Raw genomic sequence first — 60,948 nt, 5'->3', positions numbered from 1 at the left:
CCTCCCACCTAGCCTGATTTATCCTCCAGAATGTTTGTTCCATTCATCCAGTGTACATCCCAGAGCTATTAGTTGTTCCAATAGGTGCCGATCATTTTCCATCCATATAAGCCCCTTCTCTCTCTCTCTCTCTTTGTTAACGGTCTTGTTTGAGTTTGAGATTGAGTGGCAGGATTAAGTTGGATCTCTGCCCTCCTCGAGACCTCTGATCTCCTCGTCTGGGATCCATTTTCAGTCTGATTGCAATTCTTGATCCAGAGGGGCTCATCTTTTATCTTTGATTTGTAGCAATTCCCCTGCACTAATGCTTCTACAAGCTGACCCCTGGAGCCATATTGCAAACTACGGTATACCTGCAGCGCCTTCATCGTCCACACTGTACAGCTCTTTGCATTTACAGTTGCATTTCAATCCCTCTTATCGTTTTGGTAAAACCTTCGCTGTAGTGTGTGAAATTAAAAATCTAACCTTTGATCTTGTTCTGGAGGGCTCGACCTGTGGGCGGATGATGCCTCCATGCAATAGGAAGCGAGAACTGTGAAGGGGAAAAAAACAAGAAATTCCAAATGGTTGACATCAAGAAGACTTTAAGTGATTAAGTTTATATTCACCTCTACTTTGAACAAGTGTTGATAGAAACCTCAGTTCTCCTAAAATACCTCAATGCTTATTGAATATAAAAAATAGTTTGACATTTAGAGAAATGCGTCAGCTCAGATTTTTTAGAAATAATAAACACACAGTTAAGGTCATGGAACAGTAATAAGTGTTGATCAGTTTCTCACAAGACATTAACAGGAGTCTCTTGTTAAGTCTTGAGTTTCCATCCACCACAACCTCCTCCTAATGCAAACATACTTCCTTATTTGCAGAGGCTGTCACATAACAATAAAACATGGCCATGTTGCTTATCTCAGTAACTCCTTTTGGTCTCTGCAGGTCAACCTCACATTGTTTTCCTAGTATTTGTGGTATGCTAAGCTTAAAAATTTAATTTCCCATAACGTGTGTTACGGCTGTTGTGTTTTAGTGGATTTATTTTCAGGTACATGGATGTTTGAGCTGAAAGAGTTCCCCAAACCTGGCATAGGTCACTGAGTATATACGCCATCTGTCCCCTGCTCTTGTCTTTCGGGAAGAGAGACAAACAAATGTCATTGGTCGGTTGACATATGAGATATACACTCTGTGGAAAGTCAAGAGGAAATGAAGTGGCCAGGGAAAGGAAAGGTTGCCAGATGAAAGGACTTTGATCCCCCTGAAAATACCCTCCATTCAATGGCAGATGTCCGTAAGCATGTGAAGTCGTCCATGAGAGGCTGAAAGTATAAAGTGACACTTAATCGCTTCAGGAAATAAAGTGGGAAGATGTCAGTGTCTGAGAGGGAGCTGCTCATTTGACAGAACAAAGCTCGTGTTCATTAACAGTCGCCTTTGTTTACTGGAACCAGGAGGAGAAAATGTTATTCAGGTGATTATGTAATGGAGCGGATATGTTCAGTAAACCTGACAACACAGCTGAGTAGTCTCTGAACTTTCTGGAAACGCTGTCATGTTTAGTGACAGTCTGAAGTGCAGGTACATTCTGTCTTCAATGAGTCATAAACTATGTAGCATGACACGTTTATTAATGCACCTTAAATATGCAGTTTTATAATGGAGCTCTCATTAGTGTCAGTCTCAGGTTCCCACATGGTATTGAGGACTTAAACCCTAAAAATGCAGATTTACACATTGAACAGAGCGCCTGTCCTCATGATTGCTCATTATCTCAAAAAAAGAAACAAAAGGATTTCAATGATTACAACCTTTGTTAACCTGAGAATCTGCCAATTTTAAAATTCACCAGTGCACTTGATAAAACCGGCATGACACTGGTGTCTCTAACCCAACAGTATCTGAGCATCGACCCCTCGGGATGCTGTGACAATATAGTGAATTAATTACCTGTATGTAAATCAGCGGAAGCATTGAAAGCACTCGTCGCACCGGTGTTCCTCCTTTGTTAGCCAGGCTGGTTGCATGGCATTGTTCAACACTGATAATCATGCACTGATGATGTTGTTCTGTGATACGGCAGATTTGCTTTTCCTGGAAAAATCAAAGCAGGTGGTTGTGTGTTGTGGTTTTGCTGTAGCCAAAGATAGAGCAGAAACAACATTTTTTTGCTAAAGTGTTTGAAGAGAATTATGTATTTATGACGCTGAAATAATTAAAATTCTTCTATTAGTGGTGGAAACAAAAGCTCCACTCTCTGTGTAATAAAATAACCGCTGCGATAATTGCATACTCTTGGACACCTGTAGCTCTAGATTTTGGTTGAAAGTGTATCTCGACAAGAGGTGCAGATCAAATTTAAAGGCTATTTTTAAGTCTGTTATTTTGTTGTGGAGACATTTCAACTGAAGATCTTAAAAAAGCAACACTTTAGCACTGTGCTTACATTACATTTGAGGATTCACAAACAACAGATGTTTTATAGTCAAGGAAAGGCCGCATCATGCACTACACATAATGACACTTTCGAGGATGTGTCGTTCCACCAACCATGCCTCTGTCTGTAAATGCTAACCTCTGTTAAATCATACATGTCCACTTTGAAACTGTCCAAAAAAAGAAAACAGTGATGTCTTAAATCAGGCCAACATGACATCATCAGGTGGTGAGTTAACTGAACTTGTGCCCTTTAACATTTCATCCTCCAAACTCTCCAACTCCAAATGCCATTTATCATAATACATTCACTTACAGTCATGCATCTTTCATGAGGTGAGGACCAGCACTTTATAAAATGTGAGTCTTAGAGAACTGAAAAAAAGTTTGTGTGGATGAGATATAGACGTCCAGACAGGGAGGTGGACTGGGCAGTGGGTTGGTTCAGCTGTAAATTGGTCAGAGACGGACGGGGGGAATACTCTGAGTCTTTTGAGTCCCGGTGGTCCCTCCGCAGATTAATGCAAAGACCACCATGACTCTAACCTTGATATGCAGACAGAGGGAGAGAAAGAGGGAGATGGAGGGGGAGCAGCGGGAATAAGAAATGGATGACGTTTGCGAAAAGGAGAGCATAATGAGCCCCGGTCCTGCCATGAAACATATGGAGCATGTAATTGAATGATGGGAGGAGTTCTCTGAAGAGTGGTCCCTGCACCCCACTTCAGTTGCTTTTGTAACTCAATTTAAAGCAGCTATGATGAATATGGAGAACAAAAGAACTCCCCTCAGCTCCACTGGGTGTTTTAGCATCTTTCAGCTCATTGTTTTGGTTTTCAGCATCAAACAGCTGCTAAACTGGCAACTAATGGTTAACAAGTTCACAACATTGCCCTACATGTAATAGGGTGGGTATATCATATGTCAAGATAGTGTTTATAGTTTGACTCATTCCCCCTCAAGTGGCCAAAAAGTTTGTTTTTGCAGGTTTAAACAGACTTTTCTGTATAAATGGTTTGTGTAGCCAAATATTTGCTCCGCTGAAGGGCCCATGAGCAAACGATAAATCCCTCCTTCAAGCTCTAGGGCGGCAGTGTAAATATTCTTTTGTCCCAGAGTTTGAGATGTATATGGTTTGTTGTGCTTCAAAAGACATATATTACAGAACCAGAGGGCCAAACACCATGCTTTACTTAAGACAGGCCCAACACAGTACACAACACGGTTTTCCCCCAGACGTGTCCCAGACGGATTGTAAAAACTACTGTAAATGCCCAATTTAGGCTCATTTAGGGATCTACCAAAAATGGAAAAAGCTTGTTCACTTAAGGATGTTACCTCACAGTAGATGAAAAACAGCAGCTATCCTCAAGATGCATGGGTACACCTACGACTGTTAACCACAGCTGGATTAATAGCTGTTGGAGTTTAAAGTGCCTCACGAGGCTCGAACCTGTTCCATGTTGTCATAAGTGCTGAGAGGGAAACAGTAAGAAGTCTCCCATCAGTCTGCCTGGCAAACACTGAATAACTCCAATTTACATATGATGTATGTTTCTATTACTTGAGGGGGAATCAGTGCCAGTCAGAAGAGAAATGAAAGGGGAGGCGGCATACTTCAAAACAGCATCATGGGTACTGGATTAAGCTAATGTACCTGGATAATGTCTAGACTATGATGAGATGATATCCACCAGAGTCTCGTTGCTCTACTGTCCATGTTTCCTTTCTTAATCCTCCCTTACAATCCCTGTCTCTCCCCTATCTGCCCCCTCACTTTCTTTCAGGTCTAGTTGAAGTGTGTGGGATGTCATGGAGTTACAGATCAGATATAAATCAGGTGTTTACACAGAGCCAGCGAGAGTCCTCTTATTACAGAAACCTTGCTTTTAACAGCTGGAACACACAGTGCTCTCTTGCTTCGTTGCCCCTCAGCATACTCCTGCAGCTTCGTAACTCGTAATACATGGAGCCGATTTGAGGGCGGGCTATGTAACTGAATGTCTCCTCAATGGCAGACAACACAGTTTTAATAAAAAAAGGTGGGTTAGGGAGCAGGTGACCTCCAGCACAGCTCATTCAATAAAAATCGGAATTTGTGCACTCACCAGAGGGTGAGCATTCAGCAACGTTTTGAGAATGAAAAGGCTTAAATATGCATAATGTGTAACTGCGAAGACTGCATTTGCAATTAAATACACTGGACTCCCGAAGATGAATCACATCATGCTGCAGGAGATAACTGTACAATCAATCCAGGCCACGCAGGCTCTGTGTATTCAGCTGCATCTTAATTTGTTTACTCATCATGGAGATGAGTTTCCCTGTCATAATCTGTTTGGTCTTCCACTGGTCAAGCAGCCACACATTCTTGGGCTGTTTGGGAGGTTAGACAGTAAACCAGACCCCCCTCCCTCTCTCTCTGCTGCAGGGTCGTCATTTCTATCTTTAGGACTCATTCTCAAACGAAACAACCAGCCAGAGGATTTTTGACCATTAAACCACTAGGTCAAATGTACAGTAGTTCCAAAAAAAATCTATATGCCGTTTCTTGCAGGAATTTCCAGTTATTTTCATCATATGACAAACATTACCTCAGTAACAACAGTGAATGGTGGACTTTGACTGTTTTATTCCTGCGCCAGGACATTGCTAATTAATTCACAAAGTGACTGTACTGGGTATCGAGGAGGAGCAGGGGCAATTCAGCATCCAGTAAAGTAACAAAACAATAACAAAAGGAATCAAGCATAAATCAAGACATGAATAGTCTTGACACACCAAAACAATTTCATTATCTGCACGCTTTATACGAAACTGCTGCTAACAGCAAGCACACAAAAAAAGCTGCCTATAGTTGTGCTGAATCAGTGGCTGGATTCACTGAAGCTCACATTTTTCTTAGCCTGAATACATCATCACAGCCAGATCCTGTCCTGTTTCATAGCCAACTTCTGAATAAATTTAAGAAATGCAGCAGGAGGACTCTCTGTGATACGTGTCGGCCTGTGGAGGAGTTGCAGGTTGAGCTTTTATACCGCCACGTCCCTATAACATGACCTCAAGTTCCCCTTCATATCAACTCTATTAAGTCTTTTGGTTCAGCTATATAGTGGTATTTATCATCTTTAATCATATTAACTTTAATTCTGTGACAATATATTTTTAATTTACCTACCATAAAATGCCTAAAGAGCACTTACTATGCACTTCTGGAGTACTGTACCTCCTTCCGTCAGCTCCTTGGAGTAGATGCATTACTTAGCACTTATTCCTGTGTTTCTTATCCTGCGTTGGAGCTTTAGTGATGTCCCCCACTTGTCCCCCACTTAGGTTAAACGTGCCTATGAAATGAGTAAATGTACATTTCACAAATCATCTGTCAATTTTCATACTTCATACAAAATGTGAGACTCTATAATGGAACAAAACTGTAAAAAGTACAGTTTATTTTCACACTTTTTTTCCATTGTGGTCATTTTTCAGGGCACACAGAGCACAGTGTTCACCCTCAGAATAAGGACACTGTTAGAGTAAACGTCATCCCCATTTCCACTCAAAGACCTCCCTCCCTGTAGGCCAGAAACACTATAAATCTGAACAGTAGTGCATCACTTATTTGATTTTTTTTTACGGCATCGCTTTCTTGTCAGTAATTTAAGTATTTTAGCAGACAGTTCTGTGTCTTGTCTGGTTGTTTTGTCATACACAGAACTGGAGGTCGGACTTTGCCCTGAGAGTGTATTCTGTGGAGCACAGACATTAGTTGAAAATATGATGTGTCACCATAACGGGAACCTGTTTAATGTTTAAAGGATGTGCGAGCTGATGTATCTGTTGGATCCGCCCGCAGAGCTGGAGAGAGAGAGAGCCTTGAAAATAGAGCCGGAAAGGGGGAGAAAGTGAAGACTGGAGATGGAAGGACAGAATGGCTTTTAAAGAGGGGGATTTTAGAAAAAGGGCAGACAGCAAGGAGAGAGGGGGAGTCAAAGTGAGGAGGGTGAGGGAGTTGGGGGGTGAAAGAGAGAGATAGAGCGAATTGAGGGGGGAAATAGATTAAAAGCAGCAGAAGATATATGGAAGTGAAAAGAGAAAAGAGACCAGGGAGGAAATGAGAATTCAGACAAAAGTGGGATATGGGTGAGGAAAGGGGGGAGGTAAATGCATGGGGAGGAAACGATGCAAGCTTGTTCTTTTTACCTTAATTGGAGAGACTGGCATTCGGTATATTTTTAGGTAGATGATGAATCCAGAAAACACGAACAAGCCAAGCTGCAGAGTCTTCACCGTTTTCAGCACTTACCTGCTTCACCTCAACACCAGCTCGACCCTGACACAGAAATATGTTCACTCCGGGTGCGAACACCGACCGATCAGTCGACACAAGCTCAGCACGCTTTATCAGCTCTTTGACTGCTACTTCATCATTATGACTCATTAGGACTATTTCAGGGGTTACAGTATGTCTATCATTGTTAACACGTTGCCTCCGGACAGCATCGACTGGCTTGAGTGTGAGAGAAGAACAGTGATTGATACTTTCCAAGTGGCCACTACGGTACTCTGTGTAATTATCTATCACACTGTCACATCATCACATGTGGAGCTGCATATTTCAAGTCTCTGTAGGAATATAATAATAGTTGTTTTTGTAGGGGTTTAGACTATATGAGATATAAGTTAATATATGATTTTTTAAATTCAGATGCAAAATTATCAATTATTATCTATGGGGGAGACTGCAGAGGATTTCACAATAACTGTGCATTATATACGTATATTGTTCATTTAGAGTTATTGTTCTTGCAGCATTACTGTAATTAATAGTCCCTCGCTGTGTGTGTTCTCAGAAACTTTAGGCCATACACAGATGCACCTGACGTTTTCACCAAATGCTTGTTATTCTCTGCATAAGCAGAAGGTCATGACATCTGGGTTAAAAATTGTTCAAATAATTCTTAATCTGAAGTGTGATTTTGGATGTGTTCTCGCAGCGCTGTTAGAATAAATCCTTTAATAGAGCTTATAGCTCAGCACAAATATTTTGCTCTTTAGACGAGACTTATACGACAAGCCTTGTGGGTAAAACGTCCATAAACTGTCCATTTGTCAAATTAATCCACCTGAACTTGCATTGTAATCCAGCTCATTTGTCGCGGCCTTGAGAACAAGGGGGGCGCCAAATCACGTCCGTACAGCTGCTCCCTTCAGACTGAGTGATGGGGTCTGATGTGGTGAGAAGTCGGCAGGGAAGGCGGATCGAGCCGACGCGTCCTCCATCACTGATGTGATGTCGGCGCAAATCTGTGTTGTCACCGTGCCTGTGACCGCTCACTGCCAGAGGGAAGAGACGAGCGGCTCCGTCTTCTCCTGTCAGGGTGATGTAATGATGTCAAAAAGAGAGGGAGGAGGAAGAAAGATGAGGGGCAAATTGAGGAGGAAGAGGGGGAAAGGGAGACAAAGGAGGGGGACCGGAGAGAAAGCACATGGGCAATAATACAAATACGAATCAGGACTCTTTAATTCAATTTTTTTAGACAATCTAAGCTCGACTAAGCCCAAGGCTTCATGGCTGCATCCACCAGACGTACAATAAAAAAAAACACGTCCTCCAAACTTTTGTGTGATGAAAATGACAGAAGTGAAAAGTGAAAGAGAATAATAAGGGAAAACATTGAATGTATACAAAGAGAAAAGCTGTGATAAATACCAAAGAAGAGGATGACTTTCAGATCAACCCACTTGTCTCTTCAGGGTCTCTTCAAGAGCAAAACTGTTTTCGAACCTTCCTTTTAAAGTCATTTGCAGCCTCTACATTGACAGTCTCCACAGATAAATGAATGTCTTATTTTCAAAGTTGTTTATAAACGATGCTGTAATTAATGTTGGCATAAATCTTACTTACTTGATCTATAGTGGCCAAACAGCATTCCTGGAGAGCGGCCGGTACTCTGTAGCTATGCACTCGGCGCTCATCCCATTTGAGTGCTTTCCTTTGTCTTCTCCAAAGGGGGTCCTGTCTCTGTAATGAACTACACGCACTTCGCGCCTTCCTGTTCATATCACACTGGAGCTAATGGTCCGCAAAACGCTCCAGGGTCTATGTTTAGAGACATATAAAGAGCTAATAGACAAGGCAGGAGCGAGAACCCCCCCAGTCTCCACCCGCTGACTGTCTCACACTCACAGCAGAGATATGAAGATAGGAAATGTACCGTTACTAAATGTATTATTGATGGGCTGAGAGTGTATTATACTGTTAAACTATTCCAGGGATTATTAGTGTTTTAGATAATCTCACCTGCTGCCTCCCCAACCAGAACATATAGATAATTCCCATGGAGTTTATAAAACTGCCTGTTCAACTAATCCTGCTTCCTTAAATGACTAAATATTCTGTCTGTGTTTTCTGATCAGCAGTCAGCACATGTATTTGTTCCTCCTGTCCTTAGCAGAGCACAGTCAAGGATGTCTAGGAAATCACTCACTTTTACCACCCCAATCTGTAGCTCAGATGAAGTCAGCTATGTCAGTTGTCCTGATGCATCTCTGCTGTTATTTGCCTTGCACAGACACGTTTCTAACAGAGAACATCCCACTTTGAGACAGATTCACACGCTCATGTGCACCCAGAGGTGATTAGCTGATAATTGACTGGTGTGCTGCAGCATGATGATGGTTTTTATAGATCTGCTCCACCTGGAGACCATTTTGGGATCCATACTCCTCCCTCCTCCATCTCTTTCTGTCTTTGGAGTTGTTCTTCCCTTTGCTTCTTGTCAAAACAAAGGTATAGAGCGATTTGTTGCCCCGTTCTTCACCTGTCAACAAACTGAATTTAAATACACTGTGGACTTTTATTGATCTGGACATATTGAGCTCCACTTGATTGGTTGGGATGAGATTCTGACACAAAAATGAATTAGAATTGCCAGGTGTTTGTCAGGGGCTAGTAAATTATTTTACTTTCTTTGTGTGCAGGAGATGAATCTGCCATATCATCTCATACAAAGCAGAAATGTTACACTGAGAGCCACCAAATTAATGTAACTTCATAACACTCAAAGACACTATACATGAATAGTTAGCATTACTATATTATATTTAATAAATATTTTTTATTCTCACATCAAAATGTACTTGTTCTATTTTTACTAAGACTCCAAAACCCAAATGTCTACCATTTACTCTCCAGGATATAAAAGAAAGCAGCAGATCTTGATCTTGAATTGATTTGTCAGATCATCACAACAGTCACATGCTATTTTCTGTCGACCTTATTAACAGAGAAATAATAAATCAAGACACAAGGTAGGTGGGGGCTCTTTCTGAGCCTGGATCCATGACTAGAAGACATCTGGGACCAATATTAATGATATTAATAAATGTCCCTATCTACTTTAACTCACTATATTTACAGCTACAGTAGTGTCGTATTTCAGGAAAGCATCGGAGAAAAATGAGAAACTAGAGGGAAAACCGAGGGATCCCTGGTCACAGATCAGCTCTTCTAGCCCTAAGTTCTTGGCAAAATGTAGTTCCAGGTTTATTTGTCATTCTAATGCTAAGGAGCCTACCATCATTGTGCTTCTGAGATCCAAAACAAATACTATCAATCCTGCTAAGCTTTCACAATGACTTATAGGCCTTGCTCATGTATGTCTGTCTGCAGAGCTGCCTGCCCCCTGGGCTGCTATGGGGTGTGGAAACAACCAGTAGAACGTCTTAGCTGTTCAAACTGCAGAGTGATGGGCCTCCAACAGGGACCCTGTGAGTCGGAGCAAAGAGATCTGAAGTGAATTTTAATCTCTCATGCTCGTTTGCTAAACAGGCAGATGTGCCGCTGCCGTCCTGCAGGAGAGGAGCCACAGCTCAACATGATTAATAACCATCAACTGTTTTCATCTGACTGTGGCTCTGTCTTCTGTGTCTCCGATTGTTTTGCACAATGAAACATTTCTCCCCAACATGTGCACATCATGCACATACACAAGAGAAGTGTGAGATGTCACAGACTGCAGTGCATCTGCTGCAGTGTTTTGAATTTCAGATTAATGATTGCTGTTGCTGTCTTCTCCTCAGAGGCCATAATCCTGATTTGATACAGCCATGTTTGTTCAGGCGGTCACTTTCACGGTAGGCAACTTGTTTCCTGACATGTTGTTCTCTCCTTCTCTAGAGATTTTCCTGCAAGAGGAAGATATGATGTTAGTGGGCTCTCTGTGGATCCTTTGGATTCTCGTGATGGTAAGATCTCTCTTTTTTTTTCTTCAATTCAAGGAATGCTGGGAGGTCAACATTTGCTTTTCTAGTCCATTTTGTATGCTGCACATGTGTGGGGTTATATTTTCATTAAATACTGTACATATCAGTTGTTGTTGTCTAGTAGTTTTCCTTAATCAGAAAAAAAAATATTATTTTTCATCCACACTTTTCTGATTAATAATTATAGTTCATAATTAGCTCAGCTTGTTCATTACAAACTTGGATAACCCAAAACAGATGTGTGATCCCTGACTGCACTTTGTTGTGTTTTCCTGGGACTGTTTTATAAACTAGTGTAACTACTGTAAAACCTGATAAAATAAAATAAAATAAAACTCCACTTGGAAAAGTCCAGAGCAAAAGAAGTAAGCAAGCTAGCCAAGGCCTATGTGATTTAGACGATAAAGTAAAACTTTTAAAACATACATATTCATTTGAACAAATGTATTCAGTCTCATAAATATACATTACATTTTTCCACTGTAAGTTTCCGCATGTGTAATAACAGTAAATTAATCTCTACACCTCAAAATAGAAACCTCTGACTAATACAAGTAACAATTTACTGGTTATAATATCCTCTCCATGACTCAGCGCAACAAAATAAATGCTCCATGTTACTCTTTTCTATGTCAACATACCTGGACCTTACACTTATAGTGAAAAATGAAGCTTTATTTCCTGTATTTATTATTATAGTGTTTGGATTTGGAGTGGGCATTAGTGATTTGCTTGTGCCCATCTGCCCACCATATGTGAAATCTTAATTTGTGGCACCCATGATTTGATTTTAGCTCAGCATGGAGGGTTGAGTCACATTCACAATCTGCTCCAGTGTTTGAGTAATTACATCAGTTAAATGAACTGGGCCAGTGCAATGGATGTTTTAATATTTATATGATAAAGCAGGTAGGAGCGACGCATTTTGGCACTATGAAACTTTAACACATACTGTACAGATTTGCCTGATGGAGGACTAACAATTAAGAGAAACTGTGAAATGTAATTTAGATGGATTTGCTGCTCTCCCTACAAATTACTGAAATAAATGGCATTTTCAACACCAAGGCAGAGATAGTATTTAGTAACCACCTCTTAACAGCAGGCTAAAGTGATGTCGACATCATCCCCATCGTTCACTTTATTATTTTTTAAATAGCTGTGTCTGTAGAAAAAATAATGTCTTTGATGAGTTACTGTCCCTTTTGAAATAAAAACATTGGTCCACTATTTTTCAATGTTACTGTGTAGTGGAAGTTTACTGCTGCAGTTTCCTTTGCTGTTCAGCATCAAGCTTGACGAAGAGAGCCTGGATTGCTTCCCTGCCAGATGTTGTGAACCTGATGTATCTATGTTTTGTACTTTCATTTTGCAGTCGTCTTGCCATGTTGTTTCTGGAGGATTAATGAATTGTAATAGGTGAGGAGAGGCCTTCACCAGAGAGCAAGCTCAACTCCTCTGTTGATATTGGTGGTGGCCTGGTGGTCGTATGTATGACGTCATTTACTTCAATGTTTGGAGTGACATCATATGTACGGCTGCTAAACTGCTACATGGGACATCAGGATCCTTTTTCTCACCTGTTTTGCTTTTTTTTTTACAAGCTTTTATCAGACAGGTAAGAAGGATATTTCGGTCTATGAGCATTCCTGTCCTCTCTGCAAAGAGCCAGAGGTAGGGGGTTTTCATCTCAATTGTGATAAGGCGTGTGGAGACAATCTCCCAGGCAAAGTATCACAATCCCTCAAATGAGTCAAAAGATGTAAGTGTGTGACCCTGCCAGAAGCTTCATTTTCAGCTAACTTTTTCAGAGCAAAATGGCTCTTCATCCAAAGTCAGCATTTCCAACAGCAGGCTTCTTCACTCTTCCTGAGTACTTCCCCCAAATACAAACAGTTGAGCGGAGAAAAGATAAGATTCATTGGGAGAAAAATCAGCTGCTTAACTTCTTTTGTGAGCTCCCAAACTCGCTTTAATGAGTTACACGAGTGGGAAGTGACTAGAATATCAGATCAGCTTTGAAGATGCTCCACAATCTTTGCCTACTCACTCTTCCATCTAAATGTTTATCTTATATAAGGCTTTGTATCTAAATCTGAACTGTGAAGTATCACAAATTTAGCTAACATCATCTTCCAAGATCATGTTTAATGCTTTATCCAATTTTCTGCAGTAAAGGGAACGCATATCAGAGGATCAACATCCCAACACACGCAGGAACACTCTGCCATCTATATGCTCTATACTCTGGTCCATGTTAGTCTTGTGCTGTGTTGTCTCCACAGCGCAGGGCTGCGGTAGGCACCGAGCAGATTTCAGAGCCATCGCTCACACCAGGACAGGGCGCGACAGAGGGGCAGAGCCAGGCGGTCAGCCACGGTCAATACAAATGTCTCGAGCTGTCCAACAAAGATCACCATGAGAACAGAACCGGTGAGATGTCCAAATTGAGCATCACAGCACTGATGTTGTAAGGTGCTATCTTGGGATTAGACGAGCACTGTTGTTCCTGTTATAATAATAATGTTGCTATTGTCAGCAGTGGTCCAAGCACAGCTGACCTGGAAGGGCTTTTAAAGTTGTGTGTGTGGGTGTCTGTGAGTCTGGGGTTATGAACATTATCTGCATTCACTTTGCACAAACACAACTGAAGACAGAAATTCTGTTTTTGTGTCATTACTTTTTCTCTCAAGGTTCGTACTGTGGACAAATGTGGGATGGTTTGTTGTGCTGGAGTGAAACACCAGCTGGGACGTCTGTAACCCAAAACTGTCCAGATCATCCTGACCTGGACTCAACTGGTAAGAAAGTGTCACACTTCTCACACCAGTCCACAACAACAAGCTTGTTGAGTTGAGCCTGATGGGAATTTGGAAGCGTTTTCTGTCTAACTTTTTAGTTCCAGGTCAGCAGGCATCACAGAGAAATGATCCAGTCCTCTCTGCTTGTGATGGTGATGACTGGTGATGGAGCTGAGGGAGGAAGGAAGCATTTAGTTTATATTCTATGAATTTCTCTATGGTTTTAGAATGCACTGTGTTTCCACGAGTCTCATGATTAGCTTGTGCTCCGGGCCTTGTAACAACTCATAATGCAAAAACTGCAGATACTGTAGTAATTAGATCAAATATATAATTATTTTAAATGTCACATATATTCTCACTCAAAATGAGAAAAATAGAGCTTAGAGCAGTTCGGGATTTACACTGAAGTCGTCAACTCTTTATTCATGCCCCACAAAAATTGGCTCCTATACGGAAGCCCTCAAATGTCATACATACATTTTATTTCCTCTGTTTTCTCATGATAACAAGATAATTGTCTTCCATTTTCTGATATTTATCCTTCCATTCATTATCTCTCAAATTAATTATCTCGGGAAAACGGAGGAAAATTATCTCATTATCACGAGAAAACATGGGGAAAATTATTTTGTTATCACGAGAAAACGGAGAAATTATCTTGTTATCACAGGAAAACAGAGGAAATAAAATGTATGTATGTATATGACCCTTTAGGTTTTCCTTACTTTAACCCTCTGTCCAATAATAGTCATTGTAAATCGACAGCTCTGACACTGTAATCTGACAGTTGTCACATTGCTGATTCATCCATGGTAACACTGTCCTCTGCCTCTTCTACAAACTCAAACCTAGATTTTTGGTATCATTGCTGCAACAAAGATTTAATGTCCATGTTTTGTTTTTTAAGGAGGATTGGTTCTCCAACAGATTCCAGTGTTACTGCTGAGATTTTTTGGATTCTTTCTATTCCCTCAAAGAACAGATCTTTTGCTGCCAAATCCAATTGCTATAAACAGTGAGTTCCCTTACGTAAGTGTCTCACTGAAGTAAATGCATTTTATGCATCATATCCCAAGCAAGTATGATTTATGTTGAGCAGCAAATAGATGTAAATGTTCTGGCTAAATTCCCTGCAGTAGGCCTAGTGCTTTTGCCCTTCCCAGACAGTACAGTCAGCTTGTATTGCAACATCTTTTTTTCTCTTCGGTAAGTCATAGTTCTGGGGAAGTTCATGCTAACTATCAAGTCCCCCCCCCCCCCCCCCTTAATGGCTGTGCTAGCAGTAATAATAAGTCATGGCAGTAATGGTCCAATAGTCTTCTCTCCACCATTTTGATCTTGACTAAAATATCTCAACAACTATGACTGACTATTATTATGGCCTAAGGATCTTCAAACAGCACCAGCAAATGATGCAAAAAATATTTACCTGATGGATTGGTACAAATAATAGTGTACAAATAATAATTGTAATAACTTTATCAATTCCATGATTTTTCATGTACTGTAACACCATAAATAAAGTAATTAAAGGAAATTTTCACCTGCCTCAGCTGTAGCTACTCTGCATTTTATGCTGAAGCCAAGCAACCCAATATATTTTCAATGAGGGCGACACGACACTCCGCGATTTGGTCGAGTGTGGCTGCACCTTAAGATCGGATCGGGTCAGATCGTAGCGTCCAACGGGGAGGGGGTTGCGATCGGACCGTACGAGTCTCGCGCACTTAACACAGGGTGAAATGAAGATTGCACCGCGCCTCGCCCGCGTCACATTTAAAGTCGAGGAGAGGAGCTCATTTGATTGGTGAAGAACGGACTCGGCTGTGTTAAACCCGCTCCACGCCTTCTCTCCTCCCTCTTTGCCACTTTCGCCGGTAGGAGGGACAGAGGAGGGTCGACAACTCCCCCTGCTGCGCCAAATTACCAAATTCGCTGCGCAGGTGCTGCACCGGACGAAATTACCACTGCGCCGGCCATGCCGTGCTGCGCTACCCTGCGTTGTGCGACAAAATTAGAGTCCCATATGTTACACCAGCTAAGCATCAGCCTGTTAACTTCTTAGTATGTCAGAAAACATTTAACTCTCAAGTACTTCCATAGTCAGGCAGTCTTACAGACTTGCTAGCGTGGTCAAAGATTTTTTAAATCTCATCACTGCAACAGTGGAGGAAAGATGACTCATATAAGATTCATAATCTGAAAGTAACTTATTAGCTCAATGTGTTTTATCAGTCAGACAGAATAAAAACGGACATTTATTCATATTAAAATTGATTCTATAGGAGCACTTAATGTTACGTTTTACGTAGTTAGGAGAGTATGAGCAGGTTTTACATTATGAGGAATGCAAGGCTCAATAATGTCTAGCTGAGGAGATCCAGATTCAAGTCATGTCTGATTTAGGCAATGCAACATGATCGAGAGAGGGGAGGTGAGGGAGAGGACAGAGAGAGGAATGAAGGGTATATACAGAGAAAAGAAGAAGCAAAGAAAAGAGGGATTAAACTAAAGGCAGGGACGTCAGAATCAGAGAGATGGATGGGGAGAGAGAATATGAATGAGAGAACAGAGAAGGTGTTTCTGTAAGAGAAGGCTCATAAAGGATCTTCCCAAAATGCCTGAGATGTTAAAGTCCCCTTATGGCTCCTTATTTGAAAACCGATGCTGCTGATATGAGGCTTTGAGGGAGATGTACAGTTGGAAGTGATCGTTGAACCGTTGATGAGCTGTTGGAGAAGACTAGGCAGTCACGCTATGGTTGTTGTTGTCAGGAACAATGCGATCTCAATCTTCGCCCAGTCATGGGTCTAACAGTAAATGTGGTTTTAAGTACAACATTTGAGAATTTGCCAGAAAATTACTCCAGAAAGGGAATTTTCTGTTTGACATAACGTTTGATGATGTACGCCAAGTTAAATAAATCACAGTAGTTCTTAAATGCTGAGATTCAGGGTCCGATTTATGGGTTTGGGTGATGCCAACATACTACGACTGAAAAACAAAGACAGAGCCAAAGAATATAGCAAAATTCTCCACTCGACGATGTTACCCCAAACAGAAGCCATAATGTACCTTTAAGTAATCCGATACAGTACATGAAGCTTTGGGATAATCATCAATGGATTACATTGTTCTTAAAATGTCATTAAGGCAATACATGATTTTTTCCTTTACAGAAAAAGTGACCAAATATTGTGATGAATTGGGTAACTGGGTCGAGACTGGCTCCATCTGTCAGTCAGCTTCAAAGGACAAATTAGAGGTATTTGGACATTTACATCTGGATGCTGGTTTCCCTGTGAGTAATGGAATATTGAGACAAAGCTTTCCTCAGTTTGTACACTGACTCTACGTTGAACATGTGATTCTTTTTTTTTTTTCTCGGAAGGAAGTCCTGCATTTTTTAAGAGACGCTGCAGGACAGCTGAGCACAGAGACCACAGGGGTTAACGCAGGAAAAAGCAACGCTGCAGACAAACTGATCCTCGAGAATGAAAGGAAATGCCTCGAGAAAATGAAGCAAGATCCTCCTCTTGATAAATCAGGTGCTGGTGCTGTTTTCTGGAATCAAGTATGCTTCTCTGGTCCACCAATGAATGTTTCTTATTTTCAGTCAGCATGTCTTAACATGAGTTTTCATGTTGGACAAATGTTCGAACAGGAGACCTGTAAACGTTTCATTGTGTTTTTGTTGGTGCTGCAGGTCTGCACTGCAGTCGTACCTGGGATGGCTGGCTGTGCTGGGATGATACCCCGGCGGGAACCTACAGCTCCCAAAACTGCCCCAATTATTTTCTGGAGTTTGACCCCACAGGTAAGCAGTGAGATCTAGAGTGAATATCCTTTTACCCGATGAATTTACCTTTAATCATCGGATGAGAACGTAATGAGGTGGAACTTATTCTTTTCAGAAAAGGTAACTAAGTACTGTGGAGAGGACGGGCAATGGTTTCATTATCCAAAGACCAATAGGATATGGACGAATTATACACTCTGTGCAGCCACCTATGAGAAGAGACAGAGGGTAAAGTACTTTTAATGTAATTAATTATCTGCCAAGAATTTTTTGTACAGTATTTTTATACAGATTCTGAGTAACTAGGCACATGGATACCTCTTCTAGGAAGTGTTGGACATGTGGTTGCACTCACATTTACATACAAATATGATTTAAATCAGTCTTAAAAAAACAGCATTACTGAAATTACACCAAAAAAAATGCAATTTGGTGTTAAAAGATACACTTTAGACAGCTGTACCATAACACACAGCACATAATGGGCCCTCATGAGATCAGATATATAGTTTGTTTGTTTTGTTTGATCAGCTGTAAAGGAACTAAGTAGTTTTAGGATACTAATGTGCAACAAATCAGCCTGAATTCGTAGCGGTAGCAGTGGCCCCACTTTTGTCATATTAGACATAGCAGTTTTGCTTGGTGGGAAGCTGTTGAGGGATCACAATGTCCTCTCGTAGCTCTGGGACCATGCTTTGTCAGCCCACACTGCCTTTACTGTCTGTGCAACATGTTATCAACCTAAACCCTGAAATGGGTTGTGAATCAGTGCCTCTGTTGGTATCTTCCAAAACATTAAAAATGATTCAAACAACAGTTTTGTCACTTGCCTCCACTGTGGATGTGGTATGGTTACCAATATTATTCCTCTTGTTTGAGTTTTGTGTGTGTCTTTTTGTGGACCATTGTCTACCAGGAGTTGTACCTGCGATTAACAGTGAAACATCTGGGTTGTTCCCCACAGGAAGTGAAAATGCTTCAGAATGAATATGAATGCCTTCAGAAAATAAATCGAGGTCCACCCTTGAACAATTCAGGTACTTATACCGTCGAGTATCTCTCTTACTGTGAAACTACTAGAGAAAAAAGAACAAATATCAGACTTTTGTGTTTTTGTTGCTGCCACAGGTCTGCACTGCAGTCACAACTGGGATGGCTTATTGTGCTGGAACGATACTCCAGCTGGAACCTATGCCTCACAAAACTGCCCCGATTATGTTTCTGACATGGATCCCACAGGTGAGCAGTGACTTCAGAGTGAAAGCTTTTGCTATGAAGCTTATAAATGACCTGATTTTTTTTTTTGTCTTTAGTGATAAATGTACTTTTGATCTTCTATTGAATGCAGGACACAGATGCACAGATTTATAGAAATTCTAATATACTGTGTTTTGTTTTGTTTTTATTTTAGAACAGGCAACTAAGTACTGTGGAGAGGATGGACAGTGGTTTCGCCTCCCGGAGAGCAACAAGACCTGGACTAATTATACACTCTGTGCTATCAACTTTAAGGAGAAGGTTTTGTATTGTTTATGAGATGACTATTAATCAGAGATCGTGAATTGTAATTAGGCTTAACAGTACCACTTGATTCTCCTGCAAGTTTAAGACATGTGGCCTCCAACCCCAAAGTAAATTGTATGTATGTGGCTTCCAATTCTCAACCTCAGACCATATACAGTATCATGCTGTATTTCACATGGTCAGCTAAGCAGAGAGGCAGTAATTTTGATATAATCTGATCTGCAGAAGAAAATGCAGCATTTACGTCATTCTTTCTCTCTCTTTATTTTGTGGCCATTTAATTTATTGTGTCCCCCCAGTTCTGAGGTTTATACCATATACCATGTTAAAGTTTATAAAAAAAAAAGGAAATGTCTCTGTACATATTTCATTTCATTTCATTCCACGTATGCCATAACGGTTTGTCACGCTCATCCTTTTCTTCCTTGTTCTTGTTTGTTTGTTTAGTTCTTAACATAGCCTGCACGGTCCATTGTGTTATCCTGATTGATAACGACTGTGCATGTATGTGTTTGCATGTATGCGTGTGTCACTAAAATGAAGGCAGCGGCCCAGCTCTCCCGGGACACTGAGGTACAGAACGTGGACGGGGCCACAGTCAGCCCCACGGTGAACCCCGAAGAGCAGGAAATGGTGCGGAAGAAAATTCTCGACAGCCAGTACAAATGCTTTGAGAAAATGAATCGAGACGTGCCCTATAACAAATCAGGTATTGTGGTGGTAATATCGACTTTTCCTGAAGCTCACTCTATCTTTCTGTGCCTCTCCTCTTAGCCCTCTCTGTGACTTTATTGACGCCACAGGTCCGTACTGCAGTCGCAACTGGGACGGCTGGCTGTGCTGGGACGATACTCCGGCGGGAACTTTTACCTCTCAAAACTGCCCCAATTATTTTGTGGACTTTGACCCCACAGGTGAGCAGTGAGCCTCAAGAGTTAACCTCTCATGATCTTGTGTTTTTAAAAGAAGTTGGGCAATGAAATATTAATTACTTGGAGGATGAATTATTCACCAATTCTAATGGAAACAGAATACAATGAAGAGAATAGACTGGAGTGGAGGATAAAATTCACTGCAAATATGTATTAGGCCTACTTCATTGTTTCTTGCAGAAAAGGCCACAAAGTACTGTGGGGAGGATGGTCAGTGGTTTCGCCACCCAGACACCAACAGGACTTGGTCCAACTACACACTCTGCAATGAAAACACCACAGCCAAACTGAAGGTAATTTATTTCTGATAGCTCACTATCATAGATCTACTGTGGTGTGATGGGTCAGCATAATCTTTTGTTGCCTGGAGCCCTCTCGTATTTGCAGTGTGGGCAGATGGGAGAAAATATTCAAACTTGAAATACAGTTCTGCAACAGTTCCAGCCGTAGTTCCACAGAAATATTATTTACACATGGAAAATAACAGGAAAATGCACAGGGTGAGGTCACACCTACGTCTGAACCGATGCATGTGTTTACTTGCAGGAATAGAAAGTTTATGGCTATGATTTGTATTTTCAATGAGTGGACTGGGCTCTAATCTCACAGCTAACAAACAGCAGTTGTTTTGTTTTGTTTTTTTCAGTTCAACACACTTTGCATATTCAATAAAACCGTCATGCTATTCCAAGCCCATGTGTCCTCCAAGATTTACAGTCATTATGAAATGATGGGTTCAGACAGAGGAGTGTCTCAACATCATCATATATTAACAATAGTCTTATCACCAACAGCACCAGGCTGCTGTGCCAAGCTCCTAACGACGTTTCCCCATGGAAACCAGACCAGGACACCAAAGAGCTCATTGCAGTATTGTGCCAAGACGGACATCAGACAGTCAAGGACTATAAGAGATATTTGGCATTTGCATGACTTTTAACTTGTTTAAAAGTCTTTAGTTAATTATATTATGAATAGTTTAATCAGCATTATCCATCCACTCAGTGATCATACGACTATTTTTTTCTCTTTTTCCACAGTGCCCATAGTCATCATGCCTTAATAAAAGAATATTGGGCCATTGAATGCTAAGGTTTTTGCTATTTATTGTCATTGATGACTGTAATTGGTTGATTTTTGTTAGAGAAGTCCAAATTTTGCATCAGGCAAAATACTGCACAAATACAAAATTTGAACTCCAAACCAAAAATGCCTACAAACACACATGATTTTTGTTTGCTTTTTTTCTGCCTTTCCATTTGAAACCTTTTATTCTGTCATACCTATTGTTAGGCACTCCATGTCTATCCTGTCTCTGTTTATATACTATTAAACCTATTATTACGCTAACCACATTTTTATCACCCAGAAATAACAAAACAACGCTCCTTTGCTCTTCCATCTGGAACAAGGAAACTGGCCAATTGCAAATACCTGCAACTTGTAAACAAAACCTCTGCAAAGAATTGCAAGAAATTCCCTCTCGCTGCATTCAGTCACAAGGCAGTTGGAGCAGCTGTTCTGGCAAACCTAGGTGAAAGACTAAAAATCTGTCAGTCGATCTGAACCAAACCAGAGATCAGCTGCTGCATCTGTTGCCACAGAAACCTGATCTTTGCTGACTCAGCCCTCCAACTTCACGCAGGGTCTGAGAACAAACCGCCTCAGCAGTATGATCCAAAAGAGAAATAAGGCAAAATAAATGTCCCACGATTTTCTGATAAGGCTCAGTTGATGCCAGCTTGTGCTCATATTTCTGTCTTTCATACCATGAACTGAGGGGGTTGTTTATAATGTTACAAAATTCTTCCATATTTCTCTGTGTTTGTTGACCCAGAGTTTTCATAACCCTATGTTACTGTCACCAAAAGTAGTTTCTATCTTTGAACAACATTAAGTTCAATCCCAATGTATCTTATAGTGTCTGTTTCATCTTAAGAATGGTACATTAGGGTGTACAATTATCTATCTTGTATCAGATTGTATATGTATTATAAATATAATAGAAGAAATGACAATAGTCATAGTTTTGTTCTATTCCTACATTTTTAAATTTTAGTCTTTAAGATACAAATCATTCATGATGAATATCATCCTGGGTCTTATTGTTCTTCAAATGTAAAAAACAAAACAAAAAAAACAACCACTGTTGAAAAGGGAAACAATGATGGAACATTTTTTAACAAGTTTACTAAAAAACTGTAGTTTTAGAATAATTCAGTGGATTTTCACATCTAACAATTACTTCATGTTTATTCCCATTTTCAAAATAGAACCAATGCATTGGAAATGTGGAGTTATTTAAAAACATGTCTGATTATGTGTCTGGGTGCTACATTGTTTTCTGTAGTAACAGTTGGTTTGATGGTGGCATATATTGTGGATACAGAAATTGGAAGAAATACAAACACAAAACCCAGGCTACTACAGTAAAACACAACCGAGGTTTCCCGTTCCCTGCTGAACGCTGTTTCTTCCTTAAAGTGAAAAATGCAGCATTGATTTTTTTTCACACAACACGTGACATTTCTATTGTTTATTGTCACACTAAAGTCTTTTTTCCCACTGGATATGCTACACATGTTATCTCTTATTGTTTGTGGTTTTTCTTCGCAGTCAGCGTACATCCTGTTTTACATGGCAATTGTGGGTCATGCTCTATCCATAGCCTCCCTGCTTATCTCTCTGGCCATCTTCTTCTACTTCAGGTAATGGATTAAATGTGATGTTTCTGTTCCTCTGTGTGAGACCGTATAGCTGTCGTTGCGAGTGGATATTCGGGATGGCTATGCTGCAGTGACAGTGGCTGATGCAGTTTGTCACTGTGCAAGGATGATTGAATGATTAATCGGTGGTAGTTTTGCCCTTAAAGGCTCAATGATCTTCCCTGTCATCAGTGGATCTGACAGGCACGTAGATAGAGCTGGGCTTTCACTACAGTCTCCTGAAGCCATTTCATTACTCATCATGCAGTAGTTAGGTCAGTCAGCACTGTCTTCAGTCTGTGTCTGCCTGCGCTAAGACTTAGTTCTACAGTTGGAAACACTTGCCCGAAAGATGCAGAAGATTTTTCAGTGTTAACATGTGTTGATTTTATAATACAGTTAAATGAGTCGATTGTTTGTTTGCTCATTGTCTTACTCTGGGGCAAATGTTTAACACAGACTAAAAGATATCTGCTGGTGTAAACACTTCCTCAGTATTAAATAATTAGTGAGAACTGCAGTTGAATATTTTACCATCTTCTTTATCACAGATTAATTCAAGCTATCCACCTGAAAATAGTTCTGCTGCTCCACTGAGTGTCATTTAAACACAACTTAAACTTTGGCTAATTTCATGCAGACTTGGTCTCCTTATACAGCACATTTATTTCATGGATATTTAGGATTCAGAACTGGAGAGCTGTGAACGAAGTCCATTAAATGTGTAGGTGCTGTGCTCTTATTGGAAACGTTTGCAGCTGAGTGCATTGCTCATTAAGGATCGCTCATCCCAAAGTGCTGCTTAATCCCACGGGTGGAGAGGGCACAATTAATTGAGATACAGCTATTGAAATTCAAAAAGATAAGAGTTGACAATAAAGTGAATAATGGAGAGCCAGGTATAATGTTTAGTTAATGCCTGCGAAATCTGGGAATAATGAAGCCTTAGACAAAGTGAACCGAGTGTGCAAAAGTATGCACATTGTTGAAACTTTATATCATTGTAAGTTTATCTGTGGGAAAGAACTTAATCAGTTTTGTTTTAATGGTACAAAAATGTTGAAAAACCTAAATGCAAAGCCTGAGAAGAATAAAATAATAATTTTATGTTCTGTAACAATATTTGGATGGGTTACTTTGTTGGCCATGTAGTTCTCGAATGCTGCGGTTGTAAAATTTGACATGTTGAGGGGTACTGACCTCCTACATGCAGCTGTTATCCAGAAAAGTTCTTGTTCGAGACCCTCAGTGTGCTGCAAAGTTTTATATACACTCATAAATCTAGTGGCAGTGTTTAGGGCAGGTGCATTATCACAAAACCCCCTGTGACCCACTGAGAGTCAGACTCTCAACGCGGTGACACAACAATTCAGTGGGAGACATTCACAATTCATCAAGATCAAGTCCTAACAAATTAACATCTCTATAAAGTCACAAAGATATTGGCTGAGAAAGCCTTTTATTTATTTATTTATTCTTTTTAGTCGCTACTTAGCATATTTATAGCCAGAACATTTAAAATATCGGCGGCTTAATGTTTCTTATAAGATCCAGATGTGAAGCTTACAATGGTATGTGGTGGTGTACAGCTGCACTCTGTTATTTATGACTCGACATCAACACTGTCAAGATTCCCAGATGAAAATACTCCAGCTTGCTGTGGAAAAACAGGAGTTGGTCGAACGGCAGATCCGAAGACATTGGGACCTGTGACAGTCTGAACAACACAGCCATAAGGATTCAGCATGTGTTTTGACATCTCCCTTTGGCTAAAAAAAAAACTTGCATATAAGCATTCAGCCGCTTCTCCCCTTGCTGCATTTCTGTTAACCTCTGAAAGAGACAGTGAGAATGTGCAGTTGTATATGTTGGTTTGTGTTGGCCCTGAGGAAACTAAGTGCTCTTCCTGTTTTTCATGGGTCTCGTGGGTTTTATGACTCAACGACGACAAAACTGGCCGTAAGGAGTAAAAGAACACAACTTCTAAAACTGTGGAGGACATATTTATAGGAGGCAATATTCTGGCAAATACATTTGGTGCAAAGTTTCATTCAGCCTTAAACTGCAGTCTTATTTAATTGCTGCCCTGATTTTAAAACACTTAATAATTACAAAAAAAAAATAAAAAAATCCAAGTGATTTCGATTCTACAGTAATAGTTAGTTTCACTTTGCCTGGGAAGCATTTCATTGTGCTATTAATTCTGAGTGGCCGGCCAAGGTAATGAGGAAGCACCCTTGGGATCCATTTATGCATTATTTAACAGCACTAGCATGTACAGTGCAGCATTTACTGTAGAGGCAATCCAGCTAGTTGATCCCAGGGATTTTTACCAGCCACAAATATCATTATGAGATGAAAGATTATGGATATTATAACAGACTGTAGTAATGACAACCTCATTAAACTATCGGCCTGCCAGTTGTGTGCGTTACTCGTTTGTGTCAGGTTTTTGTCTTCTTTAATGTTATATGTTTATATGTCAGAGGAGATTTTATTCCCAATGTGTTATGTTTTGGAATTAACCAAATGGCCGACCTCTTCACTCAGGAGTCTGAGCTGCCAAAGGATCACCCTCCATAAGAACCTCTTCTGCTCCTATGTGCTCAACTCTGCCCTCACCATCATCTACCTGGTAGCGGTGGTCAACAATCCTGATGTGGTCAGCAGAAACCCGGTGAGTCTTGGTTTGACCTAAATGCTAACATCTTAATGTTCGGCTATTAGTCCCTTGTTCAATCATTCACCACTCCCCATCCTTAAGTAGTTTTTAGATATTAATCAATCAGCATTTGAAATCTAATCTGATCCAATCCTAACCTTTTCATCTATAATATGTGAAGCATTGCATTGTGGGATTGTTTGCAGAAAGTAGTTCCCTGGATATCACACGTTTCCTGTTAACAGACAACTGAGGATGTGCATTCAGCGCTGACAAACAAAAGTTGCTTATAGAGAGCCTAAGCGGAAGCAGGAAGAAAGGGTCACCATGGACCAGGGACCTCAACTCATGTAAGTGAACGGGAGTCAAAGTTTTATTTCGTGATCCGATTGAATTGTGCCATGAGAAAAAAATATGACCTCCACCTGTTTAAAACATCACGTTTCATGAAGATGTGGCAAGGTGAAGAGGGCCCGGGCGGGGAGTGAACCCACACCTCCCGGGTAAGAGTCATGCACGCTTGCCACTTGGCCAAAGGGATATCCCCTTGGCCAAGTAGCCAGGGCGCATCATCAATTGGGGGCATAATGACAGGAACCTCAACTGTCACAAAGAGAAATCAGCCGTTTGTTGTAAACCTATTGTAGAATAAAATTCCGAAGAATCCGTAACCAGAAAGACTACAGGTCGCGTAGGTGACGTCACGCACCAAATGCCGCCCTTTCCCGTGTCAGTTGGTGACGTATTTTTTGTGGGACACCAGATCTGTAGTCCGTAGAGCGGTCTTCACACAAAATACATTCTTCCGTTGCCGTTTTACGATAAACGGCTAATTTTTTCGGGTGAAACGTGATGTTTTAAACAGGTAGAGGTCATATTTTTTTCTCATGGCACAATTCAATCGGATCACGAAATAAAACTTTGACTCCCGTTCACTTACATGGAGACTTTTTCCGAGTTGAGGTCCCATGGCGACGTTACTTCCTGCTTCCGCTTAGGCTCTCTATACAGACATTTTTAATGTTACCATGACAATACTTTTTAGAGGTGAATCTTTATGCAACATACATCCTCGCACACCTTTTCGTTTGGCAGGTCCACAGGTAAATAGATGACCTGAGTGTCCAAAAGCACAACCTCGGCATAAAGACAGTAAAGTAAAGAGCACTGGCACGTTCATTCTGGTTCTTATGAAAATAAACCACACACTGGATGTCTGCCACATATGCTACTTTAATGTAAAAACTGGTATAAGAGATGTGGTGTATGAGGTGTAAACAGATAGAGCTTCACTCCTGACAAACTACCAGGGCAGGATTTAATCAGTGTTATTGATCAGCCACACAGGATCATGTTCTTTTCTCTGGAAAATTGTAATCATAATAATAAGGCACGTTTTCCATCCCAAACTATTAGTTTGCTCCTCGATCAGCTGTCACCAATCCCCAAACACAAACTTTAAACACAGCCTCAGCAATGTTCATTAATCAGCCTTAAGCTCACAGTTACAGTGTGGGCTGTCGTACCTCCAAACTGACGTTTATTCCAGTGACATGTTTCCCTCTTTTAGATAATGAACATTTTCCACTCATTACTTCTGAGATTTGTGCAGTTTTAGGCACAAAAACAACATTTCCCTCACAAGTTCTCAGTCATTTTTTTGTTGTTTTCCGCCTCATGTCCATGCACACATCTCACTGATGGAGAATACATCGTCACAATAAAAACTCAGACTCATATAAAGTGGTTGACAGAAGATGAGAAGTACTCTATTATAGACACACACATATAAAGTTTACCACATTCATCATCTTAGTTTTGTTTCCATGCGAAAATGTTCTAACTAAACACAAAACAACATCACGGCAACACACTGATGCTGGTGGAAATAAAAATGGTTTTGCCAGTTTTTGGCTAAAAAATCCAAAATCAAATTTAGACCAAATTAAGATAAAGTCACCAAAGAAGATGTTATTTAATCATCTATTCATTAACGGAAATTGGCCTGTACCAAAATCTTGGACTAACCAACTGGAGCCATGTGTTAGCAGGGCTAAAAGGAAAAACCCCTGTAGCAGAATATATTATGTGGAGGAGGATTACATGCACTCTTGTTTCATTCTTAAAATTAGATACAAATAAATTTACATTTAATGCAAAACCAAATAAATATGCAAGAGAGAAGAAAAATCGATTAACTTTTTGAAATAAACTTGATATGCAAAGTCAATAATTGAAATGAGCTGCTCTGTCGTTTCAATATTTAATAGTTCGTAGAGAGCAGTGTGCTCTAATTAGTATTTCATCTTACTGTGCCGTTTCTTGGCAGTGCTGCAAAGTTGACAGACAGTTTTTTGCGCTCCTCCGCATTCTCCTGTTTTGGAGTCGCACTGAATTCTTTGAAACCCAGAGGTCTGCTTAGGTAGGGATGATAAATCTGTCTTGTAGGAATGTCTCGCTATCAGGACCAAACATAAATTCATGTGTTACTCTTCAAGAACCACTCCTTTTTGGAAATCAAAATATTGAAAGCCTGCTGACTCGGTGCTATGCCGGTTTTTTAAAAGTGGTTGTTCCAGAGTTTTTCCTATTCCATAAAAGGATTGTATCTGCTTTGCTTTTATGTGGAGCTGAATAATTGTGTCGAAAGATTACCTCCTTAAAAATATATATATATATATTAAAAATCTAAATCATTCCGATATATATAACTGTGACAATATGGACTATATGAAAAACAAAAAAAATCTTCATATGAACAAGATGCCTGACAGAAAACAACAAAAACAGCAGATAGAAGTTGGCTCAGATTTCACACAATCCCCTCAGCCTCAGCCTCCTTTGAGCTGAAGCATCACTGGCCCAACAACATACTGGAAACATCCAGGAGACAGCAGAGGTTTGGCTCAGTCTCACTGCTGTCTTTATTCACATCCCATCTCTAAGCATATCCAAGAAGCAGGCAGAAATCACAGCCATCATCATCATCATCATCAACCTGAGGAAATATATATATGTATTTGTGCAACAGCTCCCTCTCAAATCTCTCCTTGTCACCATTTGTCAAAAATGTTTGTGTTGAATTTGTTACTTTCTGACATAGGACTGTCAGGTTGTGCTAACTCGCTGAAATATAATTGGTCAACATGGCCCCGCTTTTAAAGAGGAAGCCAAAGAACAAATCACATGCACCATTGATTGAGATCCGCGCGTGTCTGTTGGGAAACATTTAGAAATTTACCGCTGCCAAAGCAAGACTTAAAAGCCTTTTTTCTGCGCTGGTGATTTAGGGATAGTGAATTGTGGTGGAGATTTGCTCTCACAGAGAAAACACGCTCTTGTTATTCTCTGGTGTGGTGATACAGAGTCTGGTTGGTTTGGCCTGCCAGCAGTGTGGAGGAGTGAATCCCCAAAGCTTATGTCAAACCCAGGAGGAGACTGAAAACATGAGAAACATCTACATGATCTATAGCAGCTTGATTTGTAAACCAGATAATTGTCGGTAACATGAGACAAACCTTGGTTAGCTACAGAATAAAACAGGTCTGATTTGGTGAAAAGTGAGTGACCTGACCCTCTGTATACTGATACGAGCCCGTGTCTGTTATAGTGGAGATTCCTCAAGTGGAAAGGGAAATGCAGGAAAGTGCGGGAGACACATGTGGCTAAAAGTTTAGAAGTGGATGACTGTTGTGTGTTTTGAGTTAAGGGGACTCCCGAGAGCAGCAGTTAATAGCAATGCCAGCACTTTTGAATTATACTGTGTTGCATGGATGCTCTTTTAACACAAGACTTAGAACCAGAAACTTGATTATAAGTTTTTAAAAATATATATGACAGTTTGATCCGTTCACATCATCATAATTATCGCAATACAGACATCATCAGCAGCAATAATACATTTTTATACTCAAGTATTTGTTAGGAGCACATTTTATACTGTAGCTAACCCGTCATGATACGCTAATATATTATATATCTTTCAGGTATTATTTATAATACAGGCAGTGATGAGTATTCAACCTTTTCAAGTAACTGTCAAAGGTGAGCCGGCAGCTATTGTGGGAAATAGATTAAGTGGCATTTTGGTAAATGGCATAAAGGTTGTTCTATAATGCTTTTCTGTCAGGGCAAAACGTGCTCTGTGGGTTTATGAAGCTGTGCTGTCTCTAATGGATTTCCAGTGACAGCATGGAGCTGGAGTTGAGTTCACATCTAGCATTTTAGGAAATTGAAACAAGTTTAAAAGGCATAATCAAAAGGAGAGATACAATATGGTATCATCTGCATAAGAGCTGACATTTCAGGGGGTAAAAAACATTTTGTATAGAGAAAATGTCAAGGGGAGCCAACACTGGTTCCTTTTAGACAGTGTCTGTGTAAATGTTGGTTAACAATCAGTAACAATACACTGAACTCTACCAGGAGGTTATAATTTAAACCAGCTGTGTTCATAAAATCATTGGGAAGCAAAGAACAGAAAAGGAGGATTGTAAACATCAAAATATATTTTTCAGTATAAATATAGAGCTTTCTGAGTAGTTGTAATAGATGGAAGAGAAACATTGATGTTTTGCAACAGGATGCTAGATCAGCTGAATATGGGATTTGGTTTTACCACAACCTTGATTTTTATTGGAGCCAGTTTGGCCAATGGGGATGAATAAGCTGTTTGAACTGGAAGATGAAACCAGTAAAAGATTGACTCTCTGCTAATTTTTGTGGAAATGTTTTAGAAACCTTTTGAGCAGACATCAGTTATAGGGGTAATTGATGGTCATTAGAGGAATTATAGCTTATGCAATATCCATAATTAAAGCATGAATAGATATGATTGACATACGACTGTCATCAGAGTTATTTTTTTCAAGAAATTATCATAATGACACAATCAAAGCATCAAAATAAAAATCCTGTCATGCCATCGCTCTATGGTGGATGCATGAATAAGAAATTGCTTAGTAACCTATAAGATACAAATATGCTCCTGCTTCTTTGTGCAAAGAGGGATAAACACAATCAAATAATGCTCCAAAGAAATTATCATTTCCATCTCAGCTCCCCTCCAGAGGGGGCAAATGAATAAACATCCTCTCAGTCTAGAAAGAATAATACAGGCTAATGATTTTGTGCCAGGAGAACAGAAATATCCTCTCAGATCTTTGGGTCTCCCTGCTGAGATGATATCAGGAGTAGAAAAATTGAATTGTTTTAATGGATCATTTTCAACATGAAAAATCAAAAACAGACAAACAGTTTGTTCTGTCTCTGCAGGTTGGCTGTAAGGTGCTACACTTCTTCCACATGTACATGCTGGGCTGCAATTATTTCTGGATGCTCTGTGAAGGCATCTACCTGCACACACTCATCGTGGTGGCTGTGTTCGCAGAGGAGCAGCACCTGCACTGGTACTACCTCCTGGGCTGGGGTGAGTCATCTACATTTGTTCAACGCACTGTTTCTTGCATGACATCATTTTACTATTGTGTGTGTAAAGATTTATATTTTCGTAGCCACAAAAGACTCACAGGTTGCAAGGTCGGTAAGCAATTCAGCGAGATGGGTTCACAATCTAGCAGCTGCAATTTACGTGTAACCACGTAGTCCTTACAGAGTATGTCAACGTGAACGTGTTGACAGCTTTATAGGCCCCCCCGTCGCTCAGTGCTGCTCCTATCCTGTTTTTCACCTTGTTCAAAACAATGGGCACAGTTCTGTCAAACAAGTAGACAATATTACTAAATGGATGGTCATTGTTAGAAATGGAGGAGGGATAACCTTGACATCCCATGCTTGTGTGTGTGTGTGTGGAGTGTAGCCAGTTTGTTAGGTCCATCTGTGGTCAATATGCTACAGGGCCGCAGCTGTGTCTGCAAATGAACTGTACTAGGACTCATGTGTTTATATCCAGATGAAATGAACCCAGACTCTAGTGAGTTTTTTTATTTTAATTTTTTATGGAGTGGATTTTAAAATCAACACGGAAATTATCCATGTGGCGTTGTTAGGGGCTGTAACAATAAGATTGCATGAGGAAAGTCGGTAGGAAGAGAGTCGATGCCTGCTTTTCAGCTTTTACAAGAATTAGTGCAGTGATAATTACAATGCAGTAATTTATTTAATGAGGAAGCCTGAGAACAACAACACCACTGACCAAGCTAACCGCCCTTTTTACTGTTGCATGAATGACAAATTGATTTCACTAAATTCACTCAAGACCTCATATGGCCGCCGCCTTTTTTTCCTGTCCAAGGCTTTCCACTGGTCCCTGCATCCATCCACGCCGTGGCAAGGAAAAAGTATTTCGACGACAAGTGAGTAATATTCCAGAAACTTCTGCAAATAAACAGGAGATGCTTACATATGTGCTCGTCTGTGTGTGGCAGTGAGAGAGCGCGTACAAATCCGCACACGTGCATGTTTTTGTGTGTGTGTGTGTGTGTGTGTGTGTGTGTGCGTGCGTGTGTGTGTGTGTGTGTGTGTGTGTGTGTGTGTGTGTGTGTGTGTGTGTGTGTATTTTGGGCGGCAGACAGCACTGACAGATATGTTTTTCCTTCTGTAGCTGTTGGATGAGTGTGGAAACCCATCTGCTCTACGTAGTTCATGGTCCTATAGTGGCAGCACTTCTTGTAAGTCTGCTAATCCACTGTTTTTAGTTTGTACTTTTGGTTTTAGTTCATAAATGCAACAGAAAAAAGATTTTTTTTGCTCCTTTCTGCAGGTGAACCTCTTCTTCTTACTTAATATCATAAGAGTGTTGGTAACTAAGTTGAGAGACACGCACCGTGCAGAGTCCAATATGTACATGAAGGCGGTGAGAGCCACCTTGATCCTGGTGCCCCTGTTGGGAATACAGTTTGTCATTTTTCCATGGCGGCCAGAGAATCGGCTGGCCGGGGAGGTCTACGAGTACATCATGCACATACTCATGCACTACCAGGTAGGTGCAGAGCTGACAGTGAGGCACCATTTGGGGCTTGGTTCAATAAATATCACACGGCAGAAAACTGCTGCTTCTCTGCTGCCTCTCTGTGGGTTTCAAGCGTTTTGCATTTCCAAATTGTAAATATGCATAAATGTACATAATGAATGATTCATGTTGATATTTAGACCCAAACCCACACTTTACATGAAGAAATACATGCAATAAAAAAAGCAAACATCTTGAGCCCAGCCCAGGTTCCTCAGCACCCCAGGGTCCTGTCAGACTCCAGATTTAGCCACTTGGCTTGCTTGAAGGTTTCCACCCATAAAACCTTGTTTTCCTGTCATGACTGATTGATGTGACTTATTTCTGAATTGCCTTTAAAAAAAAAACAGTTAGTCACTTCATTAACTTTATTTAACTACCATTTAGGCTCTCAATTAAACAACATTGTAGGAAGTTAATTAAGTTCATTCACTAACCAGAGAGAAAAAGATTCTCCCCAAAAATAAAATTGCCTTGCCTTGCCTTGCCTTGCCTCTCTGGTTTCTGATCCCTCTTGTGAATATGTATTTATTAATTCAGTGCATGTTTGCTTCTTTTTCAAGGGTTTACTGGTGGCAACAATATTCTGCTTCTTCAATGGAGAGGTAAGCACCATTCACGTATTTTTTTGTAAAGATAGTATCTCTAGCTCTGTCCAATGACAGAAAATGTGAATCCTTAGAGATTGAGTTATATATGGTCTGTTTAATTAGTGACTTCCGCAGGTTTTTGTAAGTCAGTTCTCTTACCTTTGGACAGAGTCATGCTCCTTGCTTCTCATTGTCTCCTGGCTTTAGCTTCATATAAGAAAGCTATAAGAGAGTTGTATTCCACAGTGTCAAATGACTCCTTTAAGAGCTGTGTAAAATATGCTGCGGAATATTTACTTTGAGTGGCATGTCCCACAAAAAAGTTTTGATAGAGCTATTGGCCTTTTAAATAAAGGTCAACCTGCACATGGATCTGTCCACTCATGGAGCAATAAAACCTCCCATTGCCCATGACATTAAACATGAGACATCAGCCTCCATCAGGCACAACATTTTTATATTTTGTTTTTCGGGTCAGATCTCTGACATCTTACATCTGTACCTGATAGCGTATTGAGACGTGACCCCTGAATGTCAAACACAGATGTAAAGTTGTTTTTTGGCATCAAGAGTTGGAACATACAGAGATCCTGCATCTGTCATTAATCCAGTTTTAACAGGTTATAAAGCATTGAGCTGTGCGTTACCTCTATCCAGTGCTGTGGCAGTAAGAACTGAAGGGTCACATCAGGTGAAGAGTAAGACATAGTTTATAAATGAGTGGTTTCCAAGCCCAGCTGGAAATGGACTCTCCTTTCAGGTCTTTGTGTCAGCTTTTCTTTTCTTTTTTTTTTTGAGACTGTCTGCTGCTGTCTGATTGCAACCATCCTTAGCTTGGTTGAAGCACTTCTCTGAGCAAACAAGTTGTATTGTCATTAAATGTGAGGTTAATGGTGTTGTGGAGCCCTCTCAGCTCAGTGTCAGATGCTTTCAGGCTCAAGGTCTCTGCAAAGCAAAGCACCAACAATGCAATGTTGTCAGGCTGAATGAGGCCCGTTTTAGCAGGTCATTATTCTCCATGACAGTGTGAGAAGCTCAGACAGATCAGACAATTATTTCTGTTCCATTTAAAACTAATACACTTTTGTTATATTTCTGGAGTGACAGTGAGCGAAACTATCCACAGAGACAATGATGCTCCTTTGAGGGTTGTTTTTTTTTTTGTTAATTTTTTTGCATGAGAAGAAAACAGGCCAGAGATGCATAAATAGCGAGTGGAGCAGATTTAAATATGTGTGTGTGAGTGAGGTGCCTGGCATGAGGGAACTATTGTAAGCTTGTGTTTGTTTCATTCAGACTGGAAAATAGGTCAGGTATTAGCTCATACATGAACAGCCAGAACACAACAGCATAAACACAAACAACATAAACAATGCCCACACTGAGTTATGAATAATACACAGGGCGTATGGTTGAAGGGTGAGGCCACTTCTGTGGGTGACATGGGGTCAACACAGGGCCGTTGTATAGGGGAGAAAGGTGATGATAATTCTAGGGGCCCAGCGCCCAGTAGGTCCCACAAAAAACCCCAGTAGACTAATCTTTGTATGACTGAATTATTCTGCCTAAGACCCTGACTAATTACTCATAGTAATGCTGCATTAGCATCAAAACAAAGTAGGCTAAATAAAAAAATGATAATACATAAGAAAAAAAGTGGAAAAGTCAGGGGCAAGGGCCCCACTTTAGTATTCTTTCAGGGGCCCCAGAATTCCTAGCAGCAGCCCTGGGTCAACAAACACACAAACTGTAACCAGGGAATGAGAGGGTTTCTCCGCTTCACCCGCATAATGACCAATTCAGTTCCCTTAATCAGGACACGGGTTTGTGGAGTTGGGTTCAATTCTGTTTTTTGATTTGAAGGCCAAACTGCACAGACCTGCCTTGTTTCGTCAATGGCCCCATTGTGGCGTTAGGTCAATGAGACAAACAGCTTCCATGCTGTATTTGTTACATCAAGCAAGACGCTCTACATTGAAGCTGCTCTTTTGTCTCATTATAACAATTAGTGTCAGGATTTACAATATTAGATCATTGTGTGTTAATATACTGTAGCCTCCTCAATTAGACTAGTATTAGAGTGTTGTAGCATAAAATGATTAACATTGCACAGCGGGATATTCGCAGCTCTAGTTTATGTTTTTAGGAACATGGTTCACACTCCAGCTCCAGTGCAGCTAATCAGCCAATACAGTATTGATTAGCTCAGACAACAAAGACTGACTAACCAGGTTTTTCTGATTATCAGTTTATCATGGATCAAGGAAAAATGTGTCAAACATCCTCTGTTTCCAGCTTCTGAAAAATTAACATTTGCTGATTTTCCTGTTTTATAGCATCACTTTGAATTTAGTACACTGAAAAAAATTAAACATTGGCTCAAATTAAAAAAATTGAGGTAATCGATCACACCTAATATTGTTCAATCAGGATAGACCATTTTACGACGAGAGAGCCAGGTTTGAAGATGAAGATGAAATTACATTTATTGTGAACAAAATAAACTTTGGCGCTTAGACCACGGGGTGTAGACCAGCCGAGTAAACTGATCTGGGGATGAGAAGCTTGCATCTGAAGACGTTATATCCCCCCCGGGCCGAGACACTGGTGGTGGTAGGGAAGCTTGAAGACGCCTGATGAAGGAACTTCTCGGTTGAAGATCCAGATTAAGACGGTCTGTATCTTGATGGAGGTGGTGCCGGGGTGGAGGTGGGCTGAGAGTTTGCTGAAATGACGGCTGGATGACAGGAGAGAGAGAGAACTTTTAAATTCGACGCTAATGACTGATTGGTGGAAGAGAAAGAGGATGGCAGACTGTGATTGGTTGAATTATGAGAATAATGGTGGAGTGAGAGGATAGCGTGAAAACAGGGAAAGGGCTTTGAGGTGTGCTTAAAGAGATAGTCTTCCTGTCTGAACTTTCGCTAAGCTTCATTAGTGTCATACAATATAAATCATTCATTTGATTTGACCTGAAATATTTAACTTCATGTAAACCCATTTCTGAAGGTTGAACCAAAGCAATTATTTCAGATTTTACTAAATTAAAATAAATACATTGGTTTTATTACTGAATGTAAATAATATACTTGGTTCAACCTGAATATTTTAAATTAATTTAAACAACTTTTGAATATGGGAGCAAACTATTTTTTTTAAGTTGTCTCAAATAAAAAAGTCATCATAATTTAATATTTATAGACCTGAATTAAAAACATAAATAATTTTAATACCTTTTGATTTACACTTAGAAGCCATTCCTTTTCAACACAAAATGTTATTGTTGAATTAAGATTTTTTTCAACATCTCAACCATAACGGTTACAAACAGCATTTGGGCATTTTTTTTTCTCACTGAACAGTGACCATTCCATCAAGGAAAAAGTGTAATAAACAAATCAGTGCTCTCCAGGTTTTCATCACAATGCCCTCTAGTGCCTGTGAAAACTTAGGCAGATTCTTTTGTCAGTAATGCAGCAGAAATGTATGCTAGTGTAAGTTTCAAACAACAACCTCAGATAAAACGGTACAAAGTCTTGGTTGTAGAAATGCCATTAAATCAGGCCAGACAGTGGAACTCAACTGCCTACTCTTGGCTGTAAAGCTGGGTATTCAGCCTATGCATTTTTGGGGACATCTTTTTCCCACCAAGCTCCATCAGGACTTTTTGCAAAAACTCAAGGGTGTAGCTACTGCAGATTTTTTGGATATTTTATGTTGAGAGCGTACAGTAGGTGAGCCCGAAGAACATAGCAACAGCCGTTGCTCCACCTACATCCAATCACAGTTCTCCACCTTCACCCTCTTCCTTCAATCAGTCTTAAGATGTCATATGATGTGATGTTCTCTCTCTACCCTCATCCAGTACACAACATTTCTCAACCCACCTCCATTCTTTCACCCCCCAATCAAGATATAGACCATCTCTATCTTCAACCAGAGGTTTCCATGTCAGGAGGCATCATCCCTACCACCACCAGTGTCTAGGCCCGGCGGATATTTTCTCAGAAAGAAGCTTCACATCCTTTGTTTTCTAAGCTGATCTACTCCCCAGGGTCTAAGCACCAGAGTTTATTTGTGCACAATAAATGTCTATCTGCCTCACAACCTGTCTTATTTAATTCTAGGGCTGCAACTAACGATTATTTTGATAATCGATTAATCTGTCGATTATTTCTTCGATTAATCGGATAAAAAAAGGCACAAATTTGATTTACATTGTAGGGAAGAGAAGAACGAGAGGAGGAGTTGTTTCTCAGTTTGATTCAGCATGTCACTGGTATCATTTATTTATTTCTCCCTAACTTTATTCAAAAACAGAATGTTATTCCAAATGGACAATATTAGTGCAAAAAAAATTGCACAAATAAGTTTTTTTTAAGTTAGTTGAATGGCCCAGAGCTGATAAACTAATAATACATAAAAAAAAAAAAATAAACAAAATTAATTAGGGCACTGCCTGATTTGCTTACAAGTGGAGGTCTGCAGCATGTTTACCCACGTATGGAGGTATTTGGATGTTTTTTGGTGTGTCTTTTTGGACGAAGAAAAGTGAGCACCATTCACAACCATTATATAGACAAATACTGCTGCGCGGACCCCCCCGTAACTCCGAGAAGGCACGAAGGACTCTGAAAATTCTCCCAGCCCTTAGTTGACATGAGGGTGAGTAGATAATGAGTGAAATTTGAATTTTGAGTGAACTATCCCTTTAAACATACAGCTCAACAGAGATTACATCTTTCTTCCCTTTAATGATTCACAACTTGGCCACATTTCAATAAAATGTGACGTCCTGTGTTACATTTCCTGATGAACATCTGTTAATGTGATTGAAATGTGAGCAGTCCACATATGCTGCAGCCATTGCTTTGACATCAGATCACCATCATCGGACGGATTCATGTTGTCACAAAGATGGTGTTTACACGGGCGCCGTCGTGTTCACGTTGCAATGCAACCGCGTGTTGATTTGCATGTAAATTTGGACGTCTGGTGGAATCATTTTGTGGTCGGGGTAGAACAGTAAAGCAAAACAGGAAAAAAGTTCTGGAAAAATGTTTGAGCAACTTTGACAACTAGAAAAACAAAGTAGAGACATTTGCATTGAGGAGTATGAAGTATGGAGCATGCACGGAAACAGTTACACACTTTCATGACTTTGATGAAACTACCAAAGTATTTTTTTCAGGTGCAGCCAAAAAAAATGTGACTGTTCTCTTGGTGATTGATTACCACTGACAATTATTACCGTCAGAGAGTGAAATATTGTCACCATAGTAATAAACTTCTGTCTGTCTCCTCTGTGTGTGACGTCCAGGTACAGGCAGCTCTGAAGAGACAGTGGATGCAGTACAAGACTCAGTGGGGTCAGAGACGAAAGGACCACTGCTCAATGCGCTCCACATCTTACACCGCCACCTCCATCTCCGAGGTACCCGCCTTCATGTACCACCACGACTGCAACAGTGAACACTTGAACGGGCGCCACACAGAGGACCCTGAACTGGTGGCGCTGAAAGCAGGAGAGACGTACGCATGAGTCAAACTGAGGATGAAGAGCGTAGCGGCGTGGGAGCAGCTGAGGACGATCGACAGAGATGTAGAGTAAAGAGTGGAAAAAAGGAATCCCGCCATATCTCAGTGATTAAATCTCAGAGGCTAATGCTGGTGTGTTCAGCCCAGGATGATAATACGGGTCTGGAAATAAAGAGCTCAATGGGACGGAGACGGTTTAGCTACAAGACTGACACTTCATTTTAACTTTACCTTGGTGTTAAAGCTGCTTTTTCAGAACTTTGATGTTCGAGAACTTGTGGCATGAGACAAGAGCTGCTTTTGACATATGTGTCATTTCCTAAAGCTGCTACACTGTGTGTGAGCGTGCTCACAGTGACGGAGGCCTGCGCTGGAGAGGAGACAGACATAACTGTGACTGACATGATGACAGCTGGGGGGAGGGGGGGGGGGATTTTCTGTTAGAGATGTTAGTGGTTTTGGGTGCAACAGTGATGATGATAATGATACCAGTTATGACTGACATGATGAAGAGGTGAACAACAGTTATGAAGGTGTGTTGATGATGCTTAACAAGGTGAAGTAGAATCCTATACCAAAGGGTACTGTATGTTGGTCACAGCTATGAAGGGGTTAACTGTGTCCAGATGAGCACAGATGTGGTACCCTGAAACAAAGGACACACACACACACACACACAAACATACACACATGCACACATCAACCAACATCACAAACCTGATCATATGTGCCATGCTAGAGGTCAACACTTCTAAAGATCCTCTGCGCTTAAAGCTCTGGAAATGTGTACATATAGTTTTATTTGAAAAAAAAAAAAAGTGTTTTGTTTTTGGTTTCTATTAATATTTTATTCTTTCTGGTTCCTTCATACGTGCTAAGTGTTCGTCCTGTGATGCTGCACTCCTGGCTGCTTTGTTGTTTTGCAGCTGCTGTATTTGTGCTGATGCTGAAGATCACAGAGCTGAGAAGCAAAAAGAAGCATAATACAATACAGTATACACACACACAGATAAAAAAAAAAAAAAGACATGGATTAAAAAAAAAAAAAAAAAAAAACTTTATGTTGAGGTTAAACAGCCACATGAGTTGTTTCACTGTGTTTTAAGTCAAATATGCTATCAGTTGTGCCAATGATTCTGACAGAGAAGCAGCACTGCTGCACTGTCCTGTTTTACTCTCAATCATCCTTTGTCATGCTCATGAAGCCTTTAATCTATCTTCTGTTTGTTGAAAATGTAATATTCAGTTTGCTCCTTGCATATTTATTCATGAAGTTTGTAGCCTTTTGTATGAATGAGCATCCTGGGGTGATGAGGGGATCACATCCATACTGTATGCACCAATTTACATTCCTCTCATGAAGGCACGTTCACATCCTGCTCACAATGGTGCACTGTCAACAAAACAAATATGTCCTGAACACACTGATGTAAATCATATGTCATTGTTGATCTGTCATAGGACGTTGGAGGATGAAAGTTTGAAAGTTCAGAATTATGCATTTAACTTTGATTCCAAACAGGGACCACAATGGATTTGTTTTATGTCTGTAGCAAACATAGCATATAATAACTTCATAGCCCATTATATATATACACACACACTAGAGACAAGTCACACTAGTCTGAGCCAGCTATAAAACTTTAATTGGAAATATGTTTGAATTAGAGTTTAAAATTAATTAAACAGGTGATATTTTATGTTGTTATTGTCAACAAATCCCATGAAAAGACAAAACCATCAACTTTTCAATCATTTTTTTTAGTACTTCCTGTTAATGATGCTCCACATGAGGCCTGATGGTTCCTACTAAAAATCTACTGTCTTTTTTCTTTCTCTCTTTTTTTCAAGTTAAACCATTTTCTAAAGTGCTTGGGCAGTTCGGTTTTTGGGAAATGCTACCCAAACAAAAGTAAATTTATTTGCTATAGATGAATACTTATTGGAAGCTCTGAAGGATTTACAAGGATGGTAACATAAACCACAGCGTCCATGTTCATTTTTGTTTGTTTTTGTACAATAATGAACTTTTTAAGGCTCTACTTGAACATGGAATTTTGGAAATTGGGCCATTTTTGGTTTTGCAACTTTTCATGGGACAAAAACAATGATAGACTATTCAAATAATTTGCATAAAACAAATTTGGCTGAGATGACGTTTTCAGTTTTACTTTCACACTCACAGTAACATTCACTAGATTTTCAGGGGCTACTGTGCTATTACCTGTTGAATTGTGGTCATCGTTTATGTGATAATATTATTATCTCGTCCTTGTCAACTGGAATAACTGATTGACAGGGAGATACCGAGAGGGTTACTTTGAAGAATATTTGGTAATCCATGGACCTCTGCAGCAAACCTAAGATTAGGTTGCACATTTAACAGCACAGAATAGGGCTGTGCAGTTCACATAATGCATTCATTTATCAATTAACATTAATATATAAAAATATATATACTATAAATTATGAATATATTTAAAGATTTATTGTGAACATATGCCTTTTTTTCCCAAGATAAATCAAATTCAAATATACTGTGGTTCATCTGGAAAGAAATCTGAACACTCACTCCTGCAAGCTAATAACATTAAATTAGTCTAATTAGGTCACTAAATCAAATCATATCAATCAGATTATCAAAGTCACAGATGCAGCTCTTTAGTAGCTGTACTGTAAATCTGCAGTTTAGCCAACAGTGAGTTCATGACCTGCACACGCTTCACTTTACTATTGTCCCTGAATTCCCTCTTAATAAAACAGAGATTTGGACCTATACTGCAATACTATATTTCAATGACGTTGCTGTTAGAGCCAGGTATAAGGAGGAGACGGAGAGTGACAATCAATATGAGCGAATGACATCATCGTCCTATGATGGCAGACTAGGTTTTAGAGCTCCTCATATTATTCTCATGTGAAATTTTAAAGTATATTATTTATTTTCCTAAGAGACTCATCTTACGCCTCGTCTTTAAAATTGTGATTTGCCTTGGACACTGTAATACATGTTATTGATTCTTTGGGTTTGGAGAAGGCAGATTCTGTATATTTTGTATGTTCATGCCCATGTAAATAAGAGCCGATGCTGTGTATATAATAGGTTTTTTGCACTGTGAAATATTCTGACAGCTATTTTTGTTACATTTCTGTCATCCATTTTGGCTTGTACCTGTCTCTTTCTCCCTCTCAGCTCAGACCGGCATCATCTCAAAGCTGATAAAAAAAATGCAGTTTTTAAAAGCCAGACTGATTGGTGTTTTTCTTTTCTTTTCTTTAAAAAAAAAAAAAAACATTTACTTAAGAATGCACTCATGAAATATTCTTCAATGCTTTATTGCCTAAACAACAAGCAGTCAGAGGAAAGTTGAACATTGAAAGAATTCAGTTTAAAGTTGATCATCATGATTGGATTATGAGAAGTACTTTATGAGGTCTATCTCCAGCCACACCAGCAAAAACTTTAACAGTCTCTCTGCACTTTATTCTCTGATGATTCAGCAGCATTTTCCTCGCCAACACTGTTCTTGTCAGTGTTTCAGGGTTGAGAGATTTTGTATAATGAGTGTGCAGGGAAAACAACGGAAGTCTTACTCCATTTGGTGTCTTGCTTTGTGATCCCTCGGGCTTGGCAGTGCCATGTAGCCCCCTAATTCTAAAGCTCCGGCTCAAACCACATACCAGCACCCCATGTGTGCAACAGGACAGATTCAACTGACACATTTCATCTCCAAGATGGACGCCTGCTCACACCCTGAGGTTATCTCACTAACAAGGCTGAGTTCCTCCCATTTATATGAATATTTTTCAGCCTCTCTATAGGCAGATACTGTATAATGTGTAATTTCAGGCTCTGCTGAATCATAATGGTGAAGCCAAAAGAAGAAGACGCACTGTCCTGCATATTCATAGCCACTTCTGATTGTAAAAGATAACAAAATGGTGAGTTATGTTGGATGTGTATTGAACATCAACCATCGGATTATTTGTCAGATAAATATTTTCCTGTGCCAACGGCATAACACCTGAAAACAAATGAAAATATTCAATACAGAGTCTAAAACTACAAACTAGAAAGCATATGACGGCAGAGATGGACTTAATAAACATAGAATGAGGGTGAATTCTCGATAATCTTCGGAGATCTTTCTGTTATGAGCTCTTTTCAGCTGATTCAGTTGGAACAATAAAGCACAAAGTTGGAGGGAGTCGTAAACTGCTTTGACCAGCCTCCATCTTGGGAACGTGCTAGCCTGGGAAAATGCAGGAAACCGTCAGCTGCTGGCTATTTCAGGCACTCGAGAATGCACCCTGACGGTGACAATCTCACAGCACTCTGCGCCAATCTAACGACGTGTCATGTGAGCTCAGATATCAGCATGGAAAGTGGGTTAGAGTTGGTAAAGTGATCATTTGTGTGGTTTTTACTCTGCAGCGTTGAAATGAAAACTGAGCGTACTTCACGTCTAGATCTTCATCCCTGCGTCTAAAGAGGTTTCGCAGTCTTTTGACACCATCAGAAATGCAGCTTTTGATCACGGCTCTTGTGGTTGGTCACTTTCTTTTCCTTCTTGCTCTGACTATGATCTTGACAGATTCATATCCACTCAATTCAACTGAAGTGTATACTGACTGCGCACTTAACCACTCTTTCATCTGAGGCTGGGAGCCTCTTTCAGCTGTCATGGCCAGAAATGAATGATCATCACTACATTATGCACAAGAGGGACACATATTTATCTCTGTGTTTCTTTTCTTTTCTTTTTTTAAATCGCTTCCATTCTATAAAGACAAGACACTCGCTGTCCATTTCAGTCACTTAGGTGTGATAGCAGCTCATCTGGTTTTCTACTTTGGTACAGTGCACTGCAGCTCTCAGCCCGGCAGCACACATCAACCCCGCTCACAGTCACGGTCCACGAGCCAGCATGCCTGCAGCACTGAGAGACCAAAGACTGTCACAACGTGGCCATAGATTATTGCATTTATGTACAAAAGACAGTAGGTCTTAGAGGAAAAAGAACTTGTAATTTGTGCACATATTACTTGAGAAGCTTAAGTGTGCATAAATTAACAGAGTTAAACAATGTTTTGGATTTTAGCATATGCTGAAGGGGTCTCAAAAACTACACTCAAAACTAAACTGTAAAATCAGGTAAGTCCAACTGTTTATTTTGTCATCTTTAGATTTCATTTATTTTCACCATGGCAAACATTAACAAACAGGAAGTCCATTGTGGCTCAAAAAATATACAATACAATACAAAGATTAGTAATTTACAGTGTTTTCAGCTGGAAACATATATTTCCCCATGAAATTTCATAATATTATATTCATGATATTAATATCTATAAAAAAAATCATCTCAGAATTAAAACTTAAGACTACATTATCATGTCCTTGCTTCGGTTTTTATGAAAGAGGTTTTTGTGATAAAAGCTAAATTATCTGGATTTCACATGTATAACCAAGTGTTACCAGATGAATGTAAAGAACAGAAGCTCAAACGTAAAACAAATAAAATAAAATAAAAAGAAAGAAAGAAAGAAAATTGATTGATTTAAATCTGTTTGTTCCAAATCAGTGTGGTACATACAACTGACTCACAAGCACTTGTTATTAAGCAGTAGTGACACATTTTAATTACAGTTTAAATTATTGCTGATCATTGACATAACAATTTGTCCATTTTTTCTGAATGTGATGGTGCAAACAGTGTTATGAGACTGAGGTGCGAGTTACTAAAACACTTAAACAAACTGAAGTGCGGTCATTATGGTCAGAGACACTCAATTATAATATGAATGCCTGACGTGCTCATCCAAAACATGGAAGACTCTTAAAACCCATTTGAATCAATGCCATTTTGATGTGTTAGTACTTTTCTTTCATCAACAACCATCTCAACAACATGCTTCACATTCGGTTGGTTTGACAAACAGGCCTTTAATAGAACATTGATGTTATCAATATATTCCTCCACTTAACTATAAACCTCTTCATGTTTGTCGTATTTGCATACTTGTTAAATTTAAACAGGACAAAATAAGATAAGACCAATGAAAAATAACAACTTCCACCCACCTTTCCTGTGGAGGAAACTTTTTATATAAAATATGAGAACAGTGAAAGTGTCATGATGCTATCTTAATAGATTAACATTTATTGGTGTGGTAAAAAATTACTATTTGCCTTCACAGAATGAAGTCTGTTTTTGTTACTTAAAATAAGTGGAACAGAGTGACACGTGTTGTTCTGATAATAAACTTTATTGGTTGATTTGTTTTAGTGATTTTGTATTGAGGGGGAGGCCCTTTGGGCTTCTTTTCCTCTCCTGCACAAGTATTTGTCTTTGTATTATTAAATAAAATTCTTGTTTTATCATTGTGCATATGAATAAAAATAAATAATGAAAATAAATAAATAAACTGGTAGTAATGAAATATAGCTGACTGCCTCATGTTAATTTTCCTGGGTAAGCAACCTCTTTAGCTATTTGGCACACATTGTTTTGGATGTTCTTGCCAGTTTTGTCAAAGCTATTGTGAAATGATTCAGGTGTGCACTAGATATTCAGCCTTAGCCAATAAGATAATCAAATGAGAAGAGAGTAGCTATCCAAGTTTTTGTATTATTATCATTTTTATTTATTATTTTTATGCATATTTATTTCTTTATCAGGCCTATCTTGTAATTTTTGCTGTCTAGTTTTTTTTTTTTAATGTGTTTTTATACAGTCATACTGGTAATTTCATTATGCTCTGCATCTCCGATATTTTTGCTGAATGACAATAAAGAGAATCTTTAGTCTTTGAGTACATTTTCAATTTTGTGAATTTTGTGTCTCAGCGACAGCGGTTGGACAGAAAATACAAACGCAAAAGAGAGGACAATTTGAGAGAGAATAACAGACTTCAACTTTGGGTTTTAATAACTCATAATGGAAACGATGTAAAACAGACTCTCCGATCGTGTCAGGGTAGAAAACGAGCTACAACCTCACTGTTATCAAGGCTGTCCTCCGAGAAAAAGGAATAACACAGATTTCTTAACAGCTGGCAGTGAGTAATCAGAGACCATCTACAAATTCCTAATTAAAATATTAAAGTTGTCAAGCACTGCGCTGGCCTGCAGTCCAAAACTTCATAAAGAGATGGTCTGCTCTGTTCTGTTAGATTCTGGTAAATCCAATTTTTGTGTTTCTTAGCTGATGCACGGCAGGCACAATATTGTTAGGATACATTTTGCTAGAGCTCCACAGTACAAAAGCAGTTGTATCACACGACATTTGTTTTTCAGAGCAACTCGCGTGTCTGTTGAAATTGTTGAACTGAGTCATAAGATTTATTGTTTTTTTGGTAGTGGTTTGTTTCACTGCTAAACAATGTTGCATTACCTGGAGGATACTGTATTGTTTTACCAAGTTGAGTCATCGCTTTACGACTTTTTTTGTGGGGTTGCAAGCACTAAAATAAGGAAACATGGACAATACAGCATATAATATAATAATAATACTTAAGCCTACGTTTTTTTTTTAATGTTACTGTGAAGTAAACTTGCTTGAAAATATACAGTAAAATGTACACACCATTTCTATGTGGAGGTTACTGCCAAGCTTTTTCTTTAGTATGCTGCTGGCTGCACTACAAATTGCCCTCCGGGGACAATATAGATCTCTTGACTCTCTTAGTAAATTTCTGTCCTTTTTTTTCAGTGTAAATTAACTTGAAATGTATCAGTCAATCAATACTACGTTCTTTTAACAGCAAAGATTTGTAAGATTTAGTTGACATACTATTACTTGATTAAGTTGTTTTCTTGAATGTCTTTATTTAGGTAATGAAATGGTCAAAAGCAACAGCTGCACACAAAGGATGCTGACGTGATAATGATGCCAAGTCCAATCTTGTCCATGACCGCTGTAGAGAGAATGTTGCCTAGCAACACAGCCGAGGTGCCCAGGAAATTGATGAAGTAGACCATTTAGACAGTGTTCTCTGCACAGGTGTCATTGTACAGGCAGCCCTCTTTGTTGTGCAGAAAGAAACACACATGTGATGAACTTGAAGCTGATGAATAAGTACTTGAAGAATCTGGTGAGAAACAATGTATAAGCAGGCCTACAGGAGAGGAGACAGAAAAGGTTGAAGAGTTCACTTGTTGGCAGGAGAGAGCATGCTGAATGCTTGAAGAACCTCAAGCAAGTCCAGCAGCCTTTAAAAAATTCTTCATTCTTGTTTTGTTAGACAAAAGAGTTGAATATCAAAACATGCAGGGCCTCAAAGTAATCACCAAGCTATATCTAATCCTGTGTCTGCGTCTGCGTGAAGTCAAAATAACCCCAATATACCACAAGAGAAAACAAGTACTAAGAAATCTGATTAACGTCCTTTGCCCATAGTACAGTGCTATAGCTTGGGAAATTTTAAATATTTTCCAGGGCAAATCATCAAGTAATGTTCTGGTGATGACCAGCATGGATGCTGCGGCCCAGGAAAAAAATTCTGCAATGTCTTCTGCAGTCCGGGAAAAAGTAATTGCAATTCTTCCTGCTATCTGGGAAGAAGTAGCCACAGTTTGTGCTGTGATATAGTAAAAACTAGATGCAATTCTTGCTGTGGTCCAGGAAAATGCAGCTGCAATTCTTCCTTTGGATGTGTTGAAATAAGCTGCAACGGCTTCTCGAGCCATAGAGAAAAAAGCCAGTCTTTCTTGAGAAATGGTAAAAAACATAGTTGTTTCTCTGGATCTTGTGATGTCACTTGAAATTACTGCAGATGTTGATAAAGCGCTGTCTGTCGCTGTGGCTGTGGATAAACCCGTTGAAGGTCCTTCTAACAGTCTGACAGCCCTCCATGGTGTGTCTGGGTCAAGTGACTTGGCTTTCTTGTCCATAGGGCAGGAATGACAGGGAGTTGGTGATAAGTAGAGAACAAAAGGACAGCTAAGCCTCTCACTGCTAAAACGACTCCTGTGAATCACAGTAGGACTCCAGACAGAGCTGATATCCTGCCCCCTTTGCTGAGTTTTGTCACTCAAACAGTCCAAGAGAGTGGATCGGCAGCCGGCGTCTTGATGCAGCATTCTGAGATTACTATAGTTTGTCTGGTCTGGTGGTTGCACATACTCATCCACGGGCGAAACATGAAGCACAGGAGCTGCAGGATTCCTGCTGGAACGGGCGTAATTCAGTCCCAGTCCAAACCTGATGGGGCGAACAGCAGATGTGGAGAGCCAAGGCATCACAACTAAGCCCGTCATTAAGATTGGCATGTTGGCGAATACAGGAAATCAGATATCTTAAGTAATTCATCCAAATATTATCCAAATATTGCTGAAGAGAAGTTCATAAATTCTTCTGGATCCTCAAAAACCAATTCAGCCAAGAGTTGGTGGTCATTCTGTCTTGGAATGCTGATGTCACAGTTACACACATCAAGGTGTTACATAACAGTTCTAGCAGAAGAAGCATCATATTCAGGTGTGCTGTTAGTTTAGCATGTTAGCAGCTAATGCTGCAAGCATATTATATGCACATAAACTGTGTACCTCTCTCTCTCTGTCCCCCCTTTCTCTCCAGGTCATTTCATATCCAGAGCTATTGAGTTCAGATAAGCAACTGCGGACCAACTTCTAAGGCCTGATACAAAACTCCAGTAACAATTAAAATGTTGATTGACTATTACTCTTATCAGATTTTTTCTCTACTTGAACCTTCACCCCCGATATTTCTCTTTCTCTTCAGGTCATCCCATTTCCAGAGACTAGACTGCAACTGTTGACTGAACTTCTGAAGTTGGTGAACGCTCACCTCCTATCACTCCTGTCAGGTAGACGCGGACCACAGTTCTTCGTTACAGATGATTTTTTATTACGACCACCACCGTCGAACTGTTGACATAAAACATACAATTACACATGTTTCACACATATACAGACACATGGCTGCACCTTTGAGGGAATGAGTCCACCCTTTTTCTTTGACATCAAAATAAGTCTGTGGAGTGGAGTGCCACATCAAAACAAATCAACAAAGAACAGAAATTATTTAGGTGTTGAATAAAGAAATTAAATATGCCTAAAATAAACAGTGTTTAATAAAATATTATGCAAAACATAAAATGACAACATAAATAATTAAACCCTCATTCTTTCTCTTTCTCCCCTTTATACTCTCCAGGTCATTTCATATCCAGGGTTCAGATGTGCAACTGTCGACCAACTTCTGCTGCCGATCCCGTCTAAGGCCTGATACAAAACAGTTGGTACCATTTGAATTATTGATTTTCTCATCTTTCTCCCCCTTTCTATCCGGGTTGTTTCATATTCAGAGTTATTGATTTCAGATATCCAACTGTGGACCAACTTCTGCTGCCTGATCCTGTGTAAGGCCTGATACAAAACTCTAGTAATAGCACCATGGACAGAGCCCGTCAGGAACTTGTACTGAATTTCCTGTTTTACATGTGCACTGCACAATCAAGCAACATTGTTGTAGCTATATTTTGGACTATCAGTACTGACTATGTTTGAAAATACAAACACACGGAAGTGTGACTTGCACCACCTGAATAGACCCAGGGCTGCCAGTCTAATGCTGGTGATAGTACTAAATGAAAAATGGGACCTTTTTTTTTCTCCAATGACAGCGTGTCAGTGCCCATGAGTTGTAGGCTACATCAGCTGCCATCCATGATACGCTCAGAAACCTGTCCTCAGTTTATCTTGCCCATCTCATGGTGGTAATACACTACTGTCCCCTGCAGCGTCTCCAAGCTGTTTGCTGGAGGTCAAATAGAAGTTTACATACAAGTCACTGTGGTGTTCTTCCACGTTCTGCCCTGCTGTTAACAGAACTGCTGCCTCGACTCTGTAGGCTACTATTTAAAAGTAACAAACAGTATATGACAGATAAACTAGCTCAATCAGATTGAAACAGCATTAAGTAGGATTATTGCATGCTTGCTTGTTATGTTTTACAATGAACATCAGAATCAAACAGTAAATCAACACTGGATTCTGAAACAACAATAACTACCAGAGACAAGACTTTTCAAAATCAAAATCACAGCATTTTTATAACTTAACTTTGTTTAAATGTGTAGGGATAGGGTTAAAAAAAAAGTGTGTAAATCAGTGTGAAAGATTTAAACTTAGAATTTAATTATAATTTAATTTATGTGCATTGCATTGTTACTGACCTCTACTTACAGGCCAAAGGGAAATATAATGTCAGAGCATGTCTTATGAATAATACATTTTAAATAGAGTATAACTTATAATACTTATTAAAATGTGACTGTAGAACTCATCTGATTTCACAAGTTCACGATGCGTTTTCACAGGAATGTCAGAATAACTGCACCGTGCACCGTTATCTGCATTGACTCAAATTTAGGACAATGTTTTTAATTTTAAAAGTGATACAATAAATAAGACAAATAACTCAACAAATTAAAAATCTGTGGATAAAGATTCATCTTTGTAAACCTGTGAAATAAATCTGTAAACTGTATGTCGGGAAAATTGTGTGTGTGTGCATGCAATACAGGCGCATGTTGTCTATGAATTCATGGCCTCATACATCTGTGTATGCCTATACACGAGCCAGCTACACTGTAGCATCTTGAGCGTATGAGAAAGGAACCCCTACTGTGTTCAGTGGCGCTGAAATAAATCAAACCGTTCAAACCTCTATTCAGACGGGTGCTAATCTGCACCATCGTCTCTATCTGCTCACGAGAGATAGGACTTCTGAGTTGTGATGGGATTTAACAGCGCTGGCTTCGCTCGGGCATTATGAATCGCTACACTTTTACAGAGGGGTGGTTTTAGGCTCATTAGTTCATGATTGGCACATCTGTCCCAGAAGTATTAACCGACTGATTTCACAGACTATCGTGTCATCTGTGCTCTGTTTGCAGCATGATGCACTTACAGCAGTGTCCCATGTTTTTGAACGCCAGGTCAATTTATTCACAAAGCACAGAACAATCAAGATTTGTATTGGATTTTTATATTGCTCTTGATGGTGTCTGCCTCCTCAGGAAATTAGCATCCCCCAGAAGTCTATATAGAGAAAGAAGAGTAGAAATATCCTAATGAAATAACTCCTCCTTCAGGATTTCCATGCAACACTCGAATATTATAATCTTAAATGAGCATTGTGTTCAATCCCTTTGATGTATTGAAAGACAATAGCTGGCTGTGTGATAATTATCTAGGCACTCTCTTAAATCCTTTGATATTAAAACCATAAGTGCCAAAGCAATGCCCTAAAGCGGATCACTGAAGCACTTGTGTAACGATATTTACTGCCACACACATCCATCTTAGGATCTTATTCTGTAGAGAGGTGGTGGTGGTGCATGGGGGGGGCCTGAGGCGTCTGCATCGTATAGCCGTCATTTGTAAATGAGAAAGGAGGATTGAGAGGGAGCATTTGCAAAAAGTATATTTTTCTAACCTTCCAGGGAAGAAGAGAGCAAAGCATCAACAGAGGGATTCATCTGGCATGCCGCTCGTGCTGCAGATCTCACTGAACAACTGAGTCATGCTGTTGAAATAGGAAGGCTGACATGAGCTGGCAGAGGTCCAATAGGCTGTAATGGTGCGAGGTTGATATCACCTCCCGAGTGCATCAAAGAACACAAAAGGAAAGCTTCACTCTGCGCCTTGTTTGTACTGAAAGCTGTTGGAGCCTGCCATTCTGCCCAGGGCTTATATGTCATAGAAGATAACTGTCTCAGTCATGTCTCTCTAATAGCACTTGTTCCCTCATTATGCGTTAATGAGATTTGTGAGGCAAATTATTAATTATCAGAGCCCTTGATAGAGAACTTGCTGTGGCACTGGGGAGACTTTCCATGCGACAACAATTTATTTCTGCTTTCCCTTCATTTGGAGATCAGACTCACATGTTGCATAAAAAGCTCCGCTTGGTTCTTTGGTTGTGTGCAAGTTCATTTTGTGCCAGATATTTTTATCGCTCGCGACAGCAGAAATTCAATCACTCACAGTGTCAAAGATAATTATACAGGCACAAACAAAGCCATTTTTCAAGATCCTTGGGAGGCAGAACACTTCACAACGCTTTTACCTGTTTGTCTGCTTGTACATTGGCAGAGTGTTGAACAAATCAGCAAACGTATTCCTTGCTGACATTACTCAAAGCCTGATTTATCCACATATTTCTCTCTATCCTCAGATGGTCTTGAAATGCAGCCTGCATTACTCAGTGATGGGGAATGCTTGTTCATATTCAGTGTACATTTACATGAACCAGGAACACAACTTGTAATATTCCTTTCTCAAATAGGAGTGTTAGGACGAGTCCATAAAGAGACTTTTTCATGGATTGGGAAAAATGTGATGAAAAGCATATCGAGTATATAAAAAGATCATTCACCTCGAAGACAGTGCTGTCAACCAAATTCCCAGTGATTGGAGAACACACAGGATGTGACATTCGAGTTCACCGGGTTGTAGTTTCAGTGAACCTTCACAAACTTCAATGTTACTTGGCTAAAGTTTTCTGTTCCGTTCTGTATCTGTTACCCCTGAACCGCAAATTTCAACATCTACTGTGCAAAAATACAGATATGCTCCAGTGTTGTAATTCTTTAACACAGAGAGCTTACGATAATACAGCCGAAAAACCAAAGTGCTTAAAGTTAAGGGACCACGGAGCCTCGTTAAATGCCGGGTTAGCGGCCAAAGTTTCCCTCCCATCCAAAGGCTGTGTGCTCGGATTTTCCACAGTATTCAGAGCATTTTATGAGGAGTCCCAGCACAGCAGGGGCAGCACTAACTTATTTCAGTTTTACTACCCCTGCAGTGTGAATATAAGTGATGTTTGAAGAGATACAGCTGTCAGAGGCGTCTAGATACAGACAGGCGATTGATATTTTCCCAGATGTTGCTTTTTTGTTTGTATCCAGCCACACACACACACACACACACACACACACACACACACACACACACACAACTCATGAAATAAAGAACAAGAAAACATGTATTTGTGTTGCACTTTTAACTTGGGTTGTTTTATTATTCAGGTACAAATACATAAATAAAAATATGACATGAGTTGAGTATTAATCCAATTTTTAGAAGAAGAAAAAAAGCCAGGGGCGTCTGACATCATCCAGCTTGTTTGGCACATTTCAAACAAACTTTGCTGTGTTGAGGCCAGCCATTAAATATAATAAGCTCCTCATTTAAAAAAAAATATTGCCATATAGTGTAAAGACATACAATCAAATACTACAGGGGTGCAACGTAGTATTTGATTGGCAGTCTCTGCCAATTTGATTTACAGTGTTTATACATTTATTTCTACAGTAATCACAACACTATACTGTAGATATTGTTTTCCTTAATTGTTATGATTATTATTTTTTAATTCCAAACGCTTGCTTTGGCAATATGTACAAGGTATGTCATGCCAATAAAGCCATTTGAATTGAATTGAACTGACTAACAAATAACAGTAGTAACATACAAACAAGACTTCAGATAGGCAAACAGAGAGGAGACAAGAACAAAACAAGACTAATAATAATAATAATAATAATAATAATAATAATAATAATAATAATAATAATAATAATAATAATAATAATAATAACAACAATAATAATAATAATAATAATAATAATAATAATAATAATAATAATAATAATAATAATAATAATAATAATAATAATAATAATAATAAAGAAATGAATAAAAAATGAATACAAAAATGAAGAATAAAAGTTAGGTTAAGGTTTTTTCTTGTGTGTGTATGTGTGTACAGTATGTGTATGTGTGTGCGTGCACATGTGTGAATGATTTCTTGTGTGAGATTACAGAGAGAATGCAGTGAAGTTAAGAGAGAATGAGAGAATGAGAGGGAAGCAGAGATAAAGGGAAAAGGACAGATGGGAGACAGGAAGAAGTAAAATAGTCTCGTAAGTAAAGATAGGAAGTAGTATTGTTTTAGACCCAAAGCTTGCCCCCGAGGGCCAAGACCTCCAGGGTGGGAGCAGGGCCGGACTGGAGGGGTATCATTTAATCATTCTCTTTCTTTTTCTTTTTTTCCCTGGTTTGGGTTTATTTTGTTTGTTTTATTCTTTCTCTTTTATTATTAATAAAAAATATTGTATTTAATTATTTCATTCTCAGTTTTAATTTCTCTTAACCTTTCTCCACCACGTTAATTGTCGTTCTAAGTCGGGTTTAGAGCGGAACACACCCCTACGGGCAGTGGCGTGCACAGGGGGGGGGCAGGGGGGGCGGTCGCCCCCCCTCGTGGCCCAATTGTTGAAAAACGCGTGCTAAAGTGCCCCCTGGGAGCCAAAACGCGCGTTAAAGTGCCCTCTTGGAAGCCAAAACACGTGCTAAAGTGTCCTCATGGGGGGCAAAACGTGGGTTAAAGTGCCCTCTAGGAGCTAAAACATGTGCTCAAGTGCCCTCATGGGGGCCAAAACGTGTGCTAAAGTGCCCTCTAGGAGCCAAAACGTGTGCTAAAGAGCCCTCTAGGAGCCACAATGCGTGCTAAAGTGCCCTCTAGGAGCTGAAACGCGTGCTTAAGTGCCCTCTTGGGAGCCAAAACGCGTGCTTAAGTGCCCTCTAGGAGCCAAAACGTGTGCTAAAGTGCCCCCTGGGAGCCAAAACGCGCGTTAAGTGCCCTCTTGGAAGCCAAAACACGTGCTAAAGTGTCCTCATGGGGGGCAAAACGTGTGTTAAAGTGCCCTCTAGGAGCTAAAACATTTGCTCAAGTGCCCTCATGGGGGCCAAAACGTGTGCTAACGTGCCCTGTAGGAGCCACAATGCGTGCTAAAGTGCCCTCTAGGAGCTGAAACGCGTGCTTAAGTGCCCTCTTGGGAGCCAAAACGCGTGCTTAAGTGCCCTCTTGGGAGCCAAAACGCGTGCTTAAGTGCCCTCTAGGAGCCAAAACGTGTGCTAAAGTGCCCCCTGGGAGCCAAAACGCGTGTTAAAGTGCCCTCTTGGAAGCCAAAACACGTGCTAAAGTGTCCTCATGGGGGGCAAAACGTGTGTTAAAGTGCCCTCTAGGAGCTAAAACATTTGCTCAAGTGCCCTCATGGGGGCCAAAACGTGTGCTAAAGTGCCCTCTAGGAGCCAAAACGTGTGCTAAAGAGCCCTCTAGGAGCCACAATGCGTGCTAAAGTGCCCTCTAGGAGCTGAAACGCGTGCTTAAGTGCCCTCTTGGGAGCCAAAACGCGTGCTTAAGTGCCCTCTAGGAGCCAAAACGTGTGCTAAAGTGCCCTCATGGTAGCCAAAACGTGTGCTAAAGTGCCCTCTAGGAGCCAAAACACATGTTAAAGTGCCCTCTTGGAAGCCAAAACACATGTTTAAGTGCCCTTGGAAGCCAAAACGTGTGCTAAAGTGCCCTCTTGGGAGCCAAAACACGTGTTAAAACAGGCCACATCGATGTTTTTTAGTCTTAAGGTATTGATATTATAAAACAGGCCAAATCAACGTTTAAAAAGGCCAAATTTTTTTCGCCGCCGACCTATGGTCGCCGGCCAAACGCACCATGTCACTACAGTCTCACTCTTGTCATTTTCTGAAACTTGGCAGCCCTGAAAGTGCCCTCTAGGAGCCACATCTAGGAGCCAAAACATGTGCTAAAGTGGCCTCTTGGGAGCTAAAACACATGTTAAAGTGCCTTCAGGGAAGCCAAAACGCGTGCTAAAGTGCCCTCTTCAGTGGCGATGACGCGCTATTAGGTGCCCCTTTTTTTCCTTTTCGCCCCTGCCCTTCAAAAAGTCTGTGCACGCCACTGCCTACGGGAGTTGGAGAGGGGTACGATCATGTTCATGTCTTGTCCAAGAGCGGTCTCCGTCAGTCCGTCAGTCCTCTATGTTCAGCTTTCCCCCCTGTATTTTCTTTAGTTCCACAGTTCTCCATTTTATTTAACACATCTGGTCCTGGTTGTCTTTGCACCTCCTCAGGGAAAAAAATATTTTTACAATATTCATCCTGATTAAAGCAGAAGTAAGTGATATATTTGTGTTAATATAAGTCTTAAATAGTTATATCTTCCGACAGCAATCACTTACATAGAGTGTTTGGACCGAAACACCGGTCTGTCAGTCACTCTGCTCTGCTCTGAGCCGAGGAGAAAACTTTTCTCGTATCCTACAGTTTTTATCCAATGAGGAGAGAGAACGGCATGCAGGGCTGTGTGTGCAGCCAAGGGATGCGCGTGAATGTGGTGACGTAGGGACGAGGACTGTTATGGTGCGTTCAAGGCAACTCGTAACTCGTGTTTTTCCGACCTGTGAAGTTGTACCAGTTCGATCTGGTACGAGTTCACGGGTCAGAAGTTACGAGTGGCCGTTATAGTGACTTTCACAGGTAAAACAGGTCGGAAAAACACGAATGTGTTGCCTGGAACGCTACAAAAGTCGTAAGTTGTGACTTGAAGCTGTTATTTACGATTTCAAAAGCCTGCCTGGAACGCAGCATTAGCCAAAACGACCGGATCGCTTACTTCTGCTTTAAGCGAGAAAACATTCAGTGTTAACAATATTAACCGCATGCACAAGGAGTTGATATTGATATAGCAGGTATGTACATTTGACTTCTCTGCAGGGAGAAATCAACAACATTCATTCTTCCTGCATGATCATGTTTCTTTTTTTTTAATATATTTTTTTGGGTCATTTTTTGCTTTTATTTGACAAGATAGTAGAGAGAGACAGGAACATGGGGAGAGAGACTGGGGGGGACACAGTACAGATCAGCACAGTCAGGAATCGAGCCGGTGATCACTGCATTGGGCACTGCCAACAAGAGACATGCTCTTAACCACTCAACCACTGGACACCCATGTTTTATCTCTTGATTGAGAGTGTGCACCGATGATCTATTAATTGAATGTGTTTGTTGGAGACGGACATTGACAGGTTGAAATGTTATTATCACATTATTAGCAAGTTAATTGTTGTGTTTGATCCTGCTTAGTGGTCACCTCTAGACCTTTGCGTAGGCCACCCAGATCTTGAGCCTTATCCCTTTGACTACTGTATAGTTTCTTTCATCCTGTGAATGTGAAAGCTGAATCTGAAGGGAAACCACTTGTAAAAGAGATTCCTGGCCCACCTCCATTTGACCTCTGATGTGGTTCACTTGAATCTACATCAATCTCAGTTTAGCCACGCCCAATTTTAGCTTAGCAGATGCTTCAATTGCTTCAACATAAACATCCCACACAGCGATTTATTTTCATGTACTGAAAGGCTGTAAGTCACAGGATTAAAAGGAAGAGCGTGTGTGTGTGTGTGTGTGTGTGTGTGTGTGTGTGTGTGTGTGTGTGTGTGTGTCCCACTGGGTTATATACCACAGCAGGTTAGGAGGGGGACAGTCAGCCTCTCTCCACCCACAGATAAGGCATTGTTTATAGTCACAGAAACCTGTCGTTGGCAGCATTTCAAGTTTAAATCAAACTCAGAGGTTACCCATCTCTATTTCTCTCTACAGATCTGAAGTGGAGCACTGACATCAGCAAGATGATAGACCACAGACCAAACAGCGGTGGTAAACTGTGACAAAGACAGAGCAGAGATTATTGTGGTGGTTTTCATGAAATGTGATTTGCTCAGTGGGACCCTGACTCTCCTGATGATCAATGACTACAGCAAGACAGAGAAACAAAGATATAAGGGAACACTAAGAGGCAAAACCAATGCATTTTCTTGAGCTGAAGGTAAACACGGTTGTTTTTCTATGTCGCCCCCGTGGATCTCAATGATCATGAAAGCCACCACCAGAACAAATATTTCAATAATTGGGGGAAATTCAAGCTAATGCTCAAGACAGATGCGTAATACAACAGCATCAGTGAGTTCACAGCACAGACCTCAAGTTAATCCATTTTGGTGGTTCATTTGAATATGCAAATGTACTGGCTAAAGCCCAAGTAGGATTGGATGACTTATCTGAAGCAGGTCCGTTTGCAGTTTCTATCTTTCTCGGCGTGCCCAGGGGGAGATTCTGAAAAACCTGCCAGAGCTCAGTTAAGCCAGTATTGAGCTCAGCCCACATCCTGCATACAAGCCTTACCCCCTGAGATCACACCCAAACCCTCAGGATATCCAACATCAAGATCAAAACCAGTGAAGGCCGTGGAGAAAAGGCTATCAAGAGTGCTGATGGTCATCTTCCTCAAAGTGCTTCAAGTCTTTGAGTCTAGAAGAGCGAAAAATCTGCTCAACATCTATCCAAACCTGCATTGGTTTATTCCCACAGCCTCTATTATTAAGATCTATCAGTATATGGTGTTAAAGCCTCTGTGAAGAACATCTGAAGCCATGCTATTACTTCAACCTGTCAACAAGCACTGTGTTAGGGTCAGAAGCTCCAGGATGTCTGTTCTGTCACTTACTTCAATGAATTTGGTCATTAAACTAAAGTATTACCCAAATCATCTTCTTTAAACATCACAGCCATTCTAGCCTATGTCTTTATAACAAAAACACCTGTTTAAATAATCAGTTGCTTCATACTTAATGCTTCCTTATTGCCCAATTTCTGATTGATATTTTTGGTGATTATCCATTACCCATAGAAATTATGAACAAAAGTTATAATTAACTGGACTAATGTGTTTTCTCAAACTCCCTTGAGCAATAAGAGAAGACACATGCACAGGTTGGACATATAAGCATTCACTGAGGTGTGTGCATGCAGCATATTGCTACTTGTAGAATGTATTGTATATAATATGTAATATGTATTTCTCTCCCGCTCTAAATTGCTTTAACACACACACTTATGCTGTCAGCATGGGAACCGAGCAAAGACGGTGTGTAATTGCCATTAAAAGAGATCTGTCACGGTTTAAGGTTAGCTCAGGTCCTGTTAAACCTCCATTTGCCATCGCCTTGACTCTGACTTCTTTAAACTCCCTGATCTATAGGCCACAGCATTCGTCTGAGTAATGAGAAGCAGGGAAAGCCAGGAGGGGCCTTATGATAACCCAGTGATTGAAATGGAAGGTACAGTATACAGATTACACAGAAAAGCCTTTGACAAATTGATGTGTGAAATATTGGTCTATATGGTAATGGTGGTTGTGACACACGTTCTCTGCAGAAGACAGAGAATGTGAGCAGGTCTGCTTTAGCTGGCATGACATATTGCTTTCATTACCTCAACATTGAATAAAAATGAAAATACTGCAATAATGTTTGGGTCATTGTTTGAATGTTCTTCTCCTGACAGCTTCACACGCAACAGCGGAGACTCAGTGAAGACATTTTTTTATTATTATTACAGCATCTTTTCTGCAGTGCGGAAATGTTTGATTTCCTTTTATTACACTGGAAGTTGCAGGTGTTCTTTGGTACAATTTCAGCCACATCACATTTTCTCTCTTGAAAAACATGCTGTTAAATCCATCCCACCCCTGGCTAGGGTCACCGCATGTCTGTGCAGAGTTGTGGACATAGAACAAGTGCGGGGTAGGCTACTAAATCCTAGTCAGGTTGCTGCTCCCATTCACATTTATGAGAAATCTAAAATTATTAAATTATGTGAAATCCTCCTCAAAGTACAACCGTATAACGTAATCTGAGGTCACTGGTCAATAGTTGGGAAAACAGGATGTGCATAATACAGTGACTTTATTATACTCCAAGTAAACACTATTGTATAGGTCCACCCACTCTCATTAGAATTGTTTGCATGATGTGAGGCTGTGAATGAATGGCAAACACAATTAGTGAGATACTGTAGCTGATGAAAGAGAGAGACTCTCATCTGTTATCTGTATCACTACTGAAAAGTCATCACTCTGTTTGCAGAGTCGTGAAAGAGAGGACATGAGACGCAGAGACCCGTGAAATTATGTGGAACAATCTTTTGTGATCATTTCGTTTGTTTACCAGTATGAATATTCTGCCTATTAGTCTGCTTCACACTCCTCTACTGGATGTCCGTGGACCTATGGAATTCATGGCTCACTTATCAGGCACAGTGGATGTGAGTCATTTGTTATAAGGAATGTAAAATCACCTCTTTGCAAAAATATATATTAAAAGCCAATGAATATTCTGCATTTTGCAGAGTGCCTATGTGGCACTGATGTTTGCAGTTTCTGAAAGAGGAAATGCATTAAACAAATACATCAATAAGGAGGAATAATAAGGACGCAAAGCAGGGGAAACTAACACACAACTGCTAAGAGCTGCAGTCTCATCAGACTCTTTACGCCTTTGGCTCTACCTGCACCACTTACAGGCAGGAGTAATAGAAGTAGTACAGTAGTTACTGCAGGTAACCCAGTTTGGGTGACACCTACAGTTAGCAGCCACACTAGCAGCATCGGTCAGATTGGACAGGTCTGTCTGTCTATCTGTCCCTTAGTCTAGACTGAAATATCTCAACAACTCTTAGATGGACACTCTTGATTTCTTGATTTTTCCACTAAGACATTTGACACTTTAGGTTTCAAGTGGACTGTTTGGCAACCCCTTGACTAACGGCCAATTTCATAGTAATGTTGAGAAATATAGCCAAGAAATAACGATTGCGTAGTAAAAAAAAAAAAAAAAAAAAAAATCTGGCCTTTCCCAAAAAATTCAAAGCATGAAAAGCATGTGTAATCTTTTGCCTTTATGAAAAACATGACATTACAATGAAATTGACCGTTATTTCTAGGCTATTCATTGTTATTTCTTGGCTTTTTCTTGACATTACCACATAATTAGCGGCCTGCAAATTAAAGGGTTAATTTAAATATTAAATAATGTGAATTGTCATGAAATATAGTTGAACGAAAATTAGGGTCCTCATAGGATACATTCTAAAACCTCGGTCCTTATCACATATTACTTATCGCATGCTTCCATGTGTGTCGACTCTTCGTTCTTGTTTTGCTTTTGTTGCTCTTTGTGTGCTGATCATCAATGTTCTAAAATTACAAATTAAAAGACTTTTGATGAGATAAATGTCATTTCAGGTGGGAGTACTTGAATAAAATCCTATACATCCTGTCCTCACTCTGCACTCATCAATTTGTGGGAGAAGCACAATTCTCCAAATCAAAAGAAACTAAACAAGCTGTGGTAAAATAAACCTGTTTGAAAAAAGTTGACCAAAGGTACCCCACACTTTTTTAAAATGAGTAATAACTTGTGTCTCAATGTTAAGGAAGTGACTGTGCTTTGTTTAAGAGTATCTCCAATAACATTAAAGTGCTGCAGATATGATAGCCTACTATTATATGATGCAAACATGAATGAAAGACTTAATTCATCACATTTGTAGATGTATTGTGACTTTGTAGAGTACATCTTATTCCGTTGGGAAAAACCCTCACAAAATATAGAGTCTATCACTGTCCTTTTAAAAAATGAGCTTTTATTTCTGCTGTACCGGGAAATACCAGGCCTTCCTACTAAATGTCCCATTCACAGATACTTCAGTTGAAACCATTGACACTTCAAACTGAGTGTTTTTTTTTCAGGGGAACAGCCTCTACTTTATTCTGCTCTGATGTTTCAGGAGGTTCCCCTTCCCTGCTCTTGTTTATGACCGTACACAACATTTGTTGGCGTCCAAGCGCAGCAAGTCAAGCAACAAATTAGCAGCGACTGGTGGAACAAGATTCTCGGAGGGCTGTCGTGAAAGTTTATGCAGTGGAGTCTGACATCCAATTAGCCGCCTCAATCTGGTAATGCCAATAAGGAGAGAAAGCATTTGGCATTA

The 60,948-nt window shown here is 40.0% G+C and overlaps 1 protein-coding gene across 1 annotated transcript; it reads left to right on the top strand.

Annotated features, from left to right (window-relative positions):
* Positions 1–13,408: 13,408 nt before the first annotated feature.
* On the top strand, positions 13,409–38,619 carry calcr (calcitonin receptor; the record flags this gene model as incomplete). The annotated part of the gene is made up of 19 exons (XM_083981559.1): positions 13,409–13,499; positions 16,682–16,803; positions 16,894–17,050; positions 17,209–17,319; positions 17,417–17,529; positions 18,266–18,338; positions 18,430–18,540; positions 18,713–18,829; positions 19,373–19,534; positions 19,629–19,739; positions 19,938–20,050; positions 22,374–22,465; positions 25,013–25,139; positions 30,399–30,552; positions 31,378–31,438; positions 31,687–31,753; positions 31,846–32,064; positions 32,658–32,699; positions 38,005–38,619. The coding sequence occupies 19 exons, from the start codon at positions 13,409–13,411 to the stop codon at positions 38,224–38,226; spliced, it is 2,265 nt and encodes a 754-aa protein (XP_083837685.1). The 3' UTR covers positions 38,227–38,619.
* Positions 38,620–60,948: the final 22,329 nt, after the last annotated feature.

This window comes from Trachurus trachurus (assembly GCF_905171665.1).
Source record: "Trachurus trachurus genome assembly, chromosome: 11".
In the NCBI taxonomy this organism is placed as follows: Eukaryota; Metazoa; Chordata; class Actinopteri; order Carangiformes; family Carangidae; genus Trachurus; species Trachurus trachurus.
The sequence above is the reverse complement of the archived record's forward strand: the minus strand, read 5'-3'. Positions and strand labels throughout refer to the sequence as shown.